This window comes from Gymnodraco acuticeps, unplaced genomic scaffold (genome assembly GCF_902827175.1).
Source record: "Gymnodraco acuticeps unplaced genomic scaffold, fGymAcu1.1, whole genome shotgun sequence".
In the NCBI taxonomy this organism is placed as follows: domain Eukaryota; kingdom Metazoa; phylum Chordata; class Actinopteri; order Perciformes; family Bathydraconidae; genus Gymnodraco; species Gymnodraco acuticeps.
The window spans coordinates 60,282-126,454 of NW_022990237.1; the positions used below are offsets into that span (position 1 = coordinate 60,282).

Below are 66,173 nucleotides of genomic sequence, written 5' to 3' on the forward strand. Positions count from 1 at the left end.
TCATCAAAGCCAACTCTGCTGTAAGAAAAATATTGGGAGATTGTGTTTTGTGCAGACGACAAAGGGCCAAAGTTGGATAGCAGAAGATGGCTGACTTGCCACAGGAAAGGCTTGAGCCAGACATGCCTCCATTGACCAATGTTGGTGTGGACTACTTTGGCCCTATTCAAGTCAAAAGAGGACGTACCACATTAAAGAGGTACGGAGTGCTGTTCACGTGCATGACAAGCAGAGCTGTGCATATTGAGGTCGCCAGCTCACTTGATACAGACTCATGTATCGACGCTTTGAGAAGATTCATATGCAGAAGAGGTCAAGTGAAACTTCTAAGATCTGACAATGGGACCAATTTTGTTGGAGCTCAGAGAGAGTTAAAGGAAGCCCTCTCCATTCTGAACCAGCACAGAATTCAGGAAGCTCTGCTGCAAAAGGGCATAAAGTGGAGTTTCAACCCCCCAGGAGCATCCCACCATGGAGGAGTATGGGAGCGTCTGATTAAGTCTGTGAGGCAGGTTCTCTATTCTGTTTTGAAGCAGCAGACTTTGGATGAAGAAGGGCTACAAACCCTTTTATGTGAGGTAGAGGCCATTTTGAACAGTCGACCAATCACAACAGTCTCAAATGACCCTCAAGACCTGGAGCCTCTAACCCCAAATCACATCTTGCTCTTAAAAACCAAGCCAATTCAGTCGCCTGGAGTTTTTGACAAGAAGGACCTGTACGTAAGACGCCGATGGAAACAGGTGCAATACATGGCAGACTTATTCTGGAAACGCTGGTGCCGGGAACACTTACCCCTCATGCAAGAAAGACAGAAATGGTGCAAGGAGAAGAGAAGCTTTAAACCTGGAGATGTAGTAATGGTAGTTGACCCTACTGCTCCCCGTAGTTCTTGGATCCTGGGAAGAGTGCTAGAAGCTATGGCAGACACTAAAGGACTGGTTCGAGCTCTCAAAGTTAAAACACAGACCAGTGTGCTGGAGAGGCCAATCACCAAGATCTGTCTGCTGTTAGAATGTGAAGAGTGACGGCAGCAAAGAGTCTTCTTCCGCTGATGGCACGATGATATCATGTAGTCAGGATGAGTAACACCACACAACTCATATTGATAGATGACTGGATTCATGAAATGAATAGAAGTCCTGACTGCATAGGCTCCTTTTTTTTTGTATATTTGATATTTGTTTTTGTGGTACTCCAAAATACAATTAGAGGCCGGTTATGTAGGAGCCATTTCCTTAGATTATAGTATCTTATCTTTTTAGAGTATAACCTGAGATTCTGTGGTGTATATTATTTATTTATTATTTGAGTGCGTAACTCTGCAGGTCGAGATGCTGCAGCATAAAAGGAGAGGTGCTGCAGCCTACTGGTGTGGCTGACTGAAGCAAACCGTTTTTAGACCTTGCTGGTTGGGAGCGTCACAGCTTGGTTCTTCTGCCTTTAACATTGAAGTATCAGTTTATATGACAAATAGTTTGTTTAAAAACGTTTATTTATTTTTGCCTTTTTTGGAACAAACTATCTTACTTTTCAATCGCATCTGGACATTTCTATTTTTTCTCTCAAACTACAAGCGTCTACTCGTCGGTCAGCCCCACGAGTGAGCCACAAACAAAGGACAAAAAACAAATGGATATCGTGGTCACTACAAATACCATAAATATAATGTTACCTCTCATTTATCATAAGAATTACTTTGCAAAACTTGATTAAAGCCAATCTTAAAATGATGAAACAAACGCCTGTTTGAGACTCCTCAGTGCACACAAACACATTGGAGGAATACATACGGAAATGTTATTGATCACCCCTCGATGACATGTTCTCTTGTTAAGAAATGTATTCTCATAATGATGCGATAAGCAGGACAGAATTACTTTTTTGTGTTGCTTTTCTATAAGTTAGATAGATACGAGCATGGTTTTATATAGGCTACTATCATTTTTAATCATGTTTTATGTCGTTTGCCAATACTTGATAAGTCGCTCGTAAAACACAGCAGGTATGGAATCTAAGAACACCTGTGGTAAATTGTGCAGCTAATTTAACACAACACGTGTGTTTTATTTCATTTTAACTGGTGGATATGGAGTTGCTGCGGGGAGGGGGGGGGGGGGTTGAGACACACAGGCTGCAGTGGAGACGCTGCGCACAGCTGATCGACAGCTGGAACACAAACTACCAAATACAAATTAATAATTCAGATCCAGTCGTCATGACTCCACTCCGGAGGGATTCCCCGAAACTTTCTTACAGTGTCTCATCAAGGGGGGGTCTCCTGTCCCCGGCACAAACACACTGACACACTGCCTGAGGAAGGTTAGGTGTATTTTGTTTGTCATTCACTTTAACTTAATTTTTCGGACCACTTATTTATTTTGGTGACGATCCGACCTCCATACTACTACTCTGGTTCAAACTGCATCCAGCAAACAATGTGATTTGTCTCCACCTCCCCAAAAGAACCAACATCTGACTCGGTGTGAAATGTCTTTTTTAACTGTTCGTCATTTCCTGCAATCTTCTTCATGCAGTCAGTCAAAAATGAATATTAATACGGGGCGTTTCTTTGAGTATTTATAGGCAAATATGGGCATTACGTGAAGCTCGCAAAAGCTGCGCCCCGGTACGCTGTGTTTTATGAATCGGAAAATGTCCGTGCGTATTTATTTGCTTCCTCCGTAAACCACCTTCCCACGTGAATCCTACGCAAAGCTTTATAAATGAGGCCCCAGGTCTCGTGCTTTGAATGTCTGAAGAGTTTCCCTCCATGATGGTAAAACGTATCTTGCCTCGACCCCTCGCCCTAATGAAATCCAAACTGACCTGAGACCCTTCCATAGGTTCATTGAAAATACCATAACACCACCTTAAACCCGCGAGTCCTACCTTGAGGGAGATAACTGTGAGCGTGCAGACAAGAGAAAGGTTTTTCTGGAACTGCCGGAAAACTTTTATAACTTACATTTTACCGGGCACCGGTCATGTGATCACGTCACGTGACAATGACGTCACATTCCCACACATATATAAGCAGCCTGTCACTTGAAGCTTCACAATCTCCATCCTCTCCAACGGTTCAGTGCAACTTTAACAGACAGAGACGGTGACATCATGATCATGCTGACTTTCCTCTTCCTGTTGGGCCTGGCTCTGGGTGCTGTGTCTTCTTCAGATGACCGTCCAATGGAGCTACAGCAAGACACCTGTCCCTCCTTCTGGTTCTCCTTCAACGGCCGCTGCTACAAGTACTTCAACACAGAGAGTACCTGGGCTGATGCAGAGCTCTACTGTGTGTCACAGGGAGGCAACCTGGTGTCTATCCACAGCACAGAGGAAGAGGATTTTGTCAAATTCCTGATCAAAATGTCTGACCCTGCTGAGGGATATACATGGATCGGACTCCATGACATCGCCAAAGAAGGAAGATGGATGTGGTCTGATGGGTGTGCAGCCAAGTATTTATTTTGGTATAGAAGACAACCAAACAACAGCGGACGAGGTGAAGACTGTGTACTCAACAACTGGAGAGGGAAGTGGAATGATGGGCCTTGTTCATCAACTTTTCCCTCAGTTTGTGCATCTCGCACAACTTGTCCTTAGCAGCTGAGATGTTACGTGTTCACCTGTTTTGTTAACATGATAACAATAAAGACACAGATGTAAACTTGTATATGTGTGTGAACAGAAGTCCTTTTGTCTAACCTTTATTTTCATGAATGTTACATATTCACACTGGTCGCTCCATGGGTTAATCAAAGGAATTATGTCTACACCTTTTTTTAAATACATTTAGTAAATAATATTGATAACGCATTATTACATTTTGATCCCCAGATTTGAGCCTTTGCTTATTATTCCGGGTATTCTACTTGTTTGTTTGAACCACACAGTTGTATATCATTCAATGATCATGGATGTGGTCAGGTATTTACGGCACCTGGTGTGTGGATGACCAACGGGCTGAACTTGCTCTTTTAATTTAATTTAGGAATGCTTCAAAGTGATGAGCCTAGTCTTAGCGACATTATTTATTGGGAAAAGTACCATCACTCTTTTTCTGGTTATGGGAACAACCGGTGTTTAATGGACAGGGACACTACTATCATGTTTATCTTTCACATGGACGTAAACGTACAAACCTAAAATGTACTCAACATTAGGCTATTTTCTGACAAACAAGACATTCATCCTCTGTTTTAAAGGAAGACTAACGAAAGGAGGGCTTGAGCTATCAGATATAGTTAAGATTACAGAGTCTAATATATATAGCACTATTCAATATACCATAGTACTTGCATAGAGTATATTCAGGCAGGCATGGCGTGAAACTCAAAGTGGCAGCATGGTTACAGACATGTTTATCATCACCTGCTCTCAGATTTCAATGCAATTCATATAAAATGAATGATTCTTGGTTTTTGTTGGGAAGCAAAAACAATCTAAATTATTCAAACATAAACCTTTGATCATCATTTTCAAAAGAAAGTCAAACTGCTTGGGTTTTTCCTTTGTTATTTGATTGAAGAGGTACTGGAAAACTAGAACATGTGTGAATGCTGTAAACTGTGAAAGCTTAAAGTAAGCTGAAGTTATGGAGAGCCAAAGTATTGGCTGAAATAATAAGGGGAATAAAGATTTGAAGAACTATAGTGGAATGCTGTAAATAGCATTCACACTAATTAGAAATTGTAAATAGTGGGAGTTGAATTGAGAGGGAAGGAAACAAGAGTAGGTATGAGAAGAGAACAGGAGAGAGGAGATGTGTTGAGATGATTAAAATAGAGAAGAAACAGTAACGGAAGACTGAAAGAAGAGAGGAGAGGAAAAGGGCAAGTATGAACAATCTGGCATATTGCATCTCTTCTCTTTGCTGAGATTAATGTTTTTGTATGCATGGTCCTTCTATTAATAAATACAAATTTAAAAAAAACATCACATCAAAGGTACATTTTCACTCAGATGGATAATATAATAATAATAATAATAATACATGGGACTTTTATAGCGCTTTTCATGAAACTCAAAGACGCTTTGACAGAGAATTAAGAGGAGAAAAAAAGACAAGAGAAAGAAAAAAAATATAGATAACAAAGAAATACAAAAAGAGATAAACAGAACAAAAAATAGGGGGGGAGGGGGGGTGGTCAGTGGTTGAATGCAGTGTTGAACAGGTGGGTTTTGAGTGATGTTTTGAATGCTGTGAGGGAGGAAGAATCTCTGATGGATTGGGGTAGTGAGTTCCAGAGGGTGGGTGCAGCAACGGAGAAGGCTCTGTCGCCCCAGGACTTGAGGTTGGTCCGGGTGGGGACGGACAGGAGGTTGGCAGTAGCAGAGCGGAGGGAGCGAGTGGGAGTGTGTCTGTGGAGGAGGTCAGTCAGGTAGGATGGGGCCAGGTTATGGAGGGCTTTGTATGTCATCAGGAGGATCTTGTACTGAATTCTCTGGGGGATGGGGAGCCAGTGGAGCTTGATGAGGATGGGTGTAATGTGTTCACGGATTCGGGTGTGGGTGAGTAGACGGGCGGCGGAGTTCTGGATATATTGAAGTTTTTTGAGGATTTTTGCAGGTGAACCGTAGAGGAGGCTGTTGCAATAGTCCAGACGGGAGGTGATGAAGGCGTGGATGAGGGTTTCGGCAGCAGTGGGAGAGAGGGATGGACGTAGACGGGCGATGTTTTTGAGGTGGAAAAAGGCTGTCTTTGTGATCTGTTTAATGTAGGAGAGGGTTTGGTCAAATATGATGCCTAGGTTCCGGATGTGAGGGGAGGTTTATGAAGCCGTCTATGTTGAGGGTGAAGTTATGGATAGGTGTGGTGAGCTTGTTTTGTCCACTGATTATTATTTCAGATTTATCGCAGTTGAGTTTCAGGAAGTTAAGTTGGAGCCAGGATTTTATTTCAGTGATGCAGTTTGTCAGGATGGAGTGGGTAGCAGTGGAGATGGACTTGGTGGAGATGAGAAGCTGGATGTCGTCGGCAAAGCAGTGGAATTGAAGTCCATGACGGCGGATTATGTGACCAAGGGGAAGCAGGTAAAGGATGAAGAGGAGGGGGCCGAGAACTGAACCTTGAGGGACACCTTGGGGGAGAGGAGCGGTGGGGGATTTGCAGTTATTGATGTAGATGAACTGGATAACACATCACTTTAGTCTCTTAACATTTCAGCTGTTATTGACCAGTGTCTGCATTTGTTTGTTTTTTGAAGACAGGAGAGGAGGGCCAAATGAAGCGTGACCTATCATTCCAAACGTTCTTATCTCATAACTTTCATGAAGTTCACTTCATGACGCTATTTAAAGTTTGAAACTATTATTCACTTTGGTCTGTGATTTGCTTCTAGTGAGGAGAGAGAAGAGGTGAGGAGGTGGGAGGCAACCTTAAATGTGAACCCTTAAAAATACCGTACAGTTCTCTTCATCACAACTGGTAGTTATTCATGAATAATCTTTCCCCAGATGTTTGAACTATATCGTCCCTTGTTTTAAACGTGTCTTTCAGAGAGAGGAGAGGAGGGCAACACTAAGCTGAAGCTTCTCATGTATAAGGTAAATATCAATATCTTATTTTGATTATAATTCATGTATTGGTTCACCATTATTCTCTAAAGATTTTATTGTTATTTTTTTACAGAATTAAGAAGAAAGAACTGAAGAATAGTGGAGATGTGAAAAGAGGTTAAAGAGAAGAGAGGACAAAATGAAAGGAGAAGAAACATCAAGAGATTGAGGCGAAACATTGAGAGTGAAATTATGAATATGACCTCATTTGAGTTTATTTAGAAACAGTGTTAGTTATGCAACAAAGAAACGTTATATTGAAATGATTGAAACGTGTGCAATGTATGTAGCACTGAGAACCTTTTGGCTTATTTGAAGCTGACTCAGCATTTCTGCTTTTTGAATGTGTGTCTCCATGGTTGAAGGTATATCACTTTGGATAAAGGCGTCCCCTGAATGTAATGCACGATCAAACTGTGAAAGAATATTCAGAATAAAAAGTCAACACTTTATGAAATATCTCTGTTTGTGTCTAAGGTTTATGTTTGCAGTTTGTATGCTATGTTGAATAAACATTAACAAAGGCAAATATGTAAATGTGGTTTACCATTATGTTTGGTATAGAGCCTTAAACAATGTTCATGGTCATCTATTTTAGTTAAGATATAATTAAGGGTTAGGGTTCAGTCGGACTGAATGTGTCCCTTGGTACCTGTAGAGGTACAGAGGGCCCAGGACCCCGGCGGCCCCCTGGTTTAAAACGGATTATTTTGTAGGGATTTATTACTAAATCTTACACCGCAGAGAAGTTGGACCTTATTTGACTTTAGAAGAAATATCGCTAATATATATAATAAAAACGTGCTATTTTGATAGAAATGAAAAAAATCAGAGAGAAAGTAAAGCAACACATCAAACTACATCAGATCACAAAACTACTTCATTATTTGCGCACAATTCTTTATAATTTCACACAAATCACTTGTAATTTTTTTTCAAATGACAAAACATTTAAATATAATAATAAAAAGTGTTGAAATATTATTTATATATATTTTTTTCCATTATCAGTTTATGTTAAATGTTCTATTTCTGAGCCTAAAACATAATCTTATTAAAGTGCATCAAGATTATGCTATTTTTTAAATATGAATAGTTATTATAATTGTAATAAAAGAAAACCAAAGAAGATCCATCTAAAACAGATGTGTGATCATCAGGAGAGTACACTGTATGTGACTTTTAGATCAGTCTCAAACTTGTAAATGAACAAATGTGGTCCTTTAAAGACTACAAACATGGCCGCTGCAGGCCTTCCTCTCGCGGCTGAGCATCACTTGCAGTCGCAGAGCAGCGCGGCCCCCCTCAGGGTCCAGTGCTGGGGGGGCTGCAGGCTCCTCAGCTGCAGAAAGAAGATGAAGTTGAGGTCGGTGCGGCGCGGTTTCTTATAGACCGGACAGGAGTACAGGCTGACCGCCCCCCCACCCCCGCCGGGGGGCAGCTTGCTGTCGGCCATGTTGGCTGAGCTGATGGCGAAGACGTGAACCACGGGGAGGGGGCTGAAGAGGACCTGAGGAGCAGATTACTTTTATTAGTGTTTACATTTGAGTACATTTTGCTCCATAATTGTATCAAACCATTTTTCCTGCATTATTGTTTCTTATTTTAATTAGTAAGGCATCACTTTATTATTTATCAGTAATTATTGCTTTTTCCATTTTTTCATCATATATTTCATTTATTATTATTTATTATGTGTCAGTATTTTTTTGTTTTGCTAATACATTTATTTTTCTTATTCAATGTGTTAGTTATGGTTTTCTTCCTGTTTTTCCACCTTTGGGGGGGCCTCGCAGAGTTTGGTTCCTCGCCGATCCCACCCTGCCCCATCCAGGAAGAGGCCGTAGATGTAGACCCCGCCCACTTCTTCTGGGGGCGGAGCCACCACATCTTCCTTCATCATCTTAGTGACATTGTTGCTAAGGGTGACAGTATCCAAGGCCCAGCCCCGGGTCAGGTTGGAGCGCGTGGTCTCCTGGCGCATGGCGGTCAGAAAACCCTTTACGAAAAACACCAAAAGTGACGAGACTCAAGTTACGTCAGGTTTCTCTCAGAAACACATTATCTTCAATAAGGAAGATACACATCTGGAATTTAGATCTTAAAGATGAAGAAGAAAAAACATGCAAATTACATTTTTACCCCTGACAGATGAAAACCACTGGCAGTTGCAGATTTATTCGTATTTTTCTACCCTGGCTAATATTTTAAATGAATAGAGATTAAAGTGATACATTTCACAGAATGAAATTGACCAATTAATGGAGAAAAATAACTTGAATATTCTCCAATACTATAAAATTATTCTTGCAATTATTTTTCCTTGGATCTTCTGCATCTTCTCACAACATCTATGACTATAATATTGACTTATTTTTGTCGCATATTAGATATTTTCTTGGCTTTATTCTCAGGTTTGTTTTCGCACAAGGACAGAAAGGTCTTTGCTGAACTGTTCCTCTTTAGTATGTCCTGTTTGAGAAGTTAGATTTTTCTTGTTTGACTGTCCTTAACATTGTTTCTAAACTCTTCTCTACGTGGGAGGACTTTTATCCAACCTGAGGGTTGAAGAATCCGGTGAGCCAGAACGTGTCCGGCCTGCCGGAGCTGATCCAGCCGCGGAGCTGCAGGCTCCTCTCCAGCAGCTCGCTGAACCAGAAGCCCAGCGAGGCCGAGGGCCAGCTGGGCCGCAGCCACAGGCGCGGGACCCGGGCGTCGAACATGCAGTCCAGAGCGTCCCGCAGGTCCTCAGACATGATGATGGTGCCTGCAGGGACACAGAAAATGGGACTATATTTACACACACATAATAACGTTAAATATACTTGTAAATAGATATCACATTTGCCATAATAGTGTTTGTAGAATATGTGTGTGTGTGTGTGTGTGTGTGTGTGTGTGTGTGTGTGTGTGTGTGTGTGTGTGTGTGTGTGTGTGTGTGCTGACCGTCGATGGCCAGTTTGAGGTCGGTGAGCATGCTCCGTACGAGGCCGATGACGCGCTGCATGCGCTCCACTTCCTGTCGCAGGAAGATGTTCATTGGCTGCAGCGGACCCATCTTCTTCAGCTGACCTTTGACCTTCAAAACACACTCCACAGTTACTCAACTTTTCTACAGAGGACCATATCACTAGTGTATAGATGAATTATGATTCATAACACAAACTCTGTATTCATACAGTATGTATTGTAGTTATCAGACAGAAATGTTATCAGGATGTCATTTTATTCTATATTTAAGAGTTTTTTTCTTGAAAACCATTTTGACAATGGTGAGTTTTTCCTCAGAAAATAAATCATCTCCCCTGGCTCCATAATCATTATTATTATTATTATTATTATTATTATTATTATTTATTTATTTTTAACCTAAAATGGAACTAATTGAATGTAGTGGAAATTGATTGATTGATTATTACTGCTTATTATTAGTACTGCATTTATTGTTTACCAAATACAAATATGTTTATGCTTTTCCTACGAGACCCATCTCAAAGTCCTTTTACTTCCATAGGAATGAATCTTAGTCACCAAACGCACCTCGTGCGGCACGTAGTCCGGTGGCAGCTTCTCCAGCATCTCGGCGGCGAGTCTCTGAACGCTGGCCTCCCTCGTCTCCCCGGCCCCGCCCCCGGAGTCCTTTGGTTGGATGCTGATGATGGTGCGGAGCGTCTCATTGGCCAGGTTGGTCTGGTAGGTGATGTCAGCGTTAGGGTGGAGCCCAAACACCTGCAAACAGGAAGTCAAAGGTTTAATGATGAAGCTGTTCAGGGTTTGGATATTTTAGGAGGATCTTTGTCATTTTCTTTTCCTTTTTAAATGTATAATATTTCTGAAGTAATGTGTTTAAAAACAACTGCTGTAAGATTTTCCTAAATGTTTTGGATATATGATTAAATGAATGTATGGGTTTCAAATGAATAAAAAAACGAGTTAATGAGACAGAAACCATCATACATTCTTAAAGCACAACTTTTCAAATGTATAAGTAAGAAAATGGAATAAATTGCACATTTATTTTGGTAACACCCAACATATATTATTTGCACAAGTTACCACCAGAATTTGTAAGAATATCTAGATTTAATATTCCGTTCCTTACACACCTAATGTAAATAATATCCTGCTTTATATTGTGTTAACTGAAAATTGGCCCTTCAATGGTGTTTTATTTGTTTTCACGGTCCACTTGTATATTTTCAACTTTTTGATGCTATTTTATTTCTATTTTGAGATGTTTCTATTTTAGAATTGTTTATTTTGACTCTTTTAATTTCTACTTATGTGCAATGCCTTGTTTTTTATGCTACTGCAACGCAAACATTTCCCAATTTGGGATCAGTAAAGTACATCTTATCTTATCTTATAATAAATGTACAACATTATCTCGGAAATTAAAACATATTAGGTGTGTTCACACCGGAGTACTTTTACCCGTACTTTTCCCGTTTAGTTCCGTTAGTTCCTGGAATTTTGCGTTCACATCAAAAAGAGTACTTAGTTCAGAGAACTTTTCCCCCCGTTTCAGTCCCTGCTAGAGAGGTGGTACTTACTTTCCTGGGGAGATAAAAGTTCCAATTTCTGATTGGCTGGGTGAATTGCAAACCACGCCCCGTAAAACTCTGAAAAGTTTTGTGAAGCCGCCATTGTATTTGCTGGCATTAGCATTATTAGCATTAGCCCAGCGCACCAATGGAGAGAGAATAATGTATGGCGTTCTGGCGATTTACTCAGAAGGCTTCAGTAGAAGCTGCTGGGACTCCCAGCAGCTTCTACTGAAGCCAGTCCCTAACTCCGGGGACTTCGGGTGGCAGTATGCGCCGTGAAATTGTTTGCGGCCTGCCTGTAAACCCAAAGCAAGTGTGAACGCGATCTGTACTTAGTTCCATGGGGGCACTAAGTGCTGGCACTAAGTGCTGGCACTAAGTGCTGGCACTAAGTGCTGGCACTAAGTGCTGGCACTAAGTGCTGGCACTAAGTGCTGGCACTAAGTGCTGGCACTAAGTGCTGGCAAAGTACTTGGTGTGAAAGCGGCTATAGCCTAACACTAAAGTGGCACGTTCCTTAGCATGGAGCCCCAGCCTTCATGTTTTGACGCTGCTGTGTGTGATGCTCTGACCTCAGGAGAGTCGACCAGCGGCAGGGTGTCGATGTGCTGCAGGACGTCCTGCACCGTCCTGGCCCTGCCCGGGATGCTGTAGCCCGTATAGAAGCAGAAGGTGTCGCTGAAGGTGCTCTCACTGAACCACACCCCAGTGAAGGTGTTCAGGAGACACTTGTCCAGGTCGTCTGTCACCCGGCCGCCGTATTGCACCTCGCCTGCACAGGGACAGAGGCAGGTGGATGTTTTTATAAAAAGAATGAAATAAACAGAGAGATAGTTTGTCTTTCTTCTTGGTTCATGTGTTGGCAGTTTCAGTGTAAAGGGGTTGACGTTATTAAAAGATCGAACCTAACATCCCAGTTGTTCTATATTCATGTATTATTCCAAGAAGAAGTTTCCACAACAGTTGATCCGGCACGTTGTTATCTTTTGTCTTTTTTCATATCCTTCCTCTTTGCGTCTTAAATCTTTGAATCTAGAGATGTTGTCCAAACCAATCCCAGTTTATCTTGGAAATGAATACAACAAATCTTAAATGATCTTCTTTAAACAACTGCATTTTGTCAAGACTACATTTGAATACTACATAGTAACAGATTTCCATTGCTCACAAGGTAGCATTTTCAAGAGATTTGGTAGGCGTCAATTGAGAGTTGAATGACTCCCAAACACATTTTCTATCATCTTCTGGGACACTAAAGTATCTGTGATACCATGGAGACAAAAACAACATCATCTTTTGTTGTTGAATTGTGGCATCAACTTATTACCAGAGTTTAGTTTGCATGACATCCCTACTTCCAGTCCATTGCATCTTCTTCTTGTGTCACAGTCTGCTCCATCTTTCACCAGTAGTTTTCCATTCACCTGTCTCACCTGTTAACCACACCCACGTTTTTGCTCACTCTCTTTCTCTTCTGCACCCATTAGCTTCACTGCCAGTATTTAAACCCTCACCAGACACACACACCCGTTGCCAGATCGTACTTTGCCTCATGCTAGTCTTTCACGCGTTTGTCATCAGATTGCCTACCCGGTTCCGACCCTGCCTGATCCCTGATCCTGCCTGTCCTTGGACTATCCTGCCTTGCCTGCTGTCTGACCCTGCCTGTACCTACGCTGACCGCCTCGCCTGCTCCCTGACCCTCTGCCCGGCCCTGACTCACCTTCTGCCCGCTGTCCTCCGGTTCGTGTGCCTGTACATCATCCGGTATTCCTCTGCTCTGGTATTATTACCAATTAAGTACATTACCAATACTCCGTGGTTTCTCGAGTGCTGCATTTGGGTCCTTCATAAGATTGTGACATCTTGTTGTATCTGTTGTTATTGTATCTTGTTCTAAGTATCTTGCCATGTCATGTCAAGGGAGAAGTAGATGAAACCATAAGAGGACCAACCCAGCATGTAGCGCAGGCAGCTCCAGTCCACTCCTCTCTTTAAGTCCAGGTCGTCCAGGTGGTTCTGCACAAACTGCATGCTGGAGGTAAAGTCTGCCTGGTTGAACTCGTAGGGGATGTTCCAGCCGAGAGGACCGAACTTACGGCGCTCCTGGTGGGAAAGAGAAGAAGAGAAGAGAGAGGGGATCTTTTCCAAATCGTCCAGGAACACATTTCAGTTTGTTCAGACTATTTGTGTATCTGAATATGCTTTTTTAAATGTAGTGGTAAATGTAGCATTTGTGTGGACAGACCTGCACGGTGGTGTGCAGGAAGGCCACGGCGTACAGCAGAGGTTTCCACTGAGGCAGGCTGCTGATCTCTAACTGATCCTGAGTGACAGCACTGAAAGTCCTCTTCAGGCCCGCCTTCATCCCTGAGGTACACGCACGAGAACAACAACATTTTCATTAAAAAATTATACAATTAAATATAAAAGACAGACATATTGAGTGAGAGTTTTAGTTAATCATATGAAACTGTTACCCAGAGGAGGTTCATTGGTGAACTTGATGGAGGACTGAAGGAATGTGATGGGGAATCTGCACACAAACAAGCACAGTAACATTATTCAGCAAATGTTATATTTAAGTTCCTTTTCTGATAAATCATCATTGGGTTTCTTGTGTTACCTCTCGTGCACGTCTGTCGTCAGCCACACACGGAAACCCTTATGCACGCGGTCTGCCGTCGCTGTGGTAACCGTCTCCAGCAGCTCTGGCAGGAAATCCAGTCCCAGGTGGCAATTCTGGAGGAGGAGCCAGCCGCCGTCCGTCATGCTGCTGGCCAATAGCCTGCGAGCGTGCACCTCCTGGCCCTGCCCCATGGAGATGGACAGGCACGGCGCCCCCTGCAGGCAGAGAGCAAAACTTGATTCATTACATTACATGACATGTCACTTGATAGACGCTTTTATCCAAAGTGACTTACATACTCAATACTGTTGACAATCCCCACAGGAGCGATTTGGGGTGAAGTGTCTTCAGGGACACAACGACATGCTGACTGCAGTGGGGTTTGAACCTTTAATGCATTTCTATCCATAACTCATCTATAAAATACTGTTCAAACCTTCCCCTGTCCCTGACCATTGCATTGTCTCCTCTTGTGTTAATCTATTGAAATGTCCTGTACTGTCCCTCTCCCATCCTTCATGTTTCCTCTCTCCACTGATTGAGTTCACCTTGTTCTTGGCCAGCCTCTCTATGTTTTCGGTGGGATCGGAGCCCATGGACAGCAGACAGACCATCGGCGTCCTGCTGGCACTCTCTGCCAACATGGCGTCCAGGTCCAGAACCAAACCTTCAGCGTACTGTGGACCCAGGGAGTCCGAGATGTAGCGGCGCGCCTGCTCAACACACAGATACAACATATGTTTTATTCTTGTTGACAGACATAGCAGGGAAAATGAGACAAGCTGTGGGAGATATTTTCTGTAAAAGTATAATGTTATTAAGAGGTAATAAATAAAAAATAAGAACAGAGGGGAGGGGGAATAGCAGGATGATAAACAAACATTTGAATGCTGTTATTGGCATTGGACGTGGGAAAAAGCGGTAAAGGATGATTACTTTATGTTCTTAAAAATCTGTTTTTTGTTAGGGGAAGGAAAACGTAAAATGTAGTTATGAAGTAATCAGTGAGGGTACGTTCTCCACAGCAAGCTCCAAAAGGAGTGAGAGATAATATACAAACGATGATTTTTAAGTTAAACTACAGGCGCTCTGCACACCAGCCCGTTATATTGAATGTGTTTGGTGTTGTTCTTTTGGTTTAAGATATATATGTTATAGGAAAACACAGAACCAAATGACTTTCAGCGCATGTTTTATGTTTGCTGCAGTTTGCATTACTGTAAGGCTAGGCATGTTAGTATTACATTTCTCCTAAACATGATTCTTAGATAGTTCGATTTGTCCTGCAGAGTTAAGCCTTCAGACCTGAGCGGTGGTTCGGTCGGGACACCAGCTTCGTATGAGCAGAAGCTTCCGGAAGGTGTCGAGCTTCTCCTCGTACCCATCAGGCAGTGGGGCATCTTCTGGTGTTGGATGGTCAAACCACGCTCTCCAGGCGCGCTCGCTCTGGATCACCTGGACAGGAGGAGAGAACACTTTGGTGGGTCGGTGTCCCAGCTTTACCTGCTCACCTTCACCTGGGTCTGGGCTGTACCTGGGTCAGGATCTGGGAGAAGGGCTGCAGGCTGGAGAGCTGCACCAGGTTGAGCCAGGTCTGATCCAGGATCCAGCGCCGCGGTTTGGACTCTACAGAGTTCAGATCCAAAGAGGCTCCACCTACGAACACAAACAGCATTTTCTGTTGAAATACTTTGGTGTTTAAAAAGTAAAGGATGGAGAGAAGGATGGGAGTGTGACCTTTAACGAAGGTGAGCACCTCGGGGTGCGAGATGTTTCGGGCCTGCAGGGCGATCTTCAGAGCCAGGAGCAGAGTGAACAGCAGTTTGTGTTCTTCATACAGACTCCTGGCTGTGTAACAGTAAACCTGAGGGAGGGACACACAGGAATCCAGTTCAAATCATTACAGCAGACTCTTATAGGCTTGGAGTTCTAGTATGAATGCAGACTTCAGATCAGGAAGTGGACGTAGCCATAGTACGTCACCCATTGGTGTGTGGACTCCTGCTTCAAAACTTCCAGTTTAGCATTTTGACATATTGGTCATGGCTATCTTGTTTTTGGCCTTCTCCAGTTTGTGTTTTTTGGCTCTTGCTATCTTGATTTTTGGTTGTCCCTATCTAGGTTTTCAACCACATTTTGTCTTTTTAAGCCGTCACTATGTTGATGCTTCTTAATCATCCATTTTACCCAAATGTGGACCATACTTTAGTTTATGAACTAGGGCCGGGACTTTAACGCGTTAATTAAGATTAATTAATTACAAAGCCTCTAATTAATTAGATTAATTTTTTTAATCGAGTCCCGGCCCTAATATGAACATATTGCTGTATTGAAGAAAAAAAAATGATGACTAATCAGAAAAGTGTAAACCAATAGACTTGTATTAGTCTAACTTATGTTGGCACCAAAGGAGTTGTCCCCTGCTGGATAGCAGAGAGAGTGAAATACACTTTTAAGACACAGAGGTTATAAATATGTACAAATATAAAATCATCTTTGCTGCTGGATGATTTAAGGGTCACATCTTTTGACTCAAGCACCTTGTAGGTGAGGAAGCTGATAATGTTGCTGATGCGTTTGGAAGTGAGCTGAGACTTGGCGGATTGCAGCATGGACGAGTCAAAGAGTCCCAGGAACTGCCGCAGAGACGTCTGGTACATGATGTTGACCAGGGACATCTCCACGATGAGGAAGTATAGGATGCCCCCCCTGGTGGCCACCGGGCGGTACTCCTCCCTCGCCTGGTTGATCTTCAGCTCTGTCTCCGCTGCAACCGACAGCTTCTCACTAACCTGGAAGACAAGATGATTTGGTGTCATTTAAATTAGAGAAACTTTCAACATTACATTTCATTAAAGACAACCAGTAGACACAGAGACAGTACCTCCAGAGCAGTAGTCTTGGTGACCCTCAGCACCTCAATCAGAGACTGGTCCTCCACTAAGGACCCCTGGGTACTGGTCAGCCTGAACAGGAGACTGTCCTCCAGCTCCTGCATCTTCCTCTTGTTGGATGTCACCTCCTCTAAAAGCTTTCCTCGCTCCGCTTCCAGCTCCTGAAATGTAGGATTCGAGCAGATACCAATGCACAGGCCTTGACTTTTCAAAAGAATCAGCGTGTTTTTCATTGCGGTGATTGTATCCTCAAATGTCACATTGGATTAAAGGCGTAAACACAAAATTACAGTTTTCCCTTTTGTCAGGATAACAAGATCTACGCTCTCAGATTGGCCGTTTAAGTACATCTTTTGGTGTCTATTTGGAACACAAACCAGAGTCACATACAGAAGGGTAACAGACACTGCTGCACTCAAAAAGCTTAATGTAGGCAACTAAAAACGCTAAATAACTATCTGACTATCTAGCTGAATGACCTGTTTCTCCAGCAGGATGACCCTCCCCAGCAGCTGGTCCTCCAGGCCTCGCTGGGTGACTGTGAAGTCCACCACAGCCGTCCTGGCGCTGACCTCAGGGCTGTACGCAGGGTTTGCCAGCTTGGTGGTGATGTAGAGCGTGAAGCCCTTCATCACATCCACCTCCTTGTCTCCTACCTTCACCTGTAGGCGAGAGAGAGAAGAAGAAATCACATTGGGAATGTATACGTCTGGTTGGACTTATATATAGTATAGAGAGGGGATATGACAGAGTACGTTTGAAATGCATGTAGGAGAAAGACTTCACAGGAGTCCTACTTTATAAGTGGATCCAGACTTGATGTAGTTTTTGTCCAGTATGTTGTCCAGGACAGGGTCCAGTTCCTCCCCAACGTCCTCCAGCAGCAGGGGGCGCCCCAGAGACAGACTGTCCTCCAGGTGAGAGCGGAAATATTTATGGTTCAGAGACGTCACCTGGGACACAGACAGAGACAATATAAGGAACATGCCTTCAAGTGCCCTAAACCTACGTTCTCTCTACGATCCAGCAGTGACTACAGTGGTTGCAGAAAACAATCAGATTTTATAAAAATCTATGAGAAAATGAACCAAAAAAGACTTCCGAAAACCAAGTTGGTGACGGACAAATATTAAATGTAGATCGGCAAAGCATTGTCAGGGTCAAATAAACCAAGATGAACCCGCCAAAACACAACATTGTGATGGCTAAAAAACAAGATGGTGACGGAGATGATGATGGACTGAATCAAGATGGTGACGGCCCAAAATGAAGATGTTGGCAGCAATAATGCCAACATCGAGGCTTCAAAACAGCAAACTGTAGAGGGCGTAAGAGTCACCACTCCTTTGTATCTGTATGGTCAGCACTCGGATTACATTTGTTTAATGTGTTCATACTACTCACCTGCAGCTGCTGGTCCCGCTCCCTGTTCTGGATCCAGGTCTTGCCCTGGCCCTGGGGGTCTATCAGCAGCGGGTAGCGGGACGCCTTGGTCACCACGATGCCGTTCTGGATGGACAGGTCGTCGCTGGGTAACCCCTGCAGGCTCCACTCGCTCACCGTGGTGTTGTCTACCAGCAGGCCAATCACGTTCAAGTCCTGCGGAGAATTGAATATTTCCTTATTTCTTTTTTAAAACTCCTCACAAGAGAGTCTAGATGTTGCTTGTAGATGTGTCAAAGAAAACGTACATATATGTATTTCTTTGACAAGACAGGCTAAATCTTTGAATACATTTAACATAGGAGGATGTGGCTCAGTGCGTTAGTTAACTTTTAGATCAAACAATGTTTTTGGAGGGGAACACAGGCGGAGCTACACAATGTGAAGTACTCACAGGACTGAAGGGGATGAGCCTCTCCTCCATCTCTCTCTTCCACAGCTCCAGCAGCAGGCTGCGGTACTCCTGGTTGAAGGGCCCGGCGTAGGACAGGAAGCCTGCGGACAGAAGGACGTCCCCCACCAGGTGTGTGATCTGCGTCTGAAACCCAGCGCTGCTCTCAGTCCAACGCACCTGAAACACAGCCGGACCAGGAGACAGAGAGATGAAATGATGATGTTTAGATCAGGCATGTCCAAAGTCCAATCACGGGTCAGATTAAATACGACCCGCAGTAATTGTTGCCTTTGTTTGTGGGCCTATGAACTGGATTTCATTTATATCTGGGTTGTAACCAACTGGACTCTTATCTAAAGCAGAGAGTCTTTTCACCACACACACCGCACACACACACTGATCTTATATTTGTCACTCCCCCCATGAATATATCTGATGAAAATGGAAATTGATGTGCGATCTATATTGTATTGCATTTCGGTGACGGAGGAGATTTTCCCAAAGTAATTAATTTGTGTATGGTTTGACTGAACCATTTCTGCTGAATATTTTTGTTTATTATTTGTCAGACCTGATTCTGACTGGCACCCCACTTTATTAAAAATAGGTCAAAGGCGCTTCCAAGTTTAAGGTATTCCATATACCTGTAGTTCGTCAATGTTATCTGACTCTCCAGAAGTGAATAAAAGGCTTTCAGAGTTGTTCACGCCTGCCTTATATTTGGTTACATTGCCATTTGAAAAATAAAGATAATTGTGATATCAGTGAAAAAGTTGGGACACCTTTAGATGGGTGGATGACACTGACCTTCTCCCCCCCCAGCCCCTCGATGAGAGCAGTAGCGTTGGACATCTTGCGGCGGCAGGCCTGGGCGTCCTCCTCCAGGTCCTGCTTCTCCTTCATGGCAGCGTCGTAAAGCGCCTGAAGGTTATGAGACGTTGTTTGATATTATGTCACATTAAAGTGGTACATCTACAAGAAAAAACTCACACATGTTAAAGAATTGTTTTAAAAGATATTTTGAGGTATGTATTAATGCTCAAAATAGAGACCACTTGCTGTAGGGCTGAAGTGCAACTATAAATCAGCCTTCAATGACAACAAATCTTCAAATCAAAAGAATATATAGAAGAAGAAGATACCTTAACGGAGTCCAGCTCCCGCTGTTTGGCGTCCAGCTGGTCCTGAGCATTAGTGAGTTCAGTCTGAGCGACCACCAGACGAGCCTCCTGCAGAGCCAGGTTAGCCTGAACACAAACAGAGGCATGAAGCGACACAGTAAGATATCTGTGTGTTGTGTTCAGGCTCTGTTCACACTGCCCTCCTCTGCGTTTGTACCTTCAGAGGCAGCACCTCCTTGTTGATGGAGAAGAAGTCGGCCATGGCCTGGGTCCAGGAGCAGAGTCCGGCCACGTTCCCGCAGATCCTCTTGGCTGACTCCAGGTTGTAGTCGTCCATATCCAGGTAGGGAGCAAGCAGCTCCACCACCTCCTCTGTGATGGAGTCCTGCAGCGCACAGACACACAGACACACAGACACACAGACACACACACACACACACACACACACACACACACACACACACACACACACACACAACACACACACACACACACACACACACACACACACACACACACACACACACACACACACACACACACACACACAGCAGAAGATTCTAGTATATCCTCACGTTGATCACCAAAAGGTAATAAGCCAAATAAAAGAGTACATCTATGAAAACACTTGAATATTCTTTGAGATTATAGTTGGGAATGTAAGAAAACAATTTTGTGATATATGTTTAATTTTGAAGGTGAGTTTTAAATGGACATTTAAGATTTTTATCTGGCAAATCTATGTTTTTTAAATCTCAGAGTATATTACTCAGAGGAAATGTGTGAGTTTAATCTCTGAAATTCATTAATTTCCTTTAAATGACCCCCCTCTCCCAGCTCCGCAATTCATCAATCATTGTTTTGACCTGAGGATCTTCACATGTATAATAATATAAATGGGACCTTGCTGAAGTTGAGCAGCATGCTGAGGAAGGATGAGTTCTGCATCAGCTTCATGGCCTCGGCCCACGAAGGTTTGGGACACGGCCGCTCAGGGTCAGCGCTCACCGTGTCGATCTGTGGACAAAAAGTCGAAAGAGTGAGATGGATGAGAAAGTGTGTGAGGATATTTCACATCAGACGAGACTCGGAGACCTTTCTCTGGAACAGCAGCAGCACGGCGTCCATGATCCTCATGATGAGGTGAGGAGGCTTCTGCAGCTTCCTCACTGTGGCGATGTCCGCCGGCTTAATGGTCTGTAATGTAGAGAGGTGGCTTCAGGACTAAAACATGGCATACCAAAGGACCCTACCAACAGTCCTGCATGCTGGAGAGTCAAGGCCTACATTTTCAGTCGGTGGCTTTAAGTATGGTTTTATTGTCTCATGTTTTACAATTGTTATATGTATATTTATATATACTTTTTATATATGTATTGATGTACAACACGTTTTTAAATGTGTTTTATTGTAAGTAAAGTTGGATTGGATTGGATTTAAATAATCTTGCTTCAAATGTATGAATGTACTTAATAATTAAACTGCATCAAGGATATAATTTTCTCGTCACTTTTATAACATTTTTAGTTTAAAAGCTCATCTTAAAAAATATTTGTCTAATGCCTAAAACATAATTGTGTGTCTCTGTGGTCATTTTGTGTCACCCTGGAGTCATTCTGAGTCTCCTTTGAGTGTGTGTGTGTGTGTGTGTGTGTGTGTGTGTGTGTGTGTGTGTGTGTGTGTGTGTGTGTGTGTGTGTGTGTGTGTGTGTGTGTGTGTGTGTGTGTGTGTGTGTGTGTGTGTGACCTGTAGTGCATCCTCAGCAGCCTGCAGTGCTGGTTTGGCAGCCTCCAGTTTGGTCTCTGCAGAAGCCTTATCAGCTTCTATCTCGTCGACGATGAGCTGAGCTTTATCCTTCACCTTCTGCACCTGCTGCTTCACCTGAACAGAGAGATTACAATTGGGTTGGTTTTTACTCCACAACAAGCTGACAAACACAAACAACCGTATATTCTATCAGCTAACAAACCACTTCCACATCCAGCAGATCATTCACACAGGTTATATCAGAAAACATGGAGACTGAACCAGACATGAACAGCCGCACAACCAATAGCTACAATATGTTAACAAGCTTACGGTTAAGGGGCTTTACAAAAATACAAACCATAGATAGGGAACCATAAAAGCGATACATACAAAATAAATCATATAAGAAAATGAAATAAAAACAGATTTCAAACATCTTGTTGATTATTAAAGTTTTGTCCTTCGAGAATTTCATTATCATGTATTTTATTTGTATTAATTTAGATATTTTATGATTTTTTTCTTTATGTGGAGCTCTATTGACTTTGTTTGATAAGTGCTATATATACAAATGTTGAGTATACATTATTTAAATAAATCCCACATTCCTCCTGATTTCACATTGTGATGTTTTTCTAAAGTAGTGTGTCTTGTGGGACCTTTTCCGCAGCCTGAGCTTTGGCCATGACCTCCTGCAGGACCTCCTCTGCCCTCTGGGAGGCGACGGCGAGCTCCTGCTCCTTCAGCTGCAGCTCCTCTGAGAGGAGAGACACCGCCTGCTCCGCCTCCATCAGTTTACACAGACCTGCAGGAAACAACAACAACAAACTGAATATTACACTGGTTATTCTTTCACTTATCAACACAAAAAAAAGAGGACGTTTTTTGAATCATCTTGTGTCTAAAGAGTTGCAACTATTTTGCAGATTATTTGATCTGATGTCCTCAAATGTCTTATTTATTAACATGTTTATTCATATTTTGAGAACTTCTTCTTATTGTCTGAAGGATTAAAGAAACCAGAACATATTCCAATTTAATAATTTGGGTTCAGAGAATTTTCAATAGACACATCTAATTGAATGATCTTTGCAGCAGTTTACTGTTGACAAAGAAAAGGATATTCTCATTAGAGAAGCTGGAACCAAAGATTTTAGGAATTTAAGCTTATATTATGAGCAAAAGGTAACACGAAAGCCTCACCTGTCTTCATGCGCTCTGCGAGTGTGCCAACGTCGGCCATCTTGTGTGCGTAGATGACCTTGTAGCTGGAGATGAAGGACAGGTAGGATTTTGGCGTCACAAACGTTTGGCGGCGGAATCGCTCAAAATACTCGGCACACTTCTCGGCCACAAGGTCCTGCAGAGGTTAGAGGTCATGTGATCAGTCAGCTGATGATGATAAATGAAAACACACCTGATCGTCATGGTGAGCGCTACCTGAAAGGTTCCCATGGTAACCACTATGCTTCGCTTAACATCCTCCGAGCAGCGCAGATCGTGGTGCTGGGACAGGAAGTGATGCGACACGGCCACAAGGGCATCGCGGGGCCAGCGCTGGAACCAGTCCACGGTGCTGCCTGAGATCAGGCCCGGGAACTATAGAGGGCAACGGACAGAGGTCACGGAAACTTTAACCTGTTCTCTCTTTTCATCCATGACACCTTTCACTCACTATCCCTGCACTGCAGCTCAACAAATAGAACCATTTTGGAACAATACAATACATCACAACAATACTTTGCACATTTCTGGAGAGTAAAGGAGACAAGGAGAGGAAAGGACGGACAAGGAGACTAGAGATGACAAGGAAAGGAGATTATGAGAGAAGAGGACACAATGAGAGGAGATGAAAAGACAAGGAGAGAAAATAAGCCAAGGCGATGATGAGAGATAAGGAAAGAACAATGAAAGGAGAGGAAACAAAGCCCTCTCCTCACCTTTAACGCTCGATTCCGAAACTTTTCCCCGACAGGCGAGAAGCAGAGGACGACGTGGAGGTTGCTCCGCACTCGGGACAGGAAGAAGTCGTACAGGTTCTCAGAGGTCGGAGGTCGGCGGGGGTGCTGCCGCTTCATCACAGGAATCAGATCCTGAGCGATGTCGTCCAGCTCATCACGAGCAAACAGGTTAGAGACTTCACCGCTCGCCAGCACATTGTTCATGTATTCTGGAGAGGAGGGGGAGGGTAGAAGAGAAAGTGACAAATTCAAGTGTACAGGACACCTGCATTTCCCTATGTCGATTAATAATGGTTTATCTTACCAAGGAAGGCCTCGTCTTTTATGTCATTGTCAGTGAAGAGGAAAGTGACTCCTCTTCCTCGCTGACCAGCGATACGATACAAGGTCTTCAGATCCTCCAGCAGGTTACTGCTGCTGTACGACCTGCAGCATGTACACATATAAATGTCCTTTTTTAGTTTCCATCTTAAAAGATAAAATGACCAAAAGAATACTTAGTTCATAAGTATTTTCAACTATGAGATGATTAGACCATTATGGGGTCTATTCAATGCAAACATGATCTATAATGGGATTTTAAAAATATTAACTAATTGATTTAGGTATGTGCTGCATGATAAAGGAACGTACTCTTGATGGATGAACATTTTAAAGACCCATAAATAAACCTGTGCGTGTGTGTGTTGCTTCAGACCTGGTCAGTGTGATCTGAAAAGTTTGGTATCCTGCAATGAACGACGCCAGCCTGGTTAGGCTCTGCTTCCCTGACCCCCCCACCCCCACCAGCAGGGCATTCCCCTGCGGCGTCCGCAGGACCCTCGAGATCCGCATCAGGTGGGTCATCGCGTCCTGCAGACAAAGAGGGGTGGGTTACCATGAGAAAAACACTGTAAGGGCAAAAGCGTATTTATATATATATATATATATATATATTATAAAACCAGAGAAAAGTTTTCCTTACAGCTGCATGTTTCTTTAGTAAGTCATTCAGGTGTTTGTATGTAATGCACTTTTGAACTACTGGGACATGTCTCCATGCTTTAATGTTCAAAAAGCTCTTTATTGTTTCTCATACTGCCTGTGCTGCAGCACCTATTTTCACCCTCTGTCTGAAACCAGAGCCCAGTCTGCTCTGGCCGGCCTGACCGACTCTTACGTATCGTCCACACGGTTCCGTCGCGTTGAACCTTGCCGGTGGGCGTGTCTGGCGCGCGACCAACAACCAATCACATTAAAAAGCTTCACGTCACCCCATTCAAAGTGAATGGGAAGCATCCGTTGAAGCACGCGACGGAACCGTGTGGACATACCGTTAGTCTATCACGTACAATGTGTTGGAGCGCTAGCCAATAGAAGCGCAAGTTTTAAATGGTGATGTCATTATGTTACGGAAGTAAACAAAGGAGTCCAATGGAGGCGTTTCATGCGGGGGTTTTGTATAGGTTTTTGTGCACCATTTACATGCACAAAAACCTATACAACACACTACAGGAAACGGAGAACCCCCAAAAAGCATAATAAGGCCTCTTTTGTATGAATGTACCTAAACACAAGCAAGTAATTGTGTTGCATTAATAAACGTGATAAACAACACATATTTTAAGTTGACTTTGAAATGGCACCATACTAGTTACAAGTGGCGTCTGTTCTTTTCCTTATAATTCAGACACTTATAAAATGACACTGAATGTAACATGGGAAAACTGACTGATGCGCGGGGGTTCGTGGGGCTTTCATTGTGTAAGTGAATACTGGTAACATAAAAGTCAAGTGTTTTTTTATTATCATTTATAAATAGAAAAATAAAGGCTAAAATAAGTTGCTGTTTGGATGAACCTGCATTATGTCCACCTCATGAAGGTGATATATATAAATAGTGATTACCATGAAGAAGACCAGGTCCATGGCTCCGCCCCTCACCGTCTCGTTGTACTGCAGCTGGAAAACAGACAGCCGCTCTGCCAGGACGTCCAGTGATGGGATTGGCTCATACACCTGTCAATTATATATATACAAATAAAACATTATGCTAAGCTACATAAATAATGATTGGCAACATTTGGCAAGGCTCACAAGAAACCCATTTCAGTTGCAGAAAATATGATAGCTTTTGCTTCTTGATTAGCCAGAGGACTTGCGCTGTGAATTTAAGATGGTTTACATCATTTCTTGTTGAAGATAATGTGCTGTTCAACAAGGAGCTTTGCTCGGAAATGTAATGCTCCATAGCAACCATTTTGACATACAGTACGCATAAAGCAGAAGAGTCACACCTGATTCTGCACTAGTTTTGTAGTACTGTGCCCATATTATATGTAGTTTACTTATATGTAGATTTTTTACTTTTTGTTATGGTTTCCATTAAATCATACTTTTTTTGTTTTCTGTATTTATTTAGTCATTTGAATTATTTAATTGAATTTTGTATATCTTACAATCTTTGTCACATTGACTGTTCTTATATGTGCATGTAAGTTATTTGAAATGTCAATATAAATATATTGTGTGTATTCAAGTGTATTGTATTGATTGTATTTCATATGGCTGTAATCTGCCCGGATGGAGGACCTTTGGAGCCTCCTGCTCTCCGTCCTCAGGGTCGTCTCCCGTCGCCTCCGGAGCTTCACGCAGGAAGTCTACGAAGAAGCTGTCCCACTGAGCATGCTCAATCACAGCTTTCCCATGATTCTCTACTGTGATCTGAAGAGTAGGAAGGGGTTAGACAACAAATAAAACAGCTGTCAAATAATCAATCAAACTTTGCTTAGTGCAGATGACAGACAAGTGTGAACCTAAAGAAACGGAGATATCCTTAAATTGAACAATTTAGCCATTTGAGACCAATGGGACTATACAAATAAAAAAAATGAAACTAAGTATATCTTAATGCTTTCATAGTAGTTAAAAAGCGTTATATAAAACACTATTTATTTTCTTCTGTTCACTTCCGGGACATTTTGACCATTTTGCACATAATTGTAAAATACTTGCCTTTTATTATAAACGTTATAAATTGTTGTATTTTATTATTTGATTTTGATGTTCATGCATTACAGCATCATTTATTTCACTACACCTTTATTGTTGCTTTTTTGTTCCTCAATTTGACCATCTAAAATAAGAACATAAATGATGTCTAAAAGGAAGAAGAAAAGGATTTATCAGTGGTATAAAAACAATATATAAACAGGCACACCTTCTCCATGATGCCGTTGAAGGTCTTTCTGTCGGAGTCGTCGATGAAGCGGTCGGCGATCACTCGACAACATTCGTGATGGAAGAGAGCGGAGAGCAGCTCGGAGCTCTGACACACCTCCGACCTCACCGTCAGGATGCCCTGAACACACCACACACCAATAACTCAGCCCTAACTAAATACAACTATTGGAAGGAGGAATATTTGTGTTTAATGGTCAATCCACAAATGCAGCACTTCAATACACATAGAATTGCAGATTTACAACTGACAACAAATAATACTTTATTACAATACTATAGACAAATTACAAAGATTTATTCAAAAATAGACATGTAAATGTACAGATCATGGCAGAGTTATAAGTGACTCAAAATGACTACATTATGTTAAAGACACATAATAAATAAATAAAAGAGAAAATGATAAATGAAGAGTTTTTACTGTCAGACATAGGCGGCGCGTGAGGCTCAGGTTTGGGAAGGCTGAATCACTTTGTTTTACCTGACGCTGCCCGCCTCCTGCGCGTCTATAGAAAAGAGATCAACTCAGTGACCAATCAGAGCTCAGTGTGCGGAGTTTAAATCTCTCAAGTCATACTCAGGGTTCTTACACCTTTTCCAAAGTCAAATTCAAGCACTTTTCAAGCATTTTCAAGGTGCATTTTCCAGCAGCTTACAGCTGCTGTAAATTACATATTTATATACACATACTCAAATGATTATTTCCCTACCTCACATTAAATCAGATGTTCTTTATGCTATAAACAACCAAATGTGTGTTTCGTGATAGCCTTCTACACGAGGATGAAACATTAAAGAAAAGAAAACTAAGTTTAATATTTCAAAATGAGTGACCCATCTGTACGTCCCATATAACCTGTCTGAGCCGATATCAAACAATCAGCCAAATAACTTTTCAATACATTATTGATTACTATTGTTGAGGTACTTTTAGGTTGGCAGTAAACACAAGTCAGAGGTACATGGTGTACTTCTACTCCTCTACAGTTCAGAGGTACATGGTGTACTTCTACTCCTCTACAGTTCAGAGGTACATGGTGTACTTCTACTCCTCTACAGTTCAGAGGTACATGGTGTACTTCTACTCCTCTACAGTTCAGAGGTACATGGTGTACTTCTACTCCTCTACAGTTCAGAGGTACATGGTGTACTTCTACTCCACTACAGTTCAGAGGTACATGGTGTACTTCTACTCCACTACAGTTCAGAGGTACATGGTGTACTTCTACTCCTCTACAGTTCAGAGGTACATGGTGTACTTCTACTCCACTACAGTTCAGAGGTACATGGTGTACTTCTACTCCTCTACAGTTCAGAGGTACATGGTGTACTTCTACTCCACTACAGTTCAGAGGTACATGGTGTACTTCTACTCCACTACAGTTCAGAGGTACATGGTGTACTTCTACTCCACTACAGTTCAGAGGTACATGGTGTACTTCTACTCCACTACAGTTCAGAGGTACATGGTGTACTTCTACTCCACTACAGTTCAGAGGTACATGGTGTACTTTTCCTCCACTACATGTATTTAATACCTTTAGTTACTTCACATGAGGTACATGGTGTACTTCTACTCCACTACAGTTCAGAGGTACATGGTGTACTTTTCCTCCACTACATGTATTTAATACCTTTAGTTACTTCACAGATCTGGATGAATGATGTGAAATCTAATCAAGTGTTGAATCAGACTTTAGTTCCACCTGGAGTAAATCCACCAGCTACCCTGCAGTAAAGTCATTCAAACTAGCTGCACCTTCACCAGCTTTGAGAACACTTTCATGATCAATCATCATAAAACATATCATATATATTATTCTGAAATGGACCAATCTGCACAACGACTACTTTTACTGTCGCTACTTTAACTATATTTGGATGAGAATACTTTTCTACTTTCACTTGAGGAACATTTTGAATGCAGTACTTTTACTGTGACAGAGTATTCCTACACTCTGGTACTTCTACTTTTGCTAAGTACAAGATCTGAGTACTTATAATTTCACTACAAGATCTGAGTACTTATACTTTTACTCAAGTACAATATCTGAGTACTTATTCCACCTCTGGTAGCGTATTAGCCTGAATTGTAGCCACAAAATCACGCAGAGCTGCATAAAAATAGACTCACAATGGTAACAAGTGGACAATAATATTTACAAATGTGTACAATGATTTGTAGGTAATGCTGACTACTCAAGACACCTGACTTATACATCTTCAAAGGAAGACTGTGTTCATTCTACAATTACATGGGATTAAAGCAACATGTAGTTTTACTTGTATAATACTTCAATTTTATATAAAACACAGTTTGTTTTCATCTGTTTTCAAATAAACAAAGTCTTGGCTTTCAGAATATTAAATTTGTTTCGGCAAATTCAGATGATAAATACAACTTTGAAGCTTCGGCATAATTACAAGCGGAGAACTGAGTAACTTAACGTCACAGCAGGCATAACAACAGCCGGTGTTTCTTGTGAGTGTTTCCCCGGTACACACACACACACACACGCGCGAGCTTCCCCCAGACCAGTAATACAAACGAAAATGTGTCTTCGGGTCAATGTGACTGATTTCGATAGAGCAAGTCACATTTGGTTTAGGCACGAAACATACTACCAGTAGAAATACATTGCTTTCAAAATCGCTCTGTGTCGAATCAATAGATTATATTTCGTGATTATAACACGAAATACCGTGAGAGCTTCATCCTCTGAACACCACAGGATGGCGACTGTAACGCACATAACATAGGTACGCTCCTCTGAAATGATTGTCCCCTGCAATTATTATTATCCCTCAATCGAGTTCGCTATTCAGCTAGCTAACTTTAGCTTAAACAAACGTAACATGCCACGTTAGCCTAATCTAAAATGCTCTTCTACGGCATACCTTTCATGTGGCTCGTCAGCGCAGACTCTCGCATCGACATTTTTGCAAACTTTGCAGGAGGCTACTCGTGGGCTTGACCCTCGTCTTAGCCATGGCTTGTATTTGTCTTCTGCTAGCCAACGCTCGTTGAAACGGCAACCTCCTGGCACACTGTCATCTATCGCTCTCATCAGAATGCCCAGGTCACACGTAACACAAACACTTGCAGGTCGCGCGCATAGCGCGGGAAGGTGCAGCGGAGCTTGTTTTATGTAGAAAGCGAAGCAATTATTTTCTTTTAATCTAAAAAGCGAACTATTCAGTCAGACAGCAATTTATTGTAAAAGTAAAGCATTTACATTTTCAAGCACTTTATCTCAATTTCAAGCACCATTCCCAAAATTCAAGCACTTTCCCAACCTTGAAAACACCACGTCAAATTTCAAGCATTTTCAAGGATTTCAAGCACCCGTACGAACCCTGCATATTACAGGATAAAGGAAATACAGTTTAAACTGCCGTATGCAGAGAAGACGCCGACGTGTCGCACTTTATCTTTCATATAATCAGTGGCGGCGGGTCATTAGGGGCAGGTGGGGCACAGCCCCACCTAGTGTCAGAAGAAAGTATTACAAATAATGATTACAAAAAAATACTAAAAAATAAATAAAAAAACATATAAAATATATTTAATAATGTTTGTTTGTAATAATGTTTAATAATCTGATTCGTCTGTACATTTCTGTTTTAGTCTGTGTTCTTCTAATTAGTGTCTAGAGTGCCGTTTTGAGCTGTTTAGAGCCATGTGGGACAAAACCCGATCCTGCCCCTCCCTCTCACAGTCTAAGTGAACGGTGATTGTAAAAACTACACTGCGCATGCTCAGAGTATTTTTCTATTTAATGTGTGTGGCAAAAAAATAATGACCGTAGGGGCATAGTGCTCCCATCCCCACCATACGTCATCTCACATAATTCAGAATTGATTGGCTGTAAGTACTCACGTGTGCAGTGCTGCGAAACGTCACGTGTAGTTTGAAGAGGAGACGAGAGAGCAGCATATAGCTAACATCACCAGCGATTAAAAGAAGTAAAAAACTGAAAGAAAATGAATGAAGTTGACCATTTACTGGAGCACACATTTGAGACACTTAGTCTCGGAGAGAAACTGGAGGTAAAGCGCCTCGGTGCCCACCATCCACCGGATTTCCAAATGGTCCAGACTGCGGGCCAAAGTTAAACGTGGGTTTAACGCTGAGTGGTTTGCTAAAAAGAAATGGCTAACGGCGAGCATCCAGAAGAATTCCCTCTTTTGCTTTCCTTGCCTGCTTTTTGGTGAAGATCAAGGTACTTGGTCGAGGACAGGTTACAAGGACTTAAAGCATCTTTCGGAGAGGACAATGAAGCATGAGAGCAGCAACAGTCATTTGGAAAATGCCGTAAAATTGGGATTACTTGGAAGGGTGAATGTTGCAGCTCAGATTGACAGCGCCTACAGACGCGGCATTGATTCTCATAATAGGAAGGTGGAAGAAAACAGGTACGTGCTTGGTCGGATCATCACCTGTATTAAACTGTGTGGGAAATGTGAGACAGCACTGCGGGGCCACAACGAGTCGGCGGACTCTCTGAATCCAGGGATATTCAGGTCAATTTTCGAGACAATGTGTGAGGCTTCAACGGCACTACGAAGCTCAGCTTGTTTTCAAAGGGACATCAAGCACCATACAGAATGAACTCTTGGACTGCATGTATGATGTGTACAGGGAGGAAATAGCCAAGCAAGTGGACAACACATCATTTGTTGCCGTTCAGGCCGACGAGACAACCGATGTCTCCTGTAAATCGCAAATGGTGATTGTGCTGCGATACATTATGCCTGACCTCACAGTTACAGAGCGTTTTTTGGAGTTTGTGGAAGTAAAGGACAAAACTGGTGTAGGTCTCTCTAACAGCATCAAGGCTGTTCTGGAACCCCTGAAGCTGAAAGAAAAGCTAATCGCTCAGACCTATGACGGGGCGGCCGTCATGAGCGGGTAACGTGCGCGGGGTACAGACGGTGATGAAGGAGACGTACCCAAACGCTCAGTTTGTTCACTGCTACGCCCACCAACTGAACCTGACCCTGCAGCAACTGTGTTCAGCAAGGATGAGCATCCTGAAGGTGTTTTTTTGCAGATCTAACTGCTTTTTCCACTTTTTTCTCCGGTGCTCCAAAACGTGTTGCAGCTCTTGCAGAGGCAAACACAGAGACGCATCCCACGGCCACCGGCTGTGAGATGGAACTTTAAAAGCAGAACTGTGAACGCGGTTTGAGAGACCCGAGATGCACTACTTCAGTGTATGAAGCATATACGCGCACAACCAGGATGGGATGCGGTCACCATAAGTGAGGCATACGGCCTGTCAAAGAAACTGCGGGACCGAGCATTTATGCAGCTCCTGGAGTTTTTTTTCGTTGCTTATGCCAGAAGTGGATGTTCTATACAACACTCTGCAAAAACGAAGCATCGATGCACCTGGGATCAACAGCGCGCTCTACCGTTTCAAGGAAAATGTTCAGAAAATGAGGCAGAAAACTGATGCATTGGCCGCCACTGCTCATGATGGAACAGACGAGCCAGGCCGACGAGTCAGCAGCACAGCGCCGGTGATGAAGGAGGCTTGTGACACAGTCATCTCACAGGTGGAACAGAGGTTCTCACAGAGTGACCATTTGATCGCTGCAAAGCTTGTTGACAGCTCATTCTTCCCACAGCATGTCCTGTCATTTCCTACACCTGAGCTTGACTGCGCCGTGAAACTGTGGTCTGCGTTGGGAAACAAGGAGAAGTTGAAGTCTGAGCTGACCACGCTCTACCGCCACAGTGAGCTTCACACTGGAAACACTGCCCTGTCTCTGTTGAAATCCATTCACGAGAACAACTTGGAGGAAACGTTTGCTGAGACTGTTATTTTGGTCAAAATAATAGTGACAACTCCGATGACGACATCCGAGTCAGAGAGGAACTTTTCCACCCGCAAAAGGATAAAGACTTTCACTCGCAACACCATGGGACAGCCGCGACTTAACGCATTGGCCATGCTTTCAATTGAAAGCCAGTTGATCCAGCAACTACAGGACTTCATCCCCAAAGTGATAGACACATTCTGTCAGAGGAAGGACCGCCGTGCCGCTTTTCTTTTCAAGTGAGCCTTCAGCTTTGGTAAGTTCATTTATGTCATATATTTTGTTGATCTTCTGTGTTTTGCCTCTGCTGGATCGATTGATATTGTGACCTCGATGATGAGTGTTTTCCTTATATTTACAGTCTATGGTGTTTTAATGCTAAAGCATTACGGTTGTTGTTATTGTTAAGAATTACTTTGTGATGGTGACCTTTACTCCATGTATGAAGGTGCATTACTATGACATCCCCACGCTGTGTACGTAAATGTATGCGCTCACAGTGTTGCTCCTGTGGTCTTCAGTATGTAATTTGACACTCCCCCCTCTCTCTCTCCTCCCCCCCCTCTCTCTGTCCCCCCTCTCTCTCTCTCTCTCTCTCTCCCCCGACCTCTTTCTGCCCCCCCAGTTTTGTACACCTAGAAACGCCACTGCATATAATATCATAATATATCATATATCTCCTTATCTGAGTCAGCTGAGCCGTATCTGGCCGTGCAACACTCACAGTGTCACATACTGTATGCAGAAGTATTATTTTAAGCAACACATTAGGCTGACTAAACGCTCAACTCAGATGTAATTAAAGTCAGATCCACTCGTGTCTTAGATGGGGCAGTATCATAAAACTGTTAATGTACGCTTTCAAACACTCGGTAGTTTATTTATTAACCAGCTGTTCTGTATTCACCTTGCAGGTGCAACTATGTGGCTTGTATCCCGGATTATATGTTTAAAGTTAATATTTGTCTAATATTCATTTACTTTTCATTAATGAAGCATGACGCTGCGCTGTCCCTATTTGTGATTGGTCAAATGTAGCTAACCCCGCCCCTTTCACGTGAACGCGCTCTCAGCTGGAGAGAGAAACCCTGGCTTGATTTAGCGAGTTGATAACCAGCGTCGTAGGACCGCTTAGCGAGATCTCGTTTGTTAGGGTTAGTTAAGATAACTCAAACATATCCAGGGTCTGTTGAACTGGCTTCGTGGTACAGGGCACAGGTGGCTGCATAGCAGCGCTAATGTCAAAGACACAAATATTATACATTATATTTTTATTTTACCAGGATGCAGTGACACAAATATTTGGCCTTCCCTAGCCTACAGTACCCGCCGCCCCTGCTGTCAGATGTATTTAAGTAAAAATAGAAATGAAAATGTTCCCGTGTTTTCTACCTGCCAGATTCTGCTGAGGTCCCTCAGGTTGAAGATGTAGTGAAACTTAGCAGGAGACGGCAACATCTGAGGAAACACAGAGTAGGTTTCAAAACGTGTTTACATTTGGTTAATATCTGCTGCATGTGACAGCCGGACAAACATTCAAACTAACAAAAATCAATCAATCCCAAACACAGGGACCAAAGTTATCGTTGGACATGAACTGAGGGCAGGCCCGGTTCTACGGGGGTGCATAAGGGTGCATTGCACCCTCAGTTGAGTCGTTATGCACCCTCATTTGAAAAATGAAAAGTGAAAAAAAAAAAAAATGAAAAGTAAAACTATTACATATATAATAATAATAATAATAAGAAGAAAAAGAAGAAGAATTTAGTTGAAATAAAATAAATTGTAAATGTGGGTAAATAACATTGTCTGCTGCATTTATTTGCTCAATTTAGACGGTAAGTAACGTTATTATGTCAGGTGCGCCGCGCGTGACCTGTGCCGCTGCGCGTTCGTCATCTGCAAGGTGCTTACACAGCAGTCAGTGATGGACATCAGAAAATGGTTAAAACAACCAGCCCTAATCGCCAGCAGTAACACTGCATCTACTGCAGGTAATAACAGTTCAGATCATGGGGACATTACGTTACCCGCGGCCACTGTCGTGGACACTAACGCCCGCCTCGCCCACAGAGGCGGAGCAGCCGCCTTCGTTACCCCAAACACCGCCACCCCTCAGCGGCCCGCAAGTGCCAGAGGACGTCGGCCTCAGCCTGCCCAGGTATATTTAAAAAAGTACCCAACTCGCCTGTACAGTGGGGTAAGACGCTCATTTTGCAGCTCATGGTTTCAAAACAGAGATTGGCTGGAATATTCATGTAAAAAATATGCCATCTTCTGCTATGCATTTAGACATTTCGGTTCAAGTAAGTCAGATGCCTTCACCACAACTGGTGAATGAATGAATCAAGCAAAGAGCACATAGATCTCTTCATTTTGCTCTCAAAGTGCACCAAATTGATGCTTTTAACTTCAATATTTAAAAAAAAATCTTCTCGGGGGAGCATGCCCCTGGACCCCCCTACAGGAGGTGCGGACCCTCTTAGAGGAGGTGAGGACCCCCCTAGAGGGTGTTAGGTCCACTCCCCACTTATAAAAATAGCAATTTACCCCTGCACCCTCTCTAATCTCAGATGCACCCTGAGTCATTTTGTTCTGGAACCGGGCCTGACTGAGGGTCAAATTGCTGAAAAATAACTGCTGAGAAAATGTGTGAACAGGTGCTTCAGGTCTTCAGAATACAATAATTATTATTGTGCAAAATTATAATCCTGCACAAGAGCTTTTTTGACAATATATTGCATTATTCATTTGTCAAAACCCTTGAATATTAAAATGTGAAAATACTACGACTGCACTTAATGCTCTTATAATAAACGACATATTAGATTGTGTTTATGTCAAAAGTACAAAACATGCTGATTGTCAGCCAGTACGGTATTAAAGAAGTTCGTTATAGTATTATCACTTTTAACATGACACTTATTTATTGATGCATGTGTGGATTTGGTACGTATTAAAATTAAATACGAAAAAAAACTCTTGCTTTTATTAACAGATTACTTTTTAATTATTACATGTCAAATAAATATATAATATAAATGTTTCCCAAAAAGGTTTCAAAGAGAATCAAAATCCTAATAATTATATATTTGATAAATTCAGAAAGAAGAATGTGTTTTTGAATTTCACAAAGAAAAACAAGTAGTTAAGATAACGTATTTTACCTTGGCCTTCACTGCCTGCCACACCCGTCTGCTGGTGGTCACGAGGGCGGAGGCGAGGGCGCAGACCCCGGGGGGGAAGCCCCTCTCTGGGCAGAAGTGTCCCCGAGCCACGGTGCCAAAGATCTTATCGATGGACGAGTTGGAGGGAAGCGTGCAGTTGAAGATGGAGAAGTGTCTCTTCAGACGCTCGGGGATGTCGTTACGACCCCCGCCCGGATGGATCATGGCGGCCACCAGCTGGGGAAGGTTATTCAAATGTTTACTTAGTCCAGGTCTAAAAGTGTTTGCAACCACGATAAAACACACTAAGCTAGCATTTATTAAACATTTGAAAGAAGGAGGAAGAAATAATTGGTCGATTTTCATATATATAACTTAGACAGAGTTGTTGTAGAGAATAAATTGGCTGGTCTTTTTCATTATATCTCATTTTTGTATTGAATATATTGCGTCTCCCATCAGTTTTTTGAGAGTGGTGAACATTTTATTTTTGAGGCTAAACACAAATAAGTATTTATTGAAGCAGAACATTTTGTTAGCACCCACTGGAATATCATTCTACAAAAAAAAATTTTTAACAAAAAAACATTTGTCAAACCTCATCTTTATCTGACACCACCTAACATTTATAGATAATTCATTTTAAAATCAAACTGAGGATGAAACATCAACATTTCTAATCATTACATTGTCAATGTCATTTGTTAGACGCTTTTATCCAAAGCGACTTACATACATTACTGTGGGCAATCCCCACAGGAGCCATTTGGGGTGAAGTGTTGGGACACAATGACATGCTGACTGCAGCAGGACTCAAACTTGCTACCCCCTGATTCGAAGTCCAGCACTCTATCCACTGAGCCACAGCCACCCACTAATCATATTACATTTTTTATTTTCTGCATTTCCACTTAAGTTGTTTTTCTATGCCTATTAGTAGTTGTTTTACCTGAACGTCCACCACAGTGATGAACTCTCCGGGGCGATCCAGACTGTAGAAGCCTCCCTGCTCCATCAGCTGACGCACAATCTCATTGGTTATCTGAGGAGAACGAAGAAGAGGTTGAACCAAGCGGCAAACTCTGGGGCAGAGCCGGGACGCCAATAAGGAAGTGCCACAAACTGCAGTTTATCTATTGGCCGATAGGCGATGGCTGCAGAAAGGAGCAATTTCCATAGACCCCCATGTCAAAATTCCCAACTTTACAGCAGAAAAAAACATGTTTCTACCCATGGATGCAATACAAATTATTCGGGATATAGATAGATTCCATCTTAATGATTATTAATTGTTGAGTGAATTGTTTTCTAACACGACCCTTTTATTTATATTAGGTCTTAAAGTGTTTGCATAAATTAGGGCGTTGTCACTTTGATGGACAGGTACAAACAGAACTTCCAAGAAGTCTAAAATGATAATATTATACATGTTAACCCCGTTAGCAGGTGTTTGTGTGCTTGTTAGCTTAGCTTGTTATATAGCTTATTAGCCAGCTAAGGATGTGTGGTTTTCTTGAAGTATCTTTGTAATTAAAAACATTTATAATTTCATATTCCAGCTATTCCTCCCTATTATGTTTTGGATATCATGCCATTCAAATTTTAAATTAAAATTAAAAAATAAATTGTAGTTTTTGTATTACTACCCCAAACTTCCATAAGTTCCATAATTTTTTCAAAATGTAATTTTTTTTTCTAAAATTATAAATAGTGAAAAATTAAATATAGAATATTTCTAGTGTGAACCAAAATATAATACTAAATATTATACAAGTGATTTTACTTAACCAAAATGACAAAAATGGCAAAAATACACATATTATTCTAATACGGGTCCTTTTTGACCCACTTATGGAAGAGTGTAGGGTCCAGTCACTCATCTAAGGGTTTTAAAGAAGGTGTCATTTTTATTTTTGAAAAAATATTTTTAAATCAATTGTGAAGGAAATTACATTAATTATGTAATTTTTCATCAAGCACGCAAATATCAATAGTAGTATAAATAATACGAACAATAGTTAAAACAAATACAATTATATTGAATCTCACGTCATTTTCTGTAAAACTCTTTACATTTTTTTTGACATTATAACTTGTTTGAAGTGCAACACTGAAATGTATGTTCAGGGACTACAGATAAAAAAAAGTCACATTTACATGAATGGTTATTTATCTACACTGTTACATTAACTAAAAAGGATAATAATGAAATAAAAGAGAGCCAGGAGCCGACCTGATCTCCCCATTCGTTAATGACGGGCATGTTGATGTCGTCGATGGAGACGGTCATCCTGCGCCCCCCCAGCGGCCCGTAGGTGGCGCCCATGCGCTTGTCGATGTAGCTCTCGATGGTCCTCTGGAACATGGCGGGCAGCGTGGCTGAAGAAAAGTTCAGGGTCTTACTGAGGTGCTGCTCCGGGTCCAGTTTACTGGTGTAGCCCTGCAGGGGGCGCCACAGAGAGAGACAAGTAGCATCAGCATTTTCTACTTCAACTTGAGTAATATGTTAACTCGTGACTTTTATAGAATAATTTAAGACTAGAACATTTCTACTTTTACTTAAGTAAAAGATCTGAGCACTTCTTCCACCTCAACAATGCGTCACATCCTCGGTGTCTCACTTTAATCATGACGGTCTTGGCGGTGCCCTGCTCTCCGATCAGCAGCACAGCCTTCCTCTGCTTCACGATGGTCTGCAGCAGGAAGTCTGTCCTCACGTTGTCCACATTTGGGACCAGGATGGACGAGTAGTCTGGGACGTGATCTTTGGGGTAGACATACTCTGGGACCTGCATCAGGTCAATAATAAATACAGAAGGTGCATCATGTTGATTTAGAAAAACATTTATTTTCAGAGAAATTATAAAATTACTTATCGTTCGCATTTATGGAATTTTCTTAAAAAAGCTGCCAAAATACTTCAGCTTTAAAACGTTCAACCAACAGGTCAGTCCTGATCATAATTACACTCAGAATACTTTATTTGTTCTCGGGATACAAAATAAAATAAAATCGTATTTAATAAAATAAAAAAAGAGGATATATAAATAGAGAAGTTGAAATAAAAAAGTAGACAATGTAGAACAATATAAAACAATATGTACAAATATATACAGTAGTGTATTAACTGTATTTAAATTCACATTCTGAATATAATTTTGTTTTATTTTAATATGGAGCAACTGTAATAAAAATCAAGCTTCCACCAGGGACATATCAATTATTCTTTAGCCTATAGGGGAACTTTGAAGTTAGAGTGTCTCAGTCCTGCTTCCATGTGCTCAGTGTCAGTCTGAAGGAGACGTGTGTAATGAATACCAGCGTCAGTGTCCACAGACCTTGTTGGACCAGTGCTCCCACTCTCCCCGCTCGCTGACGGTGAACTCGAAGATGGTCTGCTCGTCCTGAGGGAGCGGCAGGTCCAGAGACGAGCTGTGGTGCTGTGAACACAAACAGGAAGTGAGGGACATCCAGAGGACAAGCCACATTATGCAACAAATATTTTTAACCTAACACCTACAAAGAAAGTGTTATGGCAGAATCCTTATTACAGCGTCTTTCTGGCATATTCATTAAGGTCACATGGTAAGCTATATCATGTGTGTTATTGACTTGGGTCACACAGAGTTAGAGAGGCCTATGAGTCTCTTTGCGAATTATCTATGGTCTCTGTATTAGCAATAGATGTATTCATTTTCAAATGAGCTGATGCCGAGGTCATAGGAAGTGCGAGAGGCTACTCAGAGATAACACATGTAAGTATTTGTTGGTTAATTACTCCTAAAGACGTCATGAGATAATGACTTTTCAACATATACGTACAAGTATAGCTTTCAGAGAGAACAACATGTGACGTTTGTGTGGTTGGCTGCATGATCAAATGTGTGTGTGTTCATCATTACAGTGGCTATATATGCTGTGTGATTGTTGCTACTGGTGGGGGGCATTTCCACGATTGGCTGCTGTGGCAGGTGATGTTGTACTCCAATATTATTATTGTTGTTGCGCAACTGAATAATAATGAATCTCAACCATGTCTGTGTTTGTGTTTTAACGATCTCTCTCTGTGTTAACATTTAAGGTTGGTGAGCCATACATTGCACTAACAAAAGTATTTAGATTAATACTTAAATTAAAGAAGCAAAAGCACACTATTCAAAATAATGCATACCAAGAGGTGGTATGACAGAACTAAGTTAATTTACTCAATTACTGTAAATAAGTGCAACCAAGCAATCTTCATGGAAATCTAAACAGTGCACACACCTTTAGGAAGGCCTCCATTTTGGCTCTGTCCTCCAGCTCCAGCACCGCTCCCAGAGACCACATGACTGCAAACACAAACAGTCGACCAAGGTCGCCATGGCAACCCTGTTTCTCATCGACTGCAGGGAGCAAACCCTGAAAGCAAAAATATAAAAAATACTTCACAAAAAATCACTCCGACCCGAGTTATGTTCTTCAACTCCACATTTCTGTGCTTAATAATGATTTGTGATTCCTTCCTGTGTTGTACCTGCAGCAGGTCGATCGTCTGCCTGATGTACATGCTCTCCAACACCTGCATCTTGGGAGACACAGCCGTGGAGACAAAGTCCAACAAGTCCTGTAGAAAGAGCATAAAATACAGTAAATTATACACTTTATTTATAGTATATTACTATTCTTCAACGCAATAAATAATATAATCAGTGGTAGAAGACATTTCTAAAAGTAAAAGTCTTGAATTGAAAATGAACAGTGTGATAAAATAATATACTGATTATTTTTCTATCCTTAACAATTCAATATAATGCCATTTTAATGTTTTAGAATGTTAAAGCACATTTTGTTACCCTTCAGTACTGTGTAGATCGTGTGTGGAATAGTAATATACATTAGTACTGCATCAAATCACATAAACATACCATGTGCTTTTATATGAACAAAGAAACTATCAGTGTGAAATGAATGTATTGGAGTAAAAAGTCAAACAAATTCCCTTTAATTTGGTGTAAATTAAGTATAACATTGAAATACAACTGGAAGTCAAGTACAAGTAGTTATATATAATACTTGAATACATTTACTTAGTTACATTCCACCACTGCTGTTATGTCATTTATTAATCCTGTTAATGTCAAATAAGTCAATTTATTCAAAAAGCACTTTAAAAAAAGAGGCAGGTTGAAGGGGCTGTACTGGGACTTTAGAAGAACACAATGCTGATTATAAGTATTTCAAAATACACATGTAAATAACAACAACTAAAGTAATGAACTATTGTTCTGCAGTAAGTTTCAAGTCCCTGCAGGTTTATTTGCACAGAAGCGAAACCCCTCGCTAAGCTCAAACTGCAGACCTCCTCCCGGTCCTCACCTGGTAGCAGGAGGTGAAGCAGAGCCTCAGGGGGTCCGCCTGCTGCTGGGGGAGGGTCTGCAGCCAGGCCTGCATCACGGGGCTCCAGCCCAGCACCGAGGAGCTCATGAACACCATGCCGTTTCTGGACACTGTGGCCGGGGAGGCGTTGTCGATGTTGTGAGGCTCAAAGACGATCTGCAGGAAAGAGGCACATTTGACTTTAGATCTGCTCTGAGATTCAGGTATATTTAACACGGATTCAAAGGTTTACGTCTCAGCAGGATTTGGAAAAAACTTGCATTTATCACCTGTTACCTCGACTATTAGTAGTTAACTAGTTACTAACTACAAGAGAGGGTAACATCACTCCATTTTCTGATGTTCACACTGGCTTCCTGTCTGTCAAAGGATTGACTTGAAAATACTACCGTTAGTTTATAAAGCACTAAATGGGTTAACACCAACATATATTTCTGTTTGCAGTCTCTGCTTCTGAATGAATGTGTTTGAATGGGTGAACGCTGACTCGTATTGGTCAATGTGCATCGAGAGGTTGCAAAGATTGGAAAAGCACTATATAAATGTATACCATGTATATATATATATATATATACCGTCATTTACGCTAAATACTTTTATTTGTCTTCTATTTAATCACATAGCAATGCATATACACTGCAATGTAACTGTTATTCTTGTATTTTATAACTTTATTATACATTTTTCTCCTGATTTCTATTATCTTGGCTTTTTTATGGATGTTTTTCAATGTGTTTCAGTATCTAATGTTTTGGTTAATGTGCTTTGTAAGGCACCTTGCAGCAGGGAGCCATGGGGATCCGGTCTCCATTCGCCAGCGTCAACGTTTTGTTGTCGTCCAGAACGGAGTTCAGGTTCTCGATCCAGATGGCGTCCACCGGACCGTCCAGCACGATCCAGACATATTCACCCTGACACACACATATCATCATTTTTATATCAATACCCAGTGTTCAATTTCTTGAAGTAAAAACGATGCACTGACGAGTAACGCACCGGCCTGATTAACTTAAAATCAGCATCAAAAAGATCGTGTTATACTGTATATAATACAGCTATGTGGGAGACCAATGTGTTCATATAGGTTTTCTTATTAAACTATTCCTCTTACTGTGATTTCAACTAAAAAACTCTGAAAACACTATTACACTTTAACTTGATGACAGAGAAAGATAGAAACATCCCCGTGCTCAGAGTGAATCGTGAAGTTCTGTTAACCGTTCCCTCATGAATCCGTGCTGTGATATCCCGCCCACCTTCTTGGCCTTCAGGGTCTTCCTCCACAGGGTGGAGAAGATGCCGTCGGTCCAGTCGTTGGTGGTGACGTCCAGCGTGCCGAACATCTGCGCGGCCGTGATGGCTTTAGGGTTCATCCTAACCTCTCGGTGGGGGGAGCCGCACTCGCTCATGGCCCTCATCAGAGTGTGGATGCAGGACGTCTTCCCCGCCCCGCTGGGACCCAACGCCATCATCCCTGCAGGGATACGACAGTTACAGGTCAAAACAGACGCATGGTGCGCATCTCAGTAGGTTTTTTCTCACTGTTATTACATTTGATTTAGGTCGGCAAAATAACAGAAGGATTTATTATTTCTCCAACTGAATTTGTATAACTGGCTTCATTGACAGCGCTCACACCATCGTGTAGGGAAGAAAACTGTATAACTCTATTTAACTGGTGCTTCATTCCAAAATCTGAATCTGGCTCCATTTGTTTCATAAAATAGAGTCAAAGTTATTTGAGTAAATGAAGTATTTTGCATTACATGCGTTACATTTGAATTGATCTAGCAGAGAACTAAATAATACAAAGTTATATACTGTACTTTCATATTTTAAGAGTTTTTGGTGGTATTTCTTTTTTTTAATATTTCATCATAATTGAATGTGAATGCTTTTTGAACAGCTGTTGGTGATGCACCTTTTTTCACAGATCTGATTTACAGTATTTAACAAACAATGCAATACAATTACAGTACATGCTGAATCATTCGAAATGTATGTACTTAAGAAGATGGATCCTCGAAGTCACCGGCCAATAAATCATTCTCACATGGACTTCCAACATTGACTTAAAATAAACAAGTCTCTTCCCAGCTGTAGTAGTACACGTCAACAACTTTCATAGCCTGTTGTCAAAAAATCGTCATGTCCTGCTTGAACTTTCTTCTATAATATTGCAGAAAATGTGCGCAAATACAGAGTAATGTATAGAGTAATGTATAGACATATGGTGCAACCTGTATGTCTAAAACAATGATGCAAGGCAGGCTAAATTGCCCAATGAAAAGCGTTGCCAAAGCACTCGCTACATACCCGTGAGACTCATTTAAGTGAGGGCATATTCCTGCTCTCCAGAAGATGCAATTCAATAACTACCTTTAGCACCACCTTAAGGACAATCTCTATTGCCTTACATTTGATACTTTTAGGGTTTAACTAGAAGTTATTTGATCAGGGAGTTGTTGGTTCTTCCTGTTATGATCTGTACCATGTCGGACTCTCTGCGTCTCGTAGAGCTGGACCAGTTTGAGGATCCATGGGGGGTGGGGGATCAGACCGGTCTCCTGAGCCTGATTCAATATGGACGACTCCAAGTCCGGATACCCAGCTTTATCTAGAACTACAGGGGGAGGAGACATTTCAAAAGACATATTTGAATACAAACTTTCCAGTTCCATGATATAATACATGTGGTGACTTCGACATAAATAAATGAGATGATAGCTTTATGTTAAAACTTCTCAGTCTCATGTGTTTGCCTCAGAAAGTCTTCACCGACAGAGCGATGCTTTGGACAACATGATGTGTTGTTGAGATAGAAGTGAGAGACAGAAACGTACCAATGCTGGGAAACAGGTCATTGATCAGACTCATAAACAGAGGCTCATCCCCGTCCACCTGCAGAGACACACAGAGGAATCATGTTGCTGCTGTGAGAATAACAAACTATTGTTCCTGCTTTGTGGAAATCTTCGAGCAACATTTAAACGTTCTGGTGCTATAAGCGGCAATGGGGCTACACCGTTTTGGAGCGAGTGCAGGCTACCTTTAATGGAAAAGAGTCAGCCAAACTGCACAGGATATACTGACGCTTTGTGCCATATCGTGGTTAATATTACCTTGAGATCGCAGACACATTTGCATGTTTACCTGAAGGCTTATAGGGAGACAAACGAAAGAAAGATGGTGTCATTATTCTGCAGAGTATGAAAGATATTAAAGTATGTTACTATTCTAACTCATTGAAGCCTGAAATGACTTTCAAAAGGCTCTCAAAGCAAACCAGCTGCTACATACAACTCACTGCTATTTTAGAGGGAAACATTGTACTATTAAATTAACCTGACAGAAAAATGTTATTGGTTCAGATTCAGATAAAAAAAAATGTAATTGAGCATTTACATGCATAATCACTGAATCTCCCTAGCGATGTCCAGATACATTCTCTTTTTTGTACTTCTTTCATTTACTCTTGTCTGAATGCACAACGGAGTAGCCCTGGTCCTGTGTCATGTGTTGTCTTAGCAGAGCTAACACGTGTGCAGCATGCTAACGTGCTAACAAGAATCATTTCTGGTTATTCAGTGTGCATTTATTTATTGATTAGTAACTACTTTAATAAACCAAAAATGTTTGTTAATGAGGCCCTCTACATGTCCTGTTGGTCCTGGGTTCAAACTGCCAAACAGGAAGTGAGAACCTCCAATAGGATTAATAGAAGAGAGAACTTGGACTGTACTATGTTGAGCAGAGTAGCAGGGGGCTTTCAAGTTTCACATAAGTATTTTATTAGACGGTAAACAATTCATATTGTTCATGTTTCTATGTTAGAACAGTTAATAAGGTTTGGGTTTTTACTGCAGTTTGGCCTCTTGCCTTTTTTCTGGATCGGAATCTGTTTTCTTGCAGCGCCTTAAAAAAAAAGCTTGACAATGAGGATTCACCACAAGTACATGAGCAGAGGGAAAAGGATGCGAGCGCAGTTAAAGGGTGAATGACTTATGTCATGGAAGCATTTGAGGTCAATAGGAATATGCAGGCTTGCATTTAAACAGGAACGTTTTCTTTTTCAGCATAAGGACAAGAGAATGTACGTTTACCCAGATAGTGTTGGAGTTGAAGCTTGTCGAAGTTTTTCTACATTTTTTAAACATATCTTTTTCCACAACCTCACCAAAACTAGCCTGAAAGTATGAAGAAAACTACAAATAAACAATTATCCTGGCATTGCAGTTATATAAATAATGATATATATATTGTCCCAAAGTAGTGATACCACACACCAGTTTGGAGAGGTTCATGTCTCTCAGGACTCTCATCACCACCGTCTTCTCTGGCTCTGACGGGTTGGATCTCTTCACAGCGCCCAGCGTCCTCAACACCGACAAAATGTTCCTCAGACCAAAGTCATAATGGACCTAGAGTAAACACAGAACTAATATCATCAAGTAAAATAAAGGGTTTTTTACCAAGCTGAATGAGAAAACAAAAATATATATGATTATCACTGAGGTCATGGAAATTGCATTTAGTGATCAATGATGCTTTGTGCTCAAAAGTCAAAGTTGATATAGACATTTTAGATTTTGTTGTTCAGCATTTCTTTTTGCTGCTACTGTTCACATTCCCCCTGAAGCATATTGAAAAACATTTGTTTTCTTCTTTTGTGTAGCATAATGGACTTCTTTGTGCAACCCTGTGTTGCATTAATACAGTTATGAAATCTAGCATTCAAATATCATAATGGCAGGAGAAAGTTTAAGAATTGTTTCTGAATATGAAATGTCATGAAGTTGGCAGCACCTGTTTGGAGAGCTGCTCCTCACACAGTTTGTACAGGGTGAAGAACTTCCTGCTGAGCACCTGGTTGTCACGGAAACCTGCGCTGGCCAGTTTGACCCTCATGATGATGGCACGGTCTGGGACCATCATGGCGACGGTGCGAAACTGGATCTTCAAGTTCTCAGGAAGCTCCTGTCGACCGGCGTACCCGGGGTTCTGCAGGGCAGAGAGGTTAGGTCCAAACGGCACTTTTCCACATTTGGATACTTTTTTAATTTTTTAATTTAACCAGGATAGATAAAACATCTCTTCAACAAGAGAGTCCTGGCCCAAGATAGGCAGCAGCAGCACAGTTTCAGACAACTTAAAACAGTCACAATCAAAACCCAATCACAGTAATAACAAGAACAGCCGAAGCATGTTCAGACACAGCGGCCTGCTTCAAAGTCTTTTAGAGTCACTTTGAGTCTGTTTAAAGAAAAGCTACTACAGTACGTTTCTTTCTCTTCGTCCTCCTCCTTCCTGTTGTACAGTCAAATGACTTTCTAATCTGTATTATCATATTTCATTCAATAAATGTATGTATAATTTGTTTTCTGCATTTTATATTGCATTCTTCATGCAGTACTATATTTGTAGTAGCACAATTTTATTCTTGCAGAATTTCATTTGGTCTTGCCATATTTTATTATTTTATCATTGCAATATTTAGTTTTTGAACAATTGTAATAGTTCTTGCCCTTTTTTATTCTGGCACTGTTTAAATATGTATTGCCCTATTTAATTATTGCACTTTTTGTCTTTGTTGTTCTGGCGCTTGTTGGTATATTGTAAGATGCTTTGTAGGTGGAGCTTTGGATTTAAAAGGTTCTTTACAACTACACTGTATCTTTTGTAAAAAATAACAATAAAGCCTTTGACTCTTTGAATAGGTCCTTTCATTTTACTTACTTAAAATATCAATAACGCCCCCCCCCCCCCCCCCCCCCCCCCCCTCAGAGCTCTGTTACCATGGTGAGGAAGATGCCGAACTCGGGGTCCATGTCCACCAGGTCTCCGTCGCTGAAGATGAACTGCTTCTTCTTGTTCTTCTTGCACTGCAGGACGATGTAGATCTGCTGGGCGGCCACAGACAGGACGGGCAGCTCGATGCGGTTGAACTCATCGAAGCAGCCCCAGGCTCCGGACTGGGCCAGGCCTACAGAGACATCAAAACACCAACTGAAGACACTTTGAGGAGCTTTATCTATACTGTAGCATCTGTGCATATGACAATAAAGCCCTTGAATCCTTGAATCCTGAATCTTTGCAACTCAGCCCAGCAGATCCTACGGTGCATATGTTGCAACTTTTTGTACACATGTGACGGTTCAGACGTGTGTTTGGCCACTTCCCCTAACTTGTACCAGCTTACATGGTTTACAAGAATCAGACACTACCAGCGACACCCATTTCCTATCTTGATTCTGGAAATGTCTATTACAATACCAATGTCACTTGGATATAAGATATAAAAAGAACCCTCTAACCTGGTTCATTATTAAATTAATGATGTTGCCATTAAGAATAGAGCAGTAAGCTGATACAGCAATGGACTAATGCATAAAGGATCTTCTTTATGGCCTTGTTAGGAGTAAATCAAAAATGCCATGCACACTATTTGAGAAAATTGCAATAACCTTTTTTATATTTTGTCCATATTAAAAAGGACCAAAAAAGGTCCTATTGAGATGAAAAAGCTTCCTATACAAGTAAAATATCTGCAAAAACTGAAAAACAGACACGGGACATAGTATCAGAAGTTAAGGAATCAAGGCAATGTAAATGCAAATGTGAATGCTCAGAAAGTGATTAGGGAATGTGCCACTGATGCAACACTTGCAGGACGTGAAAGGAAGCAGATTATTCATGAGGAGAATTCTCTCTGATGATATAGTGTTATAGTTAATGGCGATATTTGTCGTTTAACTGGACATGTACAACGGTATTTCTTCAAGTGAAACTTTAACAGTTTCAAAGTCAAACACAGCAGTTCAAGGCGAATCCAGATTTGTATGACCTTCACACACCTTTGTAGATGCGTCCCAGCCCTCTGTAGTCCATCTGGTCTGAACAGTTGAAAACCACCACGTATTTACCCAGACAGCGACCCATGTCTTTGGTGGTCTCTGTCTTACCTGGTCTCACACACACACACACACACACACACACACACACACACACACACACACACACACACACACACACACACACACACACACACACACACACACACACACACACACACACACACACACACACACACACACACACACACACACACACACACACACACACACACACACACACACACACACACACACACACACACCACACACACACACACACACACACACACACACACACACACACACACACACACACACACACACACACACACACACATACACACACACACACACACACACACAAACTCATTTGTATAGCAAAGTGCAACAAAACAATATAAGAATATGTTTGCAGACACATGTTCTGAGTAACCTGTTCCTGCAGGGCCGGCCGGAGCACCCCCCATGCTCATCCCCAGAGCCTGGGCCAGAGTTATGTAACACCTGGACATTGTTTAAAGGAGTACTTTAATACAAATATTTATACAGTTTACTCAAGTATTGTAATTTACATGTTATGCTACGTATACTTTACTCCACCACAATTGTGATGCAAATGATGTCCAGCCAGTTTTAAAAGGAAAATGAGCTAAATGAGTGTAACTTTGAAGCTACAACAATAAAATGATATGACATGTTGGTGATACACACAGAGTAACAGTGTTTTATATATACTATATACATATATCTAAATTTGAGTATGTCTTAATGTGTTGTCCCTGTCGACTAAACCAATACATACAAATACGCAGCTCTGCCTGGGCAATAGAACCACTAAGTCAGTGCATGCCTACGATGTGTATGTGTGTGTGTGTGTGTGTGTGTGTGTGTGTGTGTGTGTGTGTGTGTGTGTACCTGTCCGTCAGCGGGGTGATCACCAGTCTGTCTGTGCAGCCCAGGTATTCGTTGCAGTAGCTGAACTCCACATCTGTGATCTGGATCACACATCTGTCCGTGTCCTCCAGGAAGTAAAACCTCGACTGTTTCTGCCACTCAAAGTCCGACGCAGACCGCACGTTCAGACGCACCTGAGAGAGAAATATGATATAATGACGAAAATATTTAAATGAATATTGATGTCCGTCCCTGTGTGCACGCACCAGCTCGTCGAAGATGTCCCTCTGGTGGACGTGGATGGTGATCAGCGTCTCGTACTTTGTCCTCTCGTTCTTGCTCAGGTCTCGGGTCGTCATGTCTATCAGCTCGTTGAGGAGGTCCAGGAACTTCTGATTGGTCTTCTCCATGACCTGTCAGCAGAGGTGGGAAGTAGTGGAGTACAAATACTTCGTTACTGTACTTAAGTACATTTTTCTGGTATCAGTACTTTACTCCACGACTTATTTTTCTGACGACTTTTTACTTTTACTTCTTACATTTTGAACACAAATACCTGTACTTTCTACTTCTCACATTTTCCAAACAGGCTGGTTCCTTTAGTTTGAATGTGTGTTTGGTGGCGTGGTCATTATTATTTAGAGTCATTGCGTGCCTATTGATTTGAACACGATCCGTGTATCCATCATTTCCTGGTCTTCTCTGAAGAAGAGGGACCAATGGAAACGTTGTCATGTTGCCGTTGTTCAGCATGGAAACATTTATTAGCTAACAATGACATTGTTGTTGTATTAATATAAAGGGAGGTCAGGTACTCTTTAAAACAGCTGCTAGTTATGGGTACTTTTTACTGAAGTACATTTCAAAGCCCATACTTCTTTACTTTGACTTGAGTAAAGAAGTTTAGTCAGTACTTCTACAAGAGTATTTTTAAACACGAGTATCTGTACTTCTATTTGAGTAAAGGACGTGTGTACTTTTGCCATCCCTGCCTGTCAGCCAATCAGAGAAGTGAGATTGAGAATAGAGGCCTGACAGAGGTGTTTCCCTCTGTGCCTGGGCCCTGGTTCCTAAATAAAAGCACCTTCTTGTCAGACTTGCTGAGGACGAGTGCGTCCTCTGCGTCTCGGGTCCAGATCATCTGGATTCCCAGCAGGCCGACCTGAGCAGGAAACTCACACTGGAAGTCCAGGAGCTTCATGGCGGGGTCGCTCAGGGTGAGGTGGGCCTGACGGATGATAGCATGGAGGGTCTGCCTCACCCCCGCTAACAGCTAACCCAACCACACTTCCACGTTCCCCTGCAGGAGACACACAGACACCCTTTAGGATTAAGCCTTCATATGCCAAATCATCCAGATTGATGACATGCTTGTTCATGAGCGTTTAGTGGAATAAATTACAGAGCAGGGAAAACAAACTGTTTTATATAAGGTACATTAAGTTCATAAAGATAGCAGCCTCGGTTATTTGCATGCAAACCAGCAACATGTTCTGCATAAAAATAAGCTAAACGCCATAGATCACTTAAATGTATTGTAAAAATGTGATAAAAATGCTCAGCCAAGCAGAGGCTATTTACGGTAATTACATCAAAATCAAGCCTGCATGCAATTTCCTTCACCCCCTGCCCTTCTTCGGGCCCAAAATAGTATATAAAAAATATAACACATTCACGTGTGGGGACTGGCTTCCCTTATGGGGACAAAATAGAGGTCCCCATAAGGGGAATCATTAATTTTAGGGTGAAGACTTGGTTAGGGTTAGGGTAAGGTTAAGGGTTAGGGTTAAGCATGTGTTGGTTATGGTTATGGTTATGGTTAGGATAAGTCTCCAGGAAATTCATGTAAGTCAATGTAATGTCCCCTGAAGTAATGTATACATGGTATGTGTGTGTGTGTGTGTGTGTGTGTATGTGTGTGTGTGTATGTGTGTGTGTGTGTATGTGTGTGTGTGTGTGTATGTGGTGTGTGTGTGTGTGTGTGTGTGTGTGTGTGTGTGTGTGTGTGTGTGTGTGTGTGTGTGTGTGTGTGTGTGTGTGTGTGTGGTGTGTTGGTGTGTTGTGTGTGTGTGTGTGTTGTGTGTACCTGTGCCAGGACAGGCTGCCTCAGCTCCACCAGTTTCTCCTTCTTGAGACAGAAATGTGATCATCTGGTCGTAGATGTTCTCGTTGAAGACGACTCTGTTAACGTTGTCAAACAGACTGAGCAGATGTGCCTGAGACATGCGAGAAAGAAAGAAAACACATTATATAAGCAGACAGTCAGGGAGTGGGGACAGCAGTGAAGTGTATGACTTGAGTTGTATCCGTACTGCATGATAGTGTTACCTGGATAGTGTGCGACGTCAGAGGGCCTGTCCCAGGATCTCCAGCAGGGCGGGGTCGGACACCGAAGAAAAAACGAGGGAACACACCAAACGCTTCTTCTCCAGATAACCAGAGAGAGACTTCTGACAGAACTCCAGCTGCCTCCAGGAGGTGAGGGAGCAACTGCAGGAGGAGGAGGAGGAGGAGAGGAGGAGGAGGAGGAGGGAGGAGGAGGAGAGGAGGAGGAGGAGGAGGAGGAGGAGGAGGAGGAAGAGGAGGAGGAGGAGGAGAAGGAGAGGAGGAGGAGGAGGAGGAGGAAGGAGGAGGAAGAGGAGGAAGAGGAGGAAGAGGAGGAGGAGGAGGAGGAGAAGGAGAGGAGGAGGAGGAGGAGGAGGAGGAGGAGGAAGAGGAGGAGGAGGAGGAGAAGGAGAGGAGGAGGAGGAGGAGGAGGAGGAGGAGGAGGAAGAGGAGGAAGAGGAGGAGAAGAAGGAGAGGAGGAGGAGGAGGAGGAGGAGGAGGAGGAGGAGGAGGAGGAGGAGGAGGAGGAGGAGGAGGAGGAGGAGGAGGAGGAGGAGGAGGAGGAGGAGGACATATCAAGTCATTATCTTTTGAAATGAACAGCTGTTTTCCTGCTGTATGATATGTCAAAGAATATTTATATTTGATGATATAACACTTAACACTAAAGACTAAACCCTCCTGTGAGAGGGTGTGAGTGTTGCTCAGAGGCCGGGCAGCACCTGGCTGAGAGTCTCGTCCCCCCCCGCAGCACTGCACCACGTTGGGCTGCTCGTGGGCTCGCTGCATGACGCTCTGCCACGCCCGGTCCATGTTCTGGAACCGCTTGGCCTCCTGGACGGGGAACACAAAGACATGAGGCTCTGTCTGACGCGACAGGAAACATCAAAACTGTGAGGGGGTCATGTGACGCAGGGATCATGTGACGCGGGGATCATGTGACACAGGGATCATGTGACGCGGGGATCATGTGACGTGGGGATCATGTGACGCAGGGATCATGTGACGTGGGGATCATGTGACGCGGGGATCATGTGACACAGGGATCATGTGACGCGGGGATCATGTGACGTGGGGATCATGTGACACAGGGATCATGTGACGTGGGGATCATGTGACGCAGGGATCATGTGACACGGGGATCATGTGATGTGGGGATCATGTGACGTGGGGATCATGTGATGTGGGGATCATGTGACGCAGGGATCATGTGACACAGGGATCATGTGACGCGAGGATCATGTGACGCGGGGATCATGTGACACAGGGATCATGTGACGTGGGGATCATGTGACACAGGGATCATGTGACGCGGGGATCATGTGACGCGGGGATCATGTGACACAGGGATCATGTGACGCGGGGATCATGTGACGCGGGGATCATGTGACGTGGGGATCATGTGACACAGGGATCATGTGACGCGGAGATCATGTGACGTGGGGATCATGTGACCTGCGGCAGCTGCTTGGCGATGTCCCCCCCCACAAACACGGCCTCCAGGTAGATCCAGAGGTTCTGCACGGACAGCCAGCGCTCCACGATCTCAGAGGTGTTGGAGAGCTTCTGCACCCAGAGCTGGATGGAGGCCTTAAAGGGAGCGTTGTACCTACACACACAGGCTGTATTCATTACATCATGCACTTACTAATGTATCTCTACATTCTGCTATATGTATCATCTATACATCTGCTTTTCTGTCTTGCTATCCTTCTTCAAAGTCCTCCTTCCTTTCACTCCTCGCTCCAGGTTGTCCTTCCTTCCTTTCCTTTCTATTCACTCTGCAAGTAATCCTTCCTCCCTTTCCTTCCTAGTCTTCCTTTCTTTCTTATCCCTGTGCTCATTCCCTTTATTGCTTGCTTTATAGTCCTCTTTTCTATCCTAGTCCCCCTTTATTCTAGCCTTCCCCGCCTCCTTGTCCTGTTCATTGATGTCCTTTCTTCTTTCTTTCCCTCCTTCCTTTGAAAACCGTTATTCCCTTCCTTAATGTCTTTCTTTTCTTACTTTCTTCCTAATCATTCTTCCATATGTTCCTTGCTTCATTCCTCTCATTCCTTCCTTGCCCTCCATCCTTAGTTTCCTTTCTATCAATCAGGCACAAGAACACAAAATGACCTTTGCCATTACCTTAAAGGACCTTTCCATCCTCTGTCCTAACATGCTCGCTCTCTGTCTTTCCCCTCCTACCTCCTTCCTCCCTGATCTGCCCACCTGTTGCTGAGCAGTGAAGTGAGCACCATCAGACTGTCCTCCATCATGGAGATCTTCTCCGCGGTGTCTGCTCCTTTCAGCAGGAGTTCTCCTCTGGTCCTGAAGGAGGAGAAGCTGAGTGTGTGGCTGCTCCACTCCCCCACCACCTCCTGCAGCTTGGCCTCGATGTCGCGCTCCTTCACCGCGCTGATGCACACATCCTGACACACACGGGAAACAGTCAGACAGAGGCAGGCTTTTCTAACACTGACCCTGGCCTTTAATGTGTTATTATCATATGTTTTCAGTAACATTCTTCATTTTTACCTCATCTTTCCTGGCTATTTCTGTTTATTTGTCTATATTTATAATAATCAGATTATTTAGTAATATTCCAGACTTTTAAGGATTATATTTTGTAACATATTTTAAAAGTTATTAGCAAATTTTTCAGGTTAATCTCCATCACTCCAGACTTTTTTTAAGTTATTCAAAAATAGAGATTTTAGTTGACTGACTTTTTCTGGTTATTTGTGTCCTATTAAAATAAATCTTTGACATTTCAGGCATGGTTTAAACTTTCAAGACTACAGCGTTTAAATATATGTAATGTAATGTAATATTAAGGATTCTTATTTTTTTGTAAGTATAGTCTGCCTTGCACTATTATTCAGGACTGTTGAGAATGATTCATTTTCATCTGGAAGTCTTACGTTTTTGCACATTTTAGGGTTATTTTCTTGATTATTCTATATTCTACAGTGCAATACACTTTCACAGATCATTTCTTATTTGACAAAAGGATTCACCAAATGAAAGTGATGGTTAAATAAAGGCATTACATTTAAAACGTGAGTAAATGTTAATTAAAAAGAAGTAAGAGAATTAAGTAACTTCAGCCTCCGTACCTCGATGTCCTCCTTGTGTGTGAGCAGCGGAGCCTCCATGATGTTTCTGAGGGAGAAACTCTCCGACTCCACCTGGAGGCTATGAGCCGTCAGCTCAGAGAGGCGGGACCAGTGTCGGGGCAGCATGGCCTGCGGGACATCATCGTTATGACACAGGAGGGACTATAATACACCTCTACAGGATGTTCACACAGGTTAGAAGAGTTTTCCATTAGAGTCACTGATACTTGACTTGATTCTAACATTATAGAGATATCTGTAGACATTTCAAAAAAATCATAATCACATGTGGACAGATGACCAAGGACACAACTCTGTGGGGGTGATTTTCATTGTATAAAACCAACTCCAAAATGTGAAATACCTTGTTGGCCATCATGTGCAGCAGAGGGCAGGTCTCCGTAAAGTCATCGATGGTTTTCTTCAGATCTTTGAAGGCCTGCCACTCCTTCAACGCTTTGGGAAGCTTCCGGATCCTGCAATCACGAAAAAATGATCTGATGAGTGATGGAGAAAAAAGTCCTCCTTTCTTCCATTACATTGTTTACTTTCTATATTTGAATTTTCAAAACAATGTGCATGCTTTGTTTCGATTACATTCGTTTTAATCTAATTGAATAAAAAAAAAAGAAAAGAAGTTTGATAGTGTCAGAAACTCTTCGCCGCTGCACCTGCTCTGGAACTCCATCAGCTCGGTGTTGATCTTCTCGATGTTCAGGTCGGCCCACAGGATGTCGCAGTAGCCCCCGATGCTTTTGATGACCGAGTTATACAAAGAGTAGAGCTTGGACATCAGAGAGAGCTCCTTCTTGATCCTCTGCAGCTCGGGGTACTCTGCCGGGAGAGAGGGGGGGCGGATTAGGAGCAACAGTATTTTGCCCTCCATGCAAACATTTGATCAGCTAGTTTCTTTAACTTAAGATCTAGACGTCTAATGACTCAAATCCTTCATCTAAATAAAAAAAAACACCAAGATCTAAAACGTGCGGCTTTAAAGTGGATACAAAGTCAATTTCTGAAGGCTTCTGGCATAGAACGCTGGCACCTGACAGGAGGGCAGATGAAACTAGGACAGCATGAAAAAAGAGAGGGGATGATTTTCAGATTTAAAAAAGTTGTACACGAAAAATCTCAGATATTCTCTAACATTTAAGTGGTAAATATATAAGAAAGGGAAATGGTACCTTGACCAAAAACGTTTTTTTGTTTCTGAAATTTGTGACTTTAATTTCATGACATTTCTGAAAATAATGATTGTAAATGAGTACATTTTTGGGGTGAAAATACAACATTTATTTCAGATTCCTTCCCTGGTATATTACCCCTGTCCCTTGAATATTTATCTTTCATATCTTTATTGTACCATAGCCCCAATATGCTTTTGTGTGAAATGCATGGTGACCTTTAATATTACACATTTTCCTGAAGCATGTGGGATAATGTGAGATTAAATCTCACAAAGGTCTGAATGCAGGCAAATGTTACACAGTATACCTTTAACAGGCAGTCCAAACAGCTCCTCTCCTCCAGAGCAGGTGGTGTATTTCCTCCACAGCTGATCAAACTCAGCCTGAAAACCCTGCAGCCGATCGCTGGCTTCAGCCGGAGTCAGGCCCTCTGTCCCCGGACCCCGACACACACACACACACACACACACACACACACACACACCACACACACACACACACACACACACAACACACACACACACACACACACACACACACACACACACACAACACACACACACACACACACACACACACACACACACACACACACACACACACACACACACACACACACACCACACACACACACACACACACACACACACACACACACACACACACACACACACACACACACCACACACACACACACACACACACACACACACACAGGTATAACTCCTCTGTTAGTATACAAATACATCATATATGTGAAAATGCTGTGTACCTGAGGCTGTACGCGCTGCAGAAGCTCTGCATGAGGCTCTGGAAGCTCTGCACGGCAGACAGCAGGTCAGCCTTCATGCTGGGCTGGATCCTCACCAGAGTGTTCTGGTTCTGCTCCACCTGAAACCACAGCACGTTTACATTGCTCCACCTCTCACAGAGCGGTCCAATCGTTCATGGAGTGCGCTCAAATACAATACAATTCCATGCATATAAACATTTGATACTGTTGTGACCGAGGAGGCTGAAGCTCACCAGGGCAGCGAGGTTCCTCCAGGCGTGCGTGAGGCCGTCCACACGCTCGGCGTTCCCATCAGTGAAGAGCAGATCGTGTTTGTTGAGCAACGCAAAGGATTCCTCCACCGGGCCGATGGTGGCGTCCACACGCACCTCCGCCTCCCGCACCTCCAACAGGAAACAGTGAGGAGGAGGAGGAGTGAGGATAGATTATAAACACTGAGGCGATGAATGCATGAGAGAGGAATAACTAGTTAGGTAACAATTCACTTTGTTTTCTTCTCAAATGTGTAAATGAACATGATGTATGGTCTCTCAATGGACTATATATTGAGTTTTGGTCCAATGTGAAATATTTTTTCTGAATATTATTTTTAAACCGTGCTATAATTAATTGTTTACATTTTACACTATACAGTATATTACAATAAAGCAATAAACAAAAAGTGTATATATGGAAATATAAAAAAAAAATCCACTTCAATTTAACTGATTTCACAAAAATAGGGTTTATGATGTGATATTTATTTGTTGTTGTTGTTATCTAGACATGAAAGGAACTCGTTATCTAGTTATGGTGGGGGGGTTATGGTCCAGCCCTATTTATACTGTTATTATTATGTTAATATTTTACTGTTATTATTATGTTCATATTTGTAGATGTATGTAGAACTTAATACATTCATATGAATGAACTGATCATTGTGAAACTAAAGAGTTCATCTTTTGGAGTATAGATCAATCAATGGGGCAGTCTCTCTAATTGAGAATGAATGAATGAACGAATCAGCGAGCATGTGATGTGTGACAGCCAATCAGACGCTGGCTGACCTCTCTGAGCGCTGCCATGGTTTCTCGGACGTCCTCCAGGTCTGTGATTGGACGCTGCAGGCGCGTCGTCACCCCGTCCACAAAGGAGAAGAGGTCGTTCATGTCAGCTGACGCCCGTCGGTTCAGCGCGGCGCCGAGGGCTCGCTTCCACAGCCGAGCCTCCTGAGTGAGCGCCAGCTTCAGCTGCTCTGTGTCCAACAGCACCGCAGCCACACCGTAACACACCGGGAGCTCAGAGATCTGCTCCTCAAGCTTCTGCAGGGACAGCAAGGCATCATGGGTAAAGAGAGCATTTGTAGTTTTATTGACAAGCTCTACTTATTCTCAAACTGCTGTCCATTTGATTCCACATGTGTTTCTGTTAATGTGATCAGCTGTGCACACAGAGGGAAAGCAGCTCCGTCTACAAAAACATCTCCCAAAGAAGAAGGGCTTTAGCCATTGTAGTTTTACAACAATAATGAATTACTGAGCTGGGGGAGGGATCTAATATTGCAAGAAAAAAGCATGTTCATTTATAATAAATGTATGAAATAAAACATCACAAATTTAAAAGAAAAATAATATAAATAAAATATTAAAAAGTGATGCTTCTTTATATCAAGGAACATCATATTGCACATTTGTTTCTCTTAAATGTCTCCAATCTCAGAAAAGATTCAAGTTTTTACTATTAAATCTGAGTCTTTTTCTGTAAATTAACAACTTTAATTTCAGAACTTTGTATTTTTCCCCCACCCGCTCTGTAATTTTATTTGTATATTTGTATAGTAATGGCACTAAAAGACCCTGTTATTATACAGCATGAGAGCCAACATGAATTTATCACATGGACGATTCATCAATCATCAATAATTGTGCATGCTCTGGAATGCACAAGACAATGTGACTCAAGCCATTTGATTTGATGGCCTAAGTCACTTTTGACATAGGCCATCAAACTCCCAGGGTAGGAACAGCATTATGTTTTCAATAAGGATGTAGGCAATTTGACCAGAGGTGGCCAGCATCACGAAGAGATCATTTATGCGAGAAAAAAACATTTTCCTCAAAATATGACTCATGCCATTAGTTTAAGAAGATGACGGTATTGAAAAACTGAAAGAGCGGCTTGTAACTGACGAACAGGAAGTGGACTCACAGAGTAGGCGGAGATCTGAGAGCTGAACTCCGGCAGCGAGGGTCCGGACTGCAGGAAGGCCTGCACCTGCTCCTCTGGCTCCTAAACACACCTGTGTGTTAGTGCATCTTAACAACACACACTTATAGACACACACACACACACACACACACACACACACACACACACACACACACACACACACACACACACACACACACACACACACACACACCTGGTTCCACAGTGTAGAGAAGTGAGAAAGTTTCTTCAGAGTGTCCTCAGTCTGGGATCTCAGAGAAGACACGATGGAGCTGAGCTGGAAAACCAACCTGCTCGACAAAACAACAACAATATAGATATAAATAAATATATAAATATGCATTTGATTAACTGAGCTGTTGTTGGGTAAAAATGAAAGGTCCATGCTTGGACTAGAATCTGACCAAGGACCTTCTCAACAAAATGTTTAATCTTCAACCGTTCCTTAGCACTCTCCGTCTCATCAGGTTCACAGAATGCACTGTAGACGATCAGAGTTTTATCCTTAAAAGAATGAAAACACGGGACAGTCTCCGGACGACTGGACAAACATGTGAACGTTGCTTTCTCCTTTTTAAAGTCCATCTAAGTTCCATCTTCAAACTGTAATCCCAATGTTTTGACAACTTGTACTATCTCGAGACTTTCTCTTCCTATGTTGGCTTGATTTCCTACTGACTTCAGTGTTTTCTAAAGAGGGCCGAAGGCCCTCCAGCTACTCCTAACCTTTTAGTTTCGGGACCCCCTTTCCATCCAGCTATCAGCCTTCAACATGGGCCTTCGGTTCCTGGCATGAACCCGCTCACACACAACACACACACACACAACACAACAACACACACACACACACACAACACACACACACACACACACACACACACACACACACACACACACACACACACACACACACACACACACACACACACACACACACACACACACACACACACACACACACACACACACACACACACACACACACACCCACACACACACAACACACACACACACGTCCTTACTCCGGCATACAGGTCTTGGCAGCTGGAGATACACACGCACACATCTGATGCAGTCACTGGCTGCCACTGTACACACCTTGACATTACACTTATTTTACTGAATTCTAATAATACTTTTCTACTAAAGAGACATTTGACCATGTCCTGCAGAAGTCAACTGAACACCACTAGAGGTATTAGGTTTGACTTTAAGTAATAATCTTAAAGATTTGTATTCACCATCTATTGCTGCATAATGTAAAACAATGTAGTATTTTCATATTTTAAGTATTACGAACTGTACTGAGGTACTGGTAATGCAAACCTCATGTTTCCTGTCAAAAGGGTGGGTTTTGTATTTGTTAAAACTCTCTTCTCAAATCAATCAATGTTGATTAAATGTCTCAAATTTGACCTACCCAATCTTTACCTAACTTGCATTGCTGATATTATTATGAAGAAGCCATATACATGCAGTGTGACCACTGATATACTGTAAGTGAGTGTGTTAGTTGAAGACATGTGCACATAATGTATATAGGAAAATGAATGTTAATAGGAATAAATAATCATAATAATATTGATTTGAGCAACAGCAACAAAAACATAATAATAACAATAATACAAATAATAATTATACTCATAAGTTTAGCTAATTTTAGCCTGCTGCGTTAGATACTGTAGATTCAGTACTAAGGCAGACCTTTGCAGCTTATTTGAAAGCTAGATAAACAAGTAAATACATTATTTAATGTATTCATAAATGAGTATATTAATAATAACTTGTGGATACATGTCTCTGGACTGACTTGCTGACGTCCCTGTGTTCGGCCAGCTGTCGGTCCAGAGGCCTCAGCACCGGGGGCTTCACCAGGACGTCGTCTCCTGCGTCTCGCCCCGACGCCTGCTCCACCTGCACAGAGTAATGCTGCACTGTGATTGGCTGCCTGGTGACAGCTGTTTAACACAACCAGATGGAGGGGGAGTTTACCTGCTGCTGTCTGTACTGCAGGTGAGAGAACGTCCACAGAGGGATGTCTTTAGTCACAGACAGCACCACACTCACCAGCCTGTTCACCGTACTCTGAAACACAAACCACATCAAAAAGGTAGAGGCAAGTTAGTATATCATCTCAAATAAAATAATAAACAAATACAAACAAAACTAATGATATTAAAGTCACAGAAGTGTTTGTTTCAGTAGAGTTTATGTAGTGATAGATAATAAGAATAGTACCTGGATGTCTTCCAGGCTGGGTCTGAGGACGATGTTTGGGATGGCGAGCTGGATGCTGGCTCTGAAGAGAGGAGGAGGAGGAGGAGCTGGCTGGCTGCAGGAGTAAGAGGAGTAGGAGGAGGGCGGCGGGACGTAAAGTCTCCTCTTCAGGGCGGCCAGAGAGGATTTGGTGGCTGGAAGGAAAAGGTGTGACAGAGTGCAGAGACAAGACAATGTCACATAAAATACCACATCAGGCCATTAAAGGTCACCTATTATGCAAAATCCACTTCTTCATGTCTCTTCTACATCAACATGTGTCCCCTCTTCTTCATGTCTCTTCTACATCAACATGTGGTCACCTCTTCTTCATGTCTCCTCTACACTCAACATGTGTCCCCTCTTCTCATGTCTCTTCTACATCAACATGTGTCCCCTCTTCTTCATGTCTCTTCTACATCACATGTGTCCCCTCTTCTTCATGTCTCTTCTACATCAAACATGTGTCCCCTCTTCTTCATGTCTCTTCTACATCACATGTGTCCCCTCTTTTCATGTCTCTTCTACTCAACATGTGTCCCCTCTTCTTCATGTCTCTTCTACATCAACATGTGTCCCCTCTTCTTCATGTCTCTTCTACATCAACATGTGTCCCCTCTTCTTCATGTCTCTTCTACATCAACATGTCCCCTTTTCTTCATGTATTTTCTACATCAACATGTGTCCCCTCTTCTTCATGTCTCTTCTACATCAACATGTGTCCCCTCTTCTTCATGTCTCTTCTACATCAACATGTGTCCCCTCTTCTTCATGTCTCCTCTACATCAACATGTCCCCTCTTATTCATGTATTTTCTACATCAACATGTGTCCCCTCTTCTTCATGTCTCTTCTACATCAACATGTGTCCCCTCTTCTTCATGTCTCCTCTACATCAACATGTGTCCCCTCTTCTTCATGTCTCTTCTACATCAACATGTGTCCCCTCTTCTTCATGTCTCTTCTAACATCAACATGTGTCCCCTCTTCTTCATGTCTCTTTCTACATCAACATGTGTCCCCTCTTCTTCATGTCTCTTCTACATCAACATGTGTCCCCTCTTCTTCATGTCTCTTCTACATCAACATGTGTCCCCTCTTCTTCATGTCTCTTCTACATCAACATGTGTCCCCTCTTCTTCATGTCTCTTCTACATCAACATGTGTCCCCTCTTCTTCATGTCTCTTCTACATCAAACATGTCCCCTTTTCTTCATGTATTTTCTACATCAAACATGTGTCCCTCTTCTTCATGTCTCTTCTACATCAACATGTGTCCCCTCTTCTTCATGTCTCTTCTACATTCAACATGTGTCCCCTCTTCTTCATGTCTCCTCTACATCAACATGTCCCCTCTTATTCATGTATTTTCTACATCAACATGTGTCCCCTCTTCTTCATGTCTCTTCTACATCAACATGTGTCCCCTCTTCTTCATGTCTCCTCTACTCAACATGTGTCCCCTCTTCTTCATGTCTCTTCTACATCAACATGTGTCCCCTCTTCTTCATGTCTCTTCTACATCAACATGTGTCCCCTCTTCTTCATGTCTCTTCTACATCAACATGTGTCCCCTCTTCTTCATGTCTCTTCTACATCAACATGTGTCCCCTCTCTTCTTCATGTCTCTTCTACATCAACATGTGTCCCCTCTTCTCTTCAAATGTGTCTCTTCTTACATCACACCATGTGTCCCTCTTCTTCATGTCTCCTCTACATCAACATGTGTCCCCTCTCTTCATGTCTCCTCTACATCAACATGTGTCCCCTCTTCTTCATGTCTCTCTCTACATCAACATGTGTCCCCTCTTCTTCATGTCTTTTCTACATCAACATGTGTCCCCCTCTTCTTCATGCTCTTCTACATCAACATGTGTCCCCCTCTTCTTCATGTCTCTTCTACATCAACATGTGTCCCCTCTTCTTCATGTCTCTTCTACATCAACATGTGTCCCCTCTTCTCATGTCTCCTTTCTACTCACATGTGTCCCCTCTTCTTCATGTCTCTTCTACATCAACATGTCCCCTCTTCTTCATGTCTTTCTACATCAACAGTCCCCTCTTCTTCATGTATTTTCTACATCAAAATGTGTCCCCTCTTCTTCATGTATCTTCTACATCACATGTGTCCCCTCTTCTTCATGTCTCTTCTACATCAACATGTGTCCCCTCTTCTTCATGTCTCTTCTACATCAACATGTGTCCCCTCTTCTTCATGTCTCTTCTACATCAACATGTGTCCCCTCTTCTTCATGTCTCCTCTACATCAACATGTGTCCCCTCTTCTTCATGTCTCTTATACATCAACATGTGTCCCCTCTTATTCATGTATTTTCTACATCAACATGTGTCCCCTCTTCTTCATGTCTCTTCTACATCAACATGTGTCCCCTCTTCTTCATGTCTCTTATACATCAACATGTGTCCCCTCTTCTTCGTGTCTCTTCTACATCAACATGTGTCCCCTCTTCTTCATGTCTCCTCTACATCAACATGTCCCCTCTTCTTCATGTCTTTTCTACATCAACATGTGTCCCCTCTTCTTCATGTCTCTTCTACATCAACATGTGTCCCCTCTTCTTCATGTCTCTTCTACATCAACATGTGTCCCCTCTTCTTCATGTCTCTTCTACATCAACATGTGTCCCCTCTTCTTCATGTCTCTTCTACATCAACATGTGTCCCCTCTTCTTCATGTCTCCTCTACATCAACATGTGTCCCCTCTTCTTCATGTCTCTTCTACATCAACATGTGTCCCCTTTCTTCATGTCTCCTCTACATCAACATGTGTCCCCTCTTCTTCAGTCTCCTCTACATCAACATGTTGTCCCCCTTCTTCATTCTCTCCTCTACAATCAACATGTGTCCCCTCTTCTTCATGTCTCTTCTACATCAACATGTGTCCTCTCTTCTTCATGTATTTTCTACATCAACATGTGTCCCCTCCTCTTCTTCATGTCTCTTCTACATCAACATGTGTCCCCTCTTCTTCATGTCTCCTCTACATCAACATGTCCCCTCTTCTTCATGTATTTTCTACATCAACATGTGTCCCCTCTTCTTCATGTCTCCTTCTACATCAACATGTGTCCCCCTCTTCTTTCATGTCTCTTCTACATCAACATGTGTCCCCTCTTCTTCATGTCTTTTTCTACATCAACATGTGTCCCCTCTTTCTTCATGTCTCTTCTACATCAAACACTGTGTCCCCTCTTCTTCATGTCTCTCTACATCAAACATGGTCCCCTCTTCTTCATGTCTCCTCTACATTCAACATGTCCCCTCTTCTTCATGATCTCTTTCTACATCAACATGTGTCCCCTCTTCTTCATGTCTCTCTCTACATAAACTATGTGTCCCCTCTTCTTCAGGTCTCTTCTACCACAACATGTGTCCCCTCTTCTTCATGTCTCTTCTACATCAACATGTGTCCCCTCTTCTTCATGTCTCTTCTACATCAACATGTGTCCCCTCTTCTTTCAATGTCTCTTCTACTATCAACATGTGTCCCCCTCTTCTTCATGTCTCTTTCTACATCAACATGTGTCCCCTCTTCTTCATGTCTCTTCTACATCAACATGTGTCCCCTCTTCTTCATGTCTCTTCTACATCAAACCTGTGTCCCCTCTTCGTCAGTCTCTTCTCTACATCAACATGTGTCCCCTTCTTCTTCATGTCTCTTCTACATCAACATGTGTCCCCGTCTTCTTCATGTCTCTTCTACATCAAACAGTGTCCCCTCTTCTTCAGTCTCCTCTATCAACATGTGTCCCCTCTTCTTCATGTTCTCTTCTACATCAAAATGTGTCCCCTCTTCTTCATGTCTCCTCTACATCAAACATGTGTCCCCTCTTCTTCATTGTCTCCTCTACATCAACATGTGTCCCCTCTTCTTCATGTCTCCTCTACATCAACATGTGTCCCCTCTTCTTCATGTCTCTTCTACATCAACATGTGTCCTCTCTTCTTCATGTATTTTCTACATCAACATGTGTCCTCTCTTCTTCATGTCTCTTCTACATCAACATGTGTCCCCTCTTCTTCATGTCTCCTCTACATCAACATGTCCCCTCTTCTTCATGTATTTTCTACATCAAACATGTGTCCCCTCTTCTTCATGTCCTTCGTAACATCAACATGTGTGTCCCCTCTTCTTCATGTCTCTCTCGTCTACATCACATGTGTCCCCTCTTCTTCATGTCTTTTTCTACATCAACATGGGTCCCTCTTCTTCATGTCTCTTCTACATCAACATGTGTCCCCCTCTTTCTTCATGTCTCTTCTACATCAACATGTCTCCCATCTTCTTCATGCTCCTCTACATCAACATGTCCCCTCTTCTTCATATCTTTTCTACATCAACATGTGTCCCCTCTTCTTCATGTCTCCTCTACATAAACATGTCCCCTCTTCTTCATGTCTCTTCTACATCAACATGTGTCCCCTCTTCTTCATGTCTCTTCTACATCAACATGTGTCCCCTCTTCTTCATGTCTCTTCTACAATCAACATGTGTCCCCTCTTCTTCATAGTCTCTTCTACATCAACATGTGTCCCCTCTTCTTCATGTCTCTTCTTACATCAACATGTGTCCCCTCTTCTTCATGTCTCTTCTCTACATCAACATGTGTCCCCTCTTCTTCATGTCTCTTCTACTATCCACCTGTGTCCCCCTTCTTCTTCATGTCTCTTCTACATCAACATGTGTCCCCTCTTCTTCATGTCTCTTCTACATCAACATGTGTCCCCTCTTCTTCATGTCTCTTCTACATCAACATGTGTCCCCTCTGTGTGAAGAGAGTCAGAACGTTTCAGGAAAAAAGATTCTCTCACTTTTCATCCTGATCCATTTCTATAAAAACCTGTCTGAAAATGAGCTGATCAGATTTTGGCCACTTTATGATGTCATTTTTGGCTTGTGTAACCATTAGCCAATCAGCAACCAAGGTAACCCCCCCCCCCCCCTTATCACCTGAATCTCCTCCTAGAGCACCATTGTGTTCTTTTTAACCAAATGTCTCTCAGAGGGGCGTGGGGAGGGGCTCCTTACTTTCATCTAAAGTAACAGACAGAGAATCAGCACTTTGGAAACAGGGCTGAAACAGAGGGGATTATGGGTAATGCTGCAATGATCTGTTTGGTGTTTCAGCCAAACACTTCAGAGACATGTTTTGTATATATCTGAGACCTATAATATATTGATGGAAAACAGTATAATAGGGGAACTTTACAATCTTGAGTAATTACAGGAACTGCATCTTGGAGCTCTTATCTTCCACCAATTGAAGGCGTTCTGAAATACATTAGAGCATGATATTAAACAACCAGTCTTGTAAACATTATTTTTGACTGTGTTCCGAGCTAAATTAATTATTGAATTCAAATTAATTGTAATAGTACTGATCAATGGGCTGGTTATTTTTGTGTTGATCTGTTCTTTGTTCTCTCTTGTTACACATGCTGCTGCGTCTTTTACCGACCAGCAGAGGTGGGAAGTAACAAAGTAGAAATACTTCGTTACTGTACTTAAGTCAATTTTTCAGGTATCTGTACTTTACTTTAGTATGAATTTTTCTGACGACTTTTTACTTTTACTCCCTACATTTTAACACACATATCTGTACTT

At 42.2% G+C, this 66,173-nt stretch overlaps 2 protein-coding genes across 2 annotated transcripts; one reads left to right on the forward strand and one right to left on the reverse strand.

Moving 5' to 3' along the window:
* Positions 1-3,048: 3,048 nt before the first annotated feature.
* LOC117548256 (ladderlectin-like) lies at positions 3,049-3,676 on the forward strand. Its single transcript, XM_034219414.1, has one exon. It carries the CDS (start codon positions 3,118-3,120, stop codon positions 3,604-3,606), a length of 489 nt encoding a protein of 162 aa, XP_034075305.1. The 5' UTR covers positions 3,049-3,117; the 3' UTR covers positions 3,607-3,676.
* Positions 3,677-6,761: 3,085 nt separating this feature from the next.
* Positions 6,762-60,702, reverse strand: LOC117548254 (dynein heavy chain 5, axonemal-like; the record flags this gene model as incomplete). Its single annotated transcript, XM_034219412.1, is given in 77 exon segments — positions 6,762-8,071; positions 8,339-8,560; positions 9,120-9,328; positions 9,508-9,640; positions 10,102-10,290; positions 11,681-11,880; positions 13,064-13,214; positions 13,357-13,478; positions 13,589-13,644; positions 13,735-13,952; positions 14,286-14,450; positions 15,043-15,192; positions 15,272-15,393; positions 15,475-15,601; positions 16,278-16,529; positions 16,622-16,792; positions 17,111-17,293; positions 17,429-17,584; positions 18,036-18,230; positions 18,469-18,645; positions 19,276-19,389; positions 19,611-19,715; positions 19,807-19,974; positions 20,493-20,606; positions 20,685-20,786; positions 21,336-21,470; positions 21,998-22,143; positions 22,542-22,698; positions 22,779-22,937; positions 23,279-23,508; positions 23,604-23,725; positions 23,997-24,151; positions 25,187-25,297; positions 25,871-26,002; positions 26,499-26,639; positions 33,740-33,805; positions 35,515-35,751; positions 36,464-36,556; positions 37,748-37,954; positions 38,136-38,303; positions 38,853-38,954; positions 39,781-39,915; positions 40,031-40,120; positions 40,873-41,049; positions 41,670-41,804; positions 42,150-42,367; positions 43,385-43,516; positions 43,737-43,794; positions 45,180-45,314; positions 45,700-45,894; positions 46,689-46,876; positions 47,748-47,855; positions 48,220-48,290; positions 48,702-48,874; positions 48,947-49,093; positions 49,765-49,980; positions 50,767-50,796; positions 50,798-50,896; positions 51,009-51,029; positions 51,032-51,148; positions 51,150-51,170; positions 51,728-51,751; positions 51,753-51,839; positions 52,461-52,614; positions 53,217-53,416; positions 54,104-54,232; positions 54,468-54,579; positions 54,775-54,937; positions 55,598-55,735; positions 56,064-56,181; positions 56,317-56,466; positions 57,130-57,384; positions 58,271-58,351; positions 58,485-58,581; positions 60,102-60,205; positions 60,284-60,376; positions 60,530-60,702. Coding segments are annotated over 77 exon segments (10,943 nt in total), but the record flags the coding sequence as incomplete, so codon positions are not given.
* Between the last annotated feature and the right edge of the window lie 5,471 nt (positions 60,703-66,173).

Bases quoted from the DNA above. Each gene is read 5' to 3' on its own strand.
- LOC117548256 (XM_034219414.1), top strand. From the start codon at position 3,118: ATGATCATGCTGACTTTCCTCTTCCTGTTGGGCCTGGCTCTGGGTGCT.